Raw genomic sequence first — 60,948 nt, 5'->3', positions numbered from 1 at the left:
GGCACAGAGGGGTCCCACAAACAGGGTGACTTTGGTGGCCAGTGCCCCAGGCAGGCAACTGAGGGCTCCCCTGGTGGCTCAGACAATAAAAAGTCCACCTGCAATGCGGGAAACCTGGGTTCAATCCCTGGGTTGGGAAGACCCCTTGGAGGAGGGCATGGCAATCCACCCCAGTATTCTTGCTGGGAGAATCCCCATGGACAGAGGAGCCTGGGGGGTTACAATCCATGGGGTCGCAAAGAGTCAGACACAACTGAGGGACTAAACACAGCACACAGCCCCATGGAGGCAATCAAGTTGTTAGCTCCAAAAGGGAGCCTTTACAAGGTGGGCCAGGAAAGCACATGACCCCTGGTGGCAATTTGGGCAGCCGAGGTGGTTGGGGGTGAGAAGGGCCGACCAGAGTCTGGCCCAGCATCTCCGGGGTGGCAGGATGCTGTATGGTGGGTGTAGCTGTGACCTCAGGAACCTAAGTCAGGTTCTTCTGAGGCCAAGCTGGGGTAGGGCAGGTCTGACCCCCCTCCCTGCCCCCTTCCTGCAGGCTTTTATGCCCCAGTACATTATAGCCTGGCATCACCCCTCCCCCTGCTGCCATAGCCGCCCCTACTTAGGCAGCCTTTGCTCTGCCAAAGGGATGCCCAGATGCTGTCCCCTGGAGGCTGGTTTGAGGCATGGGTTATGTACTAGGCACGGGGACAGTCGCTCCTTAATGAGGTGTCAGTGCCTGGCGACCTGGAAAGGAAGGACCTTGTGGGAAAAGATGCTGAGTCCACCGAGTCCAGCCACCCCCTTCCACTGATGGCTTGGAGGGCCTGGAGGAGCCCTAGAGTAGACACAGAGGAACTTGTTTACCCTCTGTGGACTGATCCCAAGGAAGGGCAGCCACCAGCGACACAGGCCAGTCCTCCCAGATGGCTGAAAACTGACTGTAGAGCTGGGGGCTTCCTGAAGCACTGGTGGGCCCACCAGACTCCCTGAGCCCAGGAGGTAGCCATCTCATGAAGCTCCAAGTGGCCCAGGTGCCCACTGGCAGGGGCATACAGCTCCTGGGATGGTTTGCAAGATGGCTCACAGGTGGGGAGATGGAAGGTGGAGGAGACTGGGTAGGAAAGTTATGTGGACAGAGGAGCAGTCTGTTCAGGTGGCTGGAGGTCAGAGAAGGGCCAGAAGTGGGGTTCAGGGCAAAGGAGGAATGAAGGGCAGAGACAGAGGCCAGGAGGCCAGGGAAGAGGGCAGGGGCAGGGGGGCTGGCAGGGCAGGGGAAGCAGGGTGCTCCCAGGGGACCAGTGGAGGTGGCCTTGCAGGCTCCATACCAACGGGGGCGAGGGGGTGCTGCTGCTGGTGAGAGATGGGACCCTGGCTGGGAGGGGTGGGTAAGTAAGAGGAGGGTCAGGCTGATGGCCAGGAGTAGGGGCCTACAGAAGGTATGGATTAGGGGAGCAGGTAAGGGGAAAGAGGGAGGGGAAGGGAACAGACTGGGGGGCAGCAGAGTAACAGTAAATCTGCCTTTTCTTCCTTGCTGCCAGTGAACAAGCTGAGAGTTGGACCCTGGGGTTCTGTCTGCTTCTGTCTCCTCGGACATTAGTGAAAGTGAAAGTCGCTCAGTCTGACTCTTTGTGACCCCATGGACTGTATAGTCCACGGAATTCTCCAGGCCAGGATACCAGAATGGGTAGCTTTTCCCTTCTCCAGGGGATCTTCCCAACCCAGGGATAGAACCCAGGTCTCCCTCACTGCAGGCGGATTCTTTACCAGCTGAGCCATTAGGGAAGCCCAAGAAGACTGGAATGGGTAGTCTATCCCTTCTCCAGCGGATCTACTCGACCCAGGAATCGAACCAGGGTCTCCTGCATTGCAGGCAGATTCTTTACCAACTGAGCTGACAATAGAATCAGATAATCCTAGAGAGAGAGCTTGTGCGAGCTGTGGCACAACTGTGCCCAGAGTAGAGATGAGGAAGCTGAGACCTTAAAGGAGGCTGTCAGAGGGAATGCTTGTGCTTTTTCTGCAGGAGGCTGGGAAATGACAGGAACAGGGACTCAACTGGGTGAGAAATCCTGGCCCGGGATGGAGGGTAGAACTAAGCAAGAAATCCAGACGGCAGAAGCATCTGGGCTAGAAGATGAGTGCCTGGAGAGCAACCCCCTCACCCACCCCTACCCCCGTGGAGATGGTCCGTGTAATTAACACCTTCTTGAGTTCAGAACTTTGAGGACGTTGTTTAGTCCAAGGCCTCTGTGCTTTCAGGTGAGGTGAGGTGAAGTTGCTCAGTTGTGTCCGACTCTTTGCGACCCCGTGGACTGTAACCTACTAGGCTTCTCCACCCATGGGATTCTCCAGGCAAGAATACTGGAGTGGATTGCCATTTCCTTCTCCAGGGGATCTTCCCGACCCAGGGATCGAACCTGGGTCTCCCGCGTTGGAGGCTGACGCTTTAACCTCTGAGCCACCAGGGAATCTTATCAATATTCACACCCATGTTCTTTTCATTTAGAAGAGGTGTAGATCCATTATTTTAATGAACACTGAAAACTTTTCCTTCCATAATAGCTTTCCCTTCATATAACACTATAAGAGTTATGTAACAGAGGTTAATGTTCTTTCACAGAAATCTCTTTAAAAATCATATCACACCTACATTAAGGCTTCTGGTCACCTTAGATTATAGAACAAGTACCCATCCAATTTGCGAGTCATTTTCTTCCTTCAATACCAACGTGTAGGGAATGAAGTTTTGTTCTTGTGACATCCTCGAACATTTTTCTATGCTCTAGGGACACTCCTTATAAACAGTAGTGACAGCTTGATGGAGCAGTTTCCCTGAGGTGACAGGTGAGGTGGGCTGAGCTGGGAGGTGAATTTCTCTAAGCTGCAGAAACACCTTGTGGTAATTGGCTGGGTGCAGACTGTGCTGGTTTGAGGATAAGGAGCCTGAGGTTCACGCTTGAGAAGCCACATTTTGTCTGTGACGTTGGAGGCAGAGGTGTCTGTGGGTGGTGGGGATCCTGGTGAGGGCTGAGGGAGATGTGGGAGAGGCTGGGGTGGGTCTAATCTCGCACCAGGAAGGGGTGCTGGTGCTCCAGGACCACTGCTTTGAGTGGCTCCCTTTGACCCTTGGCGTGTTTTCCGCTGTCCCAGTGGCTCAGGGGTGGGGACCGCTCCGGGCTGGGGAGGCACTGGGCAGTGGAGTAGAGGGCGGACTAGAGGGGGAGGGGAGCTTTCAGGGGCTGAGAGGCTGCCACGTGTGCCTGTGGGGAACGGGGGAGGGGCAGGAGGCGAGAAGAGGTCACACACTGAGAGCAGTACATGGAAATTAAAAGGTGGTTAGAGTCCCAGTGACCGTGGGGCCTCTGCAGTCAGGCAGGCGTGGTTTGCGTTGCACCTCAGCTTCTTAATAACTAGGTCATCTTGGGCAAGGTGTTTAACCTCTCATGTCTCCGTTTCTACACCCCTGAAGTGGAGGTGCTCAAGGGCCCTCCCTTAGGGGTTTGTGAAGATATGTCCTGAAGTGGTGCAGGTGTGTGCTGAGTGCCCCGACTGGCAGCTGGGAATCTAGTCTTGACCTTGCTGTACCTCAGTTTCCTCATCTGTAAATGAGGCTAATGATAGTAGACGCCTCACAATTTGCTTGGGGGAATGAACTTATTTTATTTATAAGTGTGTAGGCCACAGTCTTGAGACGTGCCCTGTGAATGGCGGAGGGTGCTGTCTTGGCCTTCCTGAGGTCTCCTTGAGGGGTGGGGTGTCCAGGGGTGGAGGCCGCGCCAAGACTGGGGAGTGGCTGAGAAGACATGTGAGGACAGTAAGGAGCAAATGTGCCCCCCCCCCGCCCCCCGGGCAGCACAGCTAGGGACAAGAGGATCCAGGGGTCAAAGGGCCTTTGCATGAACATAGGGAGGTTGGCTTCACCCTTACAGGGATCTGTCAGGCCCTTGGTGTTGGAGAAGCTTTTTCATCCTCCAACCCAGGATAAAAAATTTTTTTTAATTAAAATTACTTCAAAGATTTCCAGGAAGGAAATGAACATTATTTACTGCAACGGCAGAGGGCTGAAGATGGGCTCATCATTAAGGTGCTGGGAGACAATTCATGGCAACAAAAGGACCTACCATTATATCTCCATTAACAATTTTCATTTTCATGCAGCAAAGATAAAAATGTGTGTCAGTGAGAGAGGGCTGGGAAGGAATGAAGTGAAGGGAAGACACTCACAAAGAGAAGTAGGACAGACATTAAATAACTAAAGCGGGAGATTGTTACACTCCCAATGGACACATGGGTTAAAGGAGGAGTGCACTTTATTCAGCAGGAAAACATGAAGGAAAAAGTATTCCAAAATGATCCACTATTCCAAGTCCTCAAGAAACGTACAGTGTAACTGGGAGCAGGTGTCAGCGAGCCTGGGAGGCTGGAGGTGAGACGCTCCCAGGGGCCAGGCAGGAGGAGGGTCTACGGCCCTGTTAGCCAAGACCCAGCAGAAAAGACCAGGAAGCTCCCTCCATGGTCCAGCCCAGGACACCGTCCCTCTAAAAGGCCAGACCGTCCAGGGGCCTTGAAGAATCTGGACAAGAAAGCTAGGGGTGGTAACTTGGAGCCATTTATGTCCAGACTCCCTGGAAGTGCTGGCCCCACTTGCATAACTCGCTGGCCAAAATCATGACAGGAGCTGAAAGGAGAGCCCAGACCCAGATATCCGAGTATCCAGAACTTTCTGCCTTCACCTCACACTGTACTTCCGGTTACAGCCGGAAGGGGCGTGTGGGAGGGGAGGGGCGAAATCTAAAGGGTTGTTGCCCGCCCCCGCCATATTCTACCAGCTGTGAAGCGCCGTGACCTTGATGCTGTCAGCTACCCTGAGTGCTAGGTTTCAGGGTGGCTGGACACTGTCGGTCTCTACAGGTGCTATTAGGGTTCAGCTGTCTTTGCCAGACGACTAGGGTGCCTGTTGCAAGCAGTCCTCAGGGACTTGGTTCAGGCCTCTGAAAAGGGCCTTGTCTGCACCACAGTGGACTGAGTCAGGCAGGCTAAAGGCACAGATAGAGTTTGGGGACAGATGTGTGGCCGAGCCTGGAGGTGTGGTGTCGAGGGTGTCTCCCTGCCTGCCAACCCTCAGTTTCTCTTGCCCTCACCTCTCCGTTGAGGCTGCCTCTTATTTCTGGGAAACCTTCCATCAGGAAGGGTTCATTCTCCTTGTTGCTGCTTTTCCTTTTTTTCTAAGCAACCTTTGAGGCATAGGTAAGGTCCATGGGGTCTGTTGGGGACTCAGTAAATATCAGACAATTGCTGGTGCTCTGACCTCTGCTGTCGTGTCAGCTCCTAAAAACAGTGTCCTGAAGCAAGTCCTACTGTCCGTCTTGACCACCACTGCCTGGTGAGGCGTTTGTTGATGGAATGAATGTCTGATCCCTAATTTACAAAAGTTAGGCAGCGAGCCGAGTTTGCCAAGTGGTTATCTTGCTCACTCACTAAATTGTGTCCAACTGTTTGCAAGCCTGTGAACTGCAGCATGCCAGGCTCCACTGTCCTCTACTAGTTCCCTGAGTTTGCTCAAACTCATGTCCATTGAGTTGGTGATGCAGCATGGTCCAGGCTCCTCTGTCCATGGGATTTCCCAGGCAAGGATACTGGAGTGGGTTGTCATTTCTTTTCCAAAGGGATCTTCCCAACCCAGGGATCAAACCTGTGTCTCCTGAAACTCCTGCATTGCAGGCGGATTCTTTACCATCTGAGCCACTGGGGAAGCAAAGCGGCTATACGGGGAGTGGCTACTGAGCCTGGCTGGCCTGAGGCTCTAGGAATTAGGCTGCCTCTGATGCCAGTGGCCCTTCTATCAGACCTGCAACCACCCCTTTCCCTTCCCGATTCCTTCCTGTTGCTTCTGTTGCTCTCACTGCACCCTGACCCTGTCAACTGAGAGGGTCTGTGCTGTGTCCGGTCCCTGAACTGCCCCAGCCTGCAGTAACTGGTCCTGAGTTGGCTGGGAATGAGAAGAAAAGCTCTGGACTATGTCAGACCGTTCTGTTTTATTGGACAACTTCCTGTATGATGTTTGATTCAGTGTTCCCTGGGGCCCCTAAACTCCCCTGCCCCTGCTGCTGTCTGGCCAGCCCTCCGATTATGCCAAGAAACCCCCGGATCCCCTAGAATGCCAAGCTCCTCCCCGCCTCGAATCTGCACTAAGACTGTTCTCTGTACCTCCAGTATCTTCCTCCCCAGCCTTGTCCTTGCCCCTGTTCCCAGAGCTCCCCTCTCTGGGCAGGGTTGAGAGGCATCCTCTGACCTAGCACTCACAGCCTGCAATGCCCCCACCCCCACCCCGTGGACCACTCTTCTCACCAGGAGGGGATGCTCCATGAGCACAGGAAAGGCTCTGATGCTAAAGGAAGAATAAAGCAGCGTTGGGAGAGGGTGTGGTGAGTCCCCAGTGCTGTGAGCTGCTCTATGGCAAATAGAATGGCTTGTTCCTTGATCTAGGAGTGACTTCCAAGCTCAGAGGCTCCCCAGGAACATGCTGAGGGTGAAGGTTCTAGCTCCATTGCCCTCCTGCTCTGGGCTCCCCAGCAGGCAGGCCAACAGGGACCCACCCAAACTCCCAAGGCCTCTGATTTGTTCCAGGTAGTGAAAGGTAGGGCAGGACTAGAGAGGCTGGCTCTGGGACTCTTAGCAAAACCTTCTAAGCAAAAGTCTTCAGACTTTTGACTTTGACTCCCTAGGGAAGTGGCTGCGGTGAGGGAAGGAGAGGAGCTGGGTAGAGAGGCTGGAGCCATGGGTCAACCCTGGGCAAGTCTCTGCCTGGTCCATCCCTAACAACCCAGCACACTCTGAATCTCTCTGGACCACATGTTCTCCTGCCAGGGCTCCACCATCACTCCCTTGATGAGGACCGTTAGCAAAACTCTTCAAGAAAGGAGGTGGAAGATGACTTGTGTTTGTGTTAAAGGGGAGAAAATAAGGACACATGGATGTTTACATGCTGATGCAGAGACTCTGAAAGAAGCTGCAATCAGGGGTTCCCCCAGGGGAAATGAGTACTGGACTGGGGGACAGGGGTAGGGCACAGACATTTTACTGTCTGTTTACAGATGTATTTGAATCACGTGTATGCATTCAGAATTTAAAATAAAAAGCCATAGCAATAAGACACAGATACTCATTAAAAAAAAAAAAAGTAGACAGCTAGAACAGGAGATGGATGAGGCTCCCTTTGAGGAGGATTTGTGTGGTGAGTCACTCTCTGCAGGGTCCCCAAGGCTGACCCCTTCTCAGGGCTCCCACGCTCCATGTCCTGGACACCTGCTTGTCTCCGCCTTACCACTTTCCCCCAAGACTCCTGGCCTCCCTCTGCTGCACCCAGGGGCCCTCACCTCTGCTTAGATGGGGCCAGGGACCTGGGGTGGGTTCGCTTGGGGAGGGCCTGTCTTATGCCCTGCCCGGCCAGCTTGGGGTACCATGGCCTGATGCAGTGAATGAACTTGGTTCTACCCATCACACAAGCACCGGTATGATGGGATCGGGGACAGTGAGAGCTTAAGGGGCTGTCATGGTTCTGTCAAGCTCTCCTCTGAATGATGGGGGGGCCTGGGCTGGGGAGGGCCAGGTGATTCACCCACAGTCACACACAAGCTGTTTTGATTACTTGGAGACCACATATGTGGGGGTGAATCACCCAGGCCCATTTTGGAGAGTTTCTATTCCTGGAGGCGTCTGAAAGCCACGGCCTGCCAGGCCTGTAACATCGATCTGTGCCTTGGTCTTTAATGGGATTCCTAGCTCCTCCTGGGCAGGAGGGGAATCTGCCAGGCTGCTTTCAGCCCAGACTTCCCTGCATCTCTGGAATCTGCAGAGGTTCCCTGCTGGGAGCACCCTAGGGCCCAGTGGTGAATCTCAGCTCTTGCTGCCCTGGAGAGACCTCTGCTCCCAGGGCTCTTGAGAGCCGTGTCACCCCAGGCTGACCCCAGTCCCCGTGGAAGCTGGGCCCAGAGAAGCCAGGGCTGGGGATAGCCTGGCAGCCGTGCCGTGGCCCTTGAAGGCACGCAGATGGGGGCTAAGGTGTCCCCCTAGGCTGTCCTTCCCAGCCCCTAAGTCCTAAACATGAAGGCTTCCAACACCACCCTGCTTTCCGTGGGCAGCAGTTCTGAATCCTAAACCCCAGATGCGCTGGAAGCCACGAGGGCCCTTTTTCAGAAGCTTGCTGCCCCTGGCGTGACGCCAGGCTCCAAACCTCTGCTGTGGGTGACGTGGCCTCTTCCAAATGTTCCTCACGCCCCAGCTCAGGCACTGGCTCTTGACTTGAGTTGGGAGCTGAGCAAGTATGCAGACCCTCTGGGAGGGCACAGGAGCCCAGAGCCTCTTCCTGACTGCGTGCTCCTACCCCTGCCCAGGCCACATTCTAACCATACTTAGGAGGGAACCCCCCCCCCCCCCACCCCAGGGAGCCCCTCTCCAGACCGGAGAGGAGAAGCCCCTCTGCCAGATGAGACTGATGCAAAGCAGCTTGATATATATGGTCCCACGCCCTCATTTGACAGATGAGGAAGTTCAGCCCCAGAGGGGAAGTGCCTCTCCCCAGAGTAAGGTGGAGACCATGCTGGGAAATGACATCTCACACCTTGCTCAGCTGCACCGGACTTCCAGGAGGTAACAGCCCCCAGGAGGCTCAGAAAACCCGAGGCACCCGGAGTCCACCCACTGACGCTGGTCTCGGGGACCACGGGGTGACTCTCCTTCGGGGCTTGGGCTCCATCGGCACCTGCCCCGACTTGCCTGGCTGTCTTAGACGTCAGGGACAGAAGCAGACCCCCGGGCAGCCTTCGTGACAGCGGCAGCAGCAGGGGAAGACTGGTCTGTCCCTGATTGCAGGTGACATTTTCTATGAATCCTCAACTTCCTCCCGATTTGACTCAGAGTGGCAGCATGGGCTGGTTGGGGAAACCTCGCTGTAGGCAGCCCAGGAGCCGTCCCCAAGGGAGCTCGACTTGCGTGTCCCCACCTCCCTCCCTTGGGTCGGCTGCCTGCTGCCCCGGAATCAGGGCCGGGAAAGTACCAAGAGGCCAAGATGACAAGCTCTAGGAATCACCCTGCAGCCACTGAGCAAAGTGCTCACGGAAGGCTAGAGCTGCACTCAGGAGCCCAGGCCAGTCCCTTGCCAGCTGGGTAATTTCCCTGGCCTCAGTGTACCTCTCAGGGGAATGGGAGCAATAAGAGTTTCTTCCTCACAGGGCTCTTGAGAGCAGTAAGTGATGGAAGCGCTTGTCCCATAGCCACCCACCCCGTAAGCATTCAGCAAGCTATGGCCACTGTTATAACTAGATTATTCTCCAATCCTCATCAAGTGTCTCTTGGAGAAGCTAGAAGGGAAGTTACAGCATTTCTTATGAGTGGAAGTGAACAGGAGGTGAGGGAATGTCTGTAGGACTGGCCTGGAATAAGCTGTGTGCTCCCGGGGCGGTGAGGCAGGGGTGGAGGTGCGCACAGTGCAGCCCTGGGCTCCACAGAAGGCTTGGTGCTCTTGAATCTGGCCAGTCATCCCAGCTGCACAGGGGACACCTATCACCCTGGAGCTGCTGCAGACCAGGTCATTCACTCGGTCCCTCTTTGATTGAATAAGTCCTTGTTGAGGGTCTGTTTTGCATTATCTTCATGAGGTGGTATAAAGCGCAAAGAATATATGGTCCTTGTCCTGGGGTTGTTGGAGGAAAGCAGGGACTTGGCCCAGTGGCAGGTGGCACCACCTGGCCATAGCAGGGAAATCACATCAGATGATGCTGGTGGTTTGTGGAAGTGGACTGAAGGAAGGGATGGGGTTTTTAAGATGGGAGGTGAGTCTGAGGGGATCAGACTCTGTTGGGTGGTGCCAGCTGCTGAAAGGAGTCAGAAAGGGGTTTACCAGATGGATAACCCCCTTGATTTACCAGATCTTCTTGCTGGTGATAGGTTTTCCAGGTGGCTCAGTGGTAAAGAATCTGCCTGCCAATGAAGGAGATGCAAGTTAGACCCCTAGGTTGGGACGATCCCCTGGAGAAGTAAACCCACTTCAGTATTCTTGCCTGGGAAATCTCATGGACAGAGGAGCCTGGTGGGCTACAATCTGTGGGGTCCCAAAAGAGTCGGATACAATTTAGAGACAAAACAACAACTTGCTGGTGATGCTTGTGGGGGTGGGGTAAAGGAAGGATGGAGAGGTCCAGAATGTGAGTCCAGCGGAGGCCCCTCACTACCTGTTTGGGCTTGGGGGAGTGCTTTGGTTTCTGTGAGCCTCATTGTCTTCGTCTATAAAATGGGCATAATTATAATAGCATCCCAGGAATGAACGTATTGAGTTCCCTCTGTAGAGCACTTAGCACAGAACTGGCCGCATCTCAAATCCCCGAGCTCGTGCCTGCACTCCCCCACCCACCCATACTCCACCCTCACCAAGCTTAGTGTGCAGCTATAGCAAAATTCTGGACTCCCGGAGATTCTGTCAGTGTGCTCCCTCCCCTGTGTCCTGTTCTTTCTTAATCATGATCCCCAGAAGCCCAGCTCAGGTGTTAACTGATGAGTTTACTTATACTGTGGTGTTAGTAGCATATAACTGCATTCAAATAAATGTTTATTTTCTGCCTTCGGGGTTCACCACTGCTTGCCCAGAGAAAACTGGAATTGCAGGCGAGGATGCTCCTCCTGCCATGATACCCCTCCAGCTGTACTGATGCCGCTCTGCCACCAGCTGGCCCTCCCCACTCTCAGTTGGCTCACACCTCCTCTCTGTGTGTGGATGAAGGATCTGGCAGCACAAGAGAAGCTTCTTAGCCTGCAAACCACCTAAAGTTGCATATTGCTGGTGTTTTCTGGGAAAGCCAGGACTTTCCAGGAAGGAAGGGTAGCTTGGTCTGAGCCACACAGCTGGGTTTAGATGCTCTTGCTGTGCAGACGTGGATCAGGGCTGCCCCAGGAGGGGTGCTGGGTCCTTGAAGGTGTGGGTAGCCCTGGGTCCTGACAGCTGCAAGAATCACAGCCCAGCGTGGGGTCGAGTTGGCAGTCAGAGAGCCACCACGGGCTCCTGTCCTCAGGGCTGGCTAGTGCTGTGTGGATGAGAAAAGCCAGACAGGCCAGAAAGAGGCCCCACAGCCAGAGAGAAGCAGAAGCAGCGCAGGGGCCTCAGGGCTCCCAGGCCCATCCTCTTTCATGTACAAGATGTTTCCTCTCTTCACCAAACATTAGAAGAACACATATTGCCAGAATATTCTATTTCAGCCTTTTTTTTTTAAAGCCTTTCATATATGAGGATTTTCTTGATAACATTCCAAATAAACAGATATTCTGCCTTTGCCTGCATATCTCTGGGGACAGAGAGCTCATTGCACAGCCAGTTGGCCTGCTCTCTGACTCCAGTGGAAGATAGATCTGCTTCCTACAGCATCTGAAACTTCCTCTTATGGCCCCATGGAGTCATACAGTGGCGCCTGTCTCGAGCCTTGGAGATGCTGATATAACATCTCCAGAATGATGGAGGCATCTCCAGATGACATCTCTGGAATAGCTATAAGAATATCTATACTTCTACGGATTATGAGCAATGCTAGTCCTTCCTGTATGTCCTCCTGTGCTGGGGCATCCTAGGCTCTCCACATGACGCCCCTGCAGACCGACAGCCTCTGGGGCCTGGGTGCAGTGCAAGGGCCAATTGTCACATGTCCCCCATGTTCCTCTTCTAGAGTGTCTGTGTGTAACCGGGTTCACCTCATTTCTCGCTGTCTTTCCTGTCTGCAAGAATACTTAAAAATGATTTTCCTTTCAGCTGTGACTTCACTGGTGTTTTATCTGTAAATATTTGTTCCTTTCCAATATTTTGGCACTCTGCTTCTGACGCTATCTTTGACACACTACTTAAGAGACTCCTTAACAAGAATGCATGAAAATGCCTATTGTATACTATGATTAATACCATCAGTGCTGCAGCAAATACTTGTGTTTTCTTACTGTCTGTAGGAAAAGGATCTGAAAACTGAAGGGTGAAATTGCCATTGCCTTGGCGTCCTTGGCTGGGCCTAGGAATGGGATGAATTTGATGAAAGATACTTGCTATCTCCATAACAGAGCGTATTCCCTCGATCCGTGACTTGGTCCTCACTAAACTGTTAGTTCTACATTATTAATTGAGCTGCTCAGAGCTCTAAACAGCTCTGTCTGCTTGATCAGTGATATTCTAAGAGGGGAGCATTAGGTCCTCTATCTACAATTATATTTCTTTCTCTACTGTTTTGCATTTCTGCTTGTTCCCATCATGTACAGAAGTACATGGAACATAGATTTTATATTTTAATTGTTTATTATAACATTTACCTTGTAGGGTCTCCATATTAAAAAAATTACACCGTCACATTTCCTTCTTTTCTAGTGGTCTGTGTATCTGATAATCCATAGATGATCTCATCATTTTACTCAGCTTATACCTTTTTTTATGGGTGTTTCTTATCAACACAAGATGATTGGGTTTTAATTTTTTTAAATCAGATTCCCCCCTTGACAGGAAGTATTGTAGTTAATAAAATTATTAGCCAGTATGGCATCACCTACTCGATGGACATGAGTTCGAGTGAACTCCAGGGGTTGGTGATGGACAGGGAGGCCTGGTGTGTTGCAATTCATGGGGTCGCAGAGTCAGAAAAGACTGAACCACTGAACTGAACTGACTGAACTGATTATGATTTGATTGTAATTGTTACATTTGTCTAAACCTCCATGGGGTTGCCCCTCTACTCTCTATATTGAGGTGTTGCAGTTTTTTTCTCTTTGTTTCTATAGTGAATTTTCTCTTCCTTTTGTCCCTTTAAAATAGACAAGATAATGTAGCCTAAATAACCACTCTAGAAAATAGTCAAGTTTAAGGACTACATTTATTTCTATTAATAGCTCTCGCAACTTTGGGAGAATTGTGTTAAAAGATCTTCCCTCCTCTTCACCCACTCTCTGGCCCTTGAATGATCATCTGGCAGTTTGAGTCTCTTTCACACGGTTCCTTCCTCCTGAAAGTGAAGTTGCTCAGTCGTGTCCGATCTGCAAACCTGTGGACTGTGTCCAGGGATTTTCCAGGCAAGAGTACTGGAGTGGGCTGCCATTTCCTTCTTCAAGGCATCTTCCCAACCCAGGGATCAAAACCGGGTCTCCTGCATTGCAGGCGGACGCTTTACCATCTGAGCCACCAGGGAAGCCCTTCCCCTTCTGTTACACACAATTTTGATGATGTGATGACTGACATGCAGACAGAGGAAACCTTGCTTTTATCATGGATTTGTTTCTTGTGGCTATTCTCTGGTCTCTTAAGTGGCACCAGCTTCTCGCCTGTCCAATTCGTTGTCATATTATGCTTTGTTCTCAAGTCCCTCTGATGCTACGTGTTAACATCTTTGACCTGGCAAGATGTGTGCCTCATCAGCTGAGCATCTTTCAGTTCAATGCATTCCTTTCAATTCTGTGTAAACCTCCCTTCCGTCCCCGCTGTGCCTCCAACACACACTCAGATGTTGCTTCTTTGAAGGGAAAGTCAAAAGCTGTTGCTAATTTTCTTTTACCCCAGCATTTAATACATTAAACCATTTAAAAGTTGTTTTCATTTTATTATTAATTAGAAAAATACACACACACATAAAAGAAAAAGAGAGATAAAGATAAAAGATTTAGAAATCACTCACCATTTAACTGTTTGAATGCAACCAGTGTTTGACATATGGAAATTTTTTTTCTAGGTTTTTTCCCTGTGCGTGGGTTTTTTAAATCATATTTGAAATCATTCTGAATGTATAATTCTGTAGTTTGTGGGTTCTTTATTTAACGTAGTCAGCATAAACATAATATAGTCAGGCAAAAATTTTCCATTGAGTAGATTTACCGTAGTGAAATTGAGCTCTTGTTGACATTCAAATGAATGCGTGTATTTTTTGCTATCAGAAAAAGATGCTAAAGTGAACATATTTCCGTACACATTTTTTCCTTTTTTTGCATAATTTACTTAAGGTAAATTTTTAGAATCACTGAATGAAACCCTAAAAAAGATTTCTAGGGCCTGTAATATAAGTTATCAATTTCCCAAATTTGGGTACATATCTGTATGCTCACTAGCATATTGATTATTATTTTATGGAATCCTTGTCAGCATCTCTAGATAATATAAGCAAAAAATTTATTTATTCATAAATTTTATGGGAACCACTTGTGTCTTTTTCTGTTAATCTATTGTGTGTCTTGATATTACTCATCTTTTAACACTCTTCATAGCAAAGGAACATCATTTATCTAACTTATTTGTTGTGTTTTCTTTCCTTCAATATATTCTTAGATGTTAAGCTTTTTTAAACAAAAAGAAATTTTCTAATTTTTGTACAGTCAAACCTGTCCTATCTGTTTTCTGATTCTTTTGCTTTTCAATTATTCTAAGTTGCAAAGAGCTTTTCCTTCCTTCCACTGGCTTTTATGAATTGGCCACTAACTAAGTTTTCATGTAGTTTTTCTATGGTTTGATCTCTTGAAGTTTTTTTCACTTATGAATTTGGAATTTCTTTTTCTACTTGGTATGAGATGAGGATTCGAAAGTTAGTTTTTAGCCCTCAAATTCTTCACTGCTAGTCTTAACATCATTTATTGACTAAGCTTTCTATTTGAGTTATTTTTTATTTATTGTTCTTATACTTTTCCCTTTTTATTGATTGATTTTTAAAATTTTTATTGGCGTTTATTTGCTTTACAATGTTGTGTTAGTCTCTGCTGCACAGTGAAATGAAGCAGCTGTATATATATATATGTGTGTGTGTGTGTGTCTGTATGTATATATATATGTGTGTGTGTGTGTGTGTGTGTGTGTGTGTACATATATATATATATCCTCTCCCTCTTGGACCTTCCTCCCACCCCACCCTCCCATCCCTCTAGGTCATCACAGAGAACCAAGCTGAGCTCCTTCTGCTATACAGCAGGTTCCCACTAGCTATCTATTTTATACATGGTAGAAGGCAATGGCAACCCACTCCAGTACTCTTGCCTGGAGAGTCCCATGGATGGAGGAGACTGGTAGGCTGCAGTCCATGGGGTCGCGAAGAGTCGGGCATGACTGAGCGACTTCACTTTCACCTTTCACTTTCATGCATTGGAGAAGGAAGTGGCAGCCCACTGCAGTGTTCTTGTCTGAAGAATCCCAGGGACGGGGGAGCCTGGTGGGCTGCTGTCTACAGGGTCGCACAGGGTTGGACACGACTGAAGCGACTTAGCAGCAGCAGCAGCAGTGTATATATGTCAGTCCCAATCTCTCAATTCGTCCCACCTTCCCCCTTCCTCCTCTGTGTTCACATGTCCATTCTTTACATCTGTTTCTCTATTCCTGCCCTGGAAATGAGTTCATTTGTACCATTTTTTCTAGATTCCACATCGATGCGTTAATATACGACATTCGTTTTTCTCCTGACTTCACTTTGTATGACAGACTCTAGGTCCACCAGCGTGATGGAGAGGGTGTGGAGAAAAGGGAAACTTCATGCGCTGTTGGTAGGAATGTGAACTGATACAGTCACTGTGGAGAACAGCATGGGGGTGCCTTAAAAAACTAAAAACAGAGTTACCATATGCCCCAGCAACCCCACTACTGGTCATATACCCTAAGACTTAGTCTTTCGGTTGTATCCTATTCTTTGAGACTCCATGGACTGTAACCTAGCAGGCTCTTCTGTCCTTGGGATTTCCCAGGCAAGAATATGGGTTGCCATTTCCTTCTTCAGAAGATCTGCCTGACCCAGGGGTCGACCCTGCATACCCTGCATTGGCAGGCAGGTTCTTTACTGCTGAGCCACCAGGGAAGCCCATAGTCTGAGCAAACCAGGATTCAAAAGGACGCTTGCTTTGATTCAGGGGAATACCTCATTTCTTCTTACTGTTTCTGTTGGTTGTCTACTTGCAACTTCCGGTTGTCGGCAAGTGCCCAGTTTCAATAAGAATGCCTCTTTTTGTTTTTTGTTTTTTTTTGTTTTTTAAACTATTAAATGCAACTGCTGCTGCTGCTAAGTTGCTTCAGTTGTGTCCGACTCTGTGCAACCCTGTAGACAGCAGCCCACCAGGCTCTCCCGTCCCTGGGATTCTCCAGGCAAGAACACTGGAGTGGGTTGCCACTTCCTTCTCCAATGCATGAAAGTGAAAGGTGAAAGTGAAGTCGATCAGTCGTGTCTGATTCTTCTCGACCCCATGGACTGCAGCCTACCAGGCTCCTCCGTCCATGGGACTCTCCAGGCAAGAGTACTGGAGTGGGGTGCCATTGCCTTCTCCGATTAAATGCAAAGTTGGCTGTTAATGTGAACAGGTTACTCTTTTATCAGGTGTAAGAAGTATCCTTCTCTTCCTCCATTTAAATGACTTGTGGAAAAACTATCATACAATGCGATGGCTTTTCATTTTTGTCCTAATGATGTAACGCACAGTATTAGCAAATTTCCTAACATTGGAAAAAGGTCTTACATTTCTATGGTGAATATGACTTGGTAAAATGATGAGCTATAATTTTAGTATATTGAGTTCTATTTGGTAATATTTTAACTCAGATATTTGCATCTATATTCATACATGCGTTTGAGCAGTTTTCCTCTTTTGTGCTTCATTTGTCAAGTTTTGGTGTTTGGATAAATTAGTTTCATAACAAATTCTTGATTGTCATTATCTTGTGTATCTGAAGAGTATGGGAATTATCTGGTCCTTGAAAGTTAAAATATGTTAGAGCCCCCCACCTTTAGATATATTAAAATCTATTTATTCTTTGATAACATTCTCAGTTTTACTCATGGCTTTTGATCTAATCAATACCACTTGTGTTAATTCTTGTATTAATTGTGGTAAGTTATGTTTTGCCCCTAAATTGTCAACTACCTCATGGTTTTTAAGTGGATTAGTAATACAGTAATTTCTTTTTATTTTTTTCTCTCTCCTCTATTAGTCTTAGAAGACCTTCTCATTTCTAGTTTTGCTTGAATCTTGTTTATCGATCACAATTATTAGAGGTGTTTGTATTGTTTAATTTACTCTTCAACTCCCTCTCTCTGCCAAAAAATTAAATTGACAGATTTTGGTTATTTTCCTCTTTGCTAATTCTTTTATTTTCACTTTTATCTTTATACAAATTTCCCCAATTTCTCTATTACTTTAGTGTTCTTTTTTTCCCTAAATGCCCATGTTGACTGTTTCAATCATTTATTTAGTTTCCTTTAAAAAAAAAAATTCAAGCTGTCTGGGTTATGTATTTATCTCTGAGAATAGTTCTGGCTGCATCTTGTGAAATTTTTTTTAAGCAATCAATCCAGAAAGCTCTTGTCATTCTTGATTATGCCCCATGCATTTTGTTTTGTAATCCTGGCTTTACTTAGTTTTTTAAAAGCCAATTTTGTTTTTTATTTCCTAGGCTTCTCTGTATTGTGGTCAGAGTATATACCCCACAAAATTTCTGCCTTTCTTTTAATGGAAAGCTTTGTTCTTGCTAGACAGGTAATTTATCTTAACAACTCTTTCTCGGATATTTGAGAAAAAAACAGACTGCTTATTTATTTAAAATAAGATCTAAGAGCTATTAATTAAATTATATTCATTACATTATTTATATAATTCTGTATCCTAATTTACATTTTGCCAATTTGATCTGTTCAAATCTATTCCATATTAAAATCTGAAACTGCCATATTTTTGCCAATGGCTCTTGAATTTTAACAGTATTACTTTATGTACTTGTATACAACATCTAGTACATAAAATTACTATATTTGTCTTCACAATTTTTCTTTTATTAACATAAAATAAGCTGTTAATCCTGATGCGTAGTTTTATTCTTAATTCTACAGTGCCAGGTATGAATATTGCCACTCGGACTTTCCTTTTGCTCATATTTGTCTGATATCTCATCATGGGACTTCTACTTTGAATATTTCTGTCATTAAGTAAGTGTGTCCTTTATAAGCAAGAAAGAATTGCATTTTATTTTGTAATTGAACTGAAAACATTGGTTAATTTTTTAAATTTGAAATCTTCAAAGTTTATTTGGAGAATGTAATTGATTTTATTGATGTAATTTCTATGCTTGGTTGCTTTTCCCCATTCTATTTACTCCTTGACTGTTTTGTCTGATTTGTTTCTCTCTATCAATTTTAGTGATTTTGAGGATAAGCATGCTGTTTTTAATAGTCAGTTGTTAGGTCAAGGTTTAAAAAACCTTATGCTTTCTGTAACTATCAAAGTTAAAAAAGAAGACAGAACAATTACTTTTAATTTCCCTTTTATGTAATGTTTTCTTTTCCTGTGTCCCAGTACTCTCTGTCATGCTTGCCCTCTGCAACCGAAGAACGTCTCCCTTCTTCGTTACTTTATCTGAGGTATTACAGCTTGTCTTTTTTTAAAGACATGGAAGATCTCTTGGGGCTTCCCGGGTGACACTAGTGGTAAAGAACCCGCCTGCCAATGCAGGAGACTCAAGAGATGCTGGTTCGATCCCTGGTTCAGGAAGATCCCCTGGAGGAGGGCATGGCACCGCACTCCAGTACTCTTGCCTGGAGAATCCCATGGACAGAGGAGCTTGGCGGGCTACGTCCACTGGGTGGCTCTGAGTTGGACCCAACTGAAACAACTTAGCATGCACGCAAGATGTCTTTTACTTTTTTTTCTTCTAAATCTGTAACTATATTCATCATAGCTTTGGTCTCGTTCCAGTTTCCTGTTCTGATTCTCTGAACTTGCCCATCTTGATGTTTGCATCTTTTATTGTTGGCATCTCTTGGAGAGCTAAAGTTCTGCCTCTTGGAGGCAGCTTCCCCACTCCGTCCCCCCGGAAGCCATACATACCTAGTTGGCTTTCTCTGATCTTCACACCTGAACAGCCACCCAATTGGGCATGAAGTTCTTGTGCTCAAATTTAACCCCTTGAAACTTTTCTGGTGTAATTTTTTTCAGAGAGGTTTCCAGGAAACTTGGCTTATTTATTCACAAATGTTTTAAGCTTTTATATTAGTGACATTTAAAGATGTTAAGTCCTGGAGGAGGGCATGGCAACCCACTCCAGTATTCTTGCCTGGAGAATCCCCATGGACAGAGGAGCCTGGCGGGCTACAGTCCATGGGGTCGCAAAGTCAGACACAGCTGAGCGACTAAGCACAAAGATGTAAGTAGGACATCTGAGAGTGACTTTCTTTCCAAAAACTGCATAAAACATGGTTTCTCTAATCCAAGTTCTCATCTCTGTGGTGTAATTCAGCCTACCTCTCAGGCACCAGCTGCTTGTGGTTAACAAAGTTCCTCTCAGGCCCTTCAGGTCTGTTCACAGACCCAATTTGCTTGATCCATGACCTTTCGCCATTCATCTTATTTGCTTCCTAGTATGAAGCTGGGACCAGGGCCCTGGTGACTGACAATCCAACTGGGGTCATGCCCACCTTGGGCTGGTTCTACCCAATGATGGGGCTCTGAGAAGGCACTGGTCCTGGGAGATTCCTGCTGGACATGGAACTTGAACAGGTGACTTGTGCTTCTGGTCTCTTCGATGACCTGGCCCATCATTCTCAGAGCTGCGCTATGGTCTGAAGTTCTACCCAACTCTTCCTTCCCTCTCTCCTTACACAGGTGTCAGACTGCTTTTCGGTCTGAGGGCTCTTCCTGTCCACTCCTATTTTTGTTGTTGTTTAGTCACTAAGTCCTGTTCGACTCTTTTGTGACCCTATGGACTGTGGCCTGCCAGGCTCCTCTGTCCATGGGATTCTCTGGGCAAGAATACTGGAGTCGGTTATCGTTTTCTCCTCCAGGGTATCTTCCTGATCCAGGGATCAAACCCACAGCCTCCTGCATTGACAGATGTGTTCTTTACCAGTGAGCCACCAGGGAAGCCCGTACACTCTTGTCTCTCGCCTTTTATCCTTCACCGGCCTTTCCCTTAATATATCTGTCAAATGTCTAATACTGTCTCAGCATTTGCTTCTTGGCCTCCACCCCTGCACCATCTTACAGTTGATTCAATCAGCTGATTCAGTTGATTTCAGCGGATCCCAGAGCTGGCCAGAACAGGTGCCATCAACAGCCCCAGACAACAGGTCTAGAGTGGGTGGTTGCTAGCCACCACTACAAGTGGATTGCTTTTTATTTGCAGTCCATCTTTGGGGGGAAAAAATGACTTTTATGTCTTGCTGCAGCCTGGAGGTTTTTTTAATCCTATTCCAATGAAGTTCCTGATCTTTTTAGAAAAAAGATTTTTAAAAAGATGGTTTCCTTGAACTTTCAGAGGGAATTCAGGGGATTAATTTTTCAGATTCTTTGCTCACTCTACCATTAGCTGGAAGTATTTTTTTTTTCAACCTAATTTCTTATTGCCAATCCATGGTGTGCTTTTCTAGCTTCAAAAATTAACATTTGAAAAGCTCACATTTGAAGTCGTTCAGCAATTCAAATGTGACCTTTAGGATTTCCCTGCTGGAGGACACTGATAGCTGACTTGTATCTTTTCCACACGAATAATTGGTACAGTCAATTCAGACAAGTCCTGGCATCTTAGAACCATTTTTTTTCCTCTGTTAGTTTTTCATCAATTTGCTCAATTCAGCCATGTTTTGGGCTTGAATTTGGGTTTATCTTTAAACATCACTAATTTTTTTTTCTTGGCCACTTTAGTTCTAATCTTTGAATCAGAAGCAGTGAGCTGGGTTCACCCATGGAGTCTGCTTGAGCATGACCCAGCCCCAAACGGATGCTCCAAGTTCCTTTCTCTTTAAGCACAAGCTTGTATTTGCTCTTATCTTTGTGGTTCTTGGTTTTTTGTTGTTTCTGATGTTGAAGGTGACTTCTCTTAGCCAAATGAGTCTTCCTCTTTGGTGTTGCAACACTTTCAGTTAGATCCAAATTGGGTTCTTGTCTGTTCTTTTTGTCATTTTTCAAACTTATCTTGTTGCTTCCAAACTATTCTAGCTGTTGTTGTTGTTTTTTTTTTTTTTTGAGATAAGCTTGTTGGATAGTTTGGGATATTCAGTCAGGAGGGGGCAACCCGCCAGCTTGCAGTTAATTTATTCCAGGCTTCCTAGGGTTGCGGCAGTTAAGTTACACCTGGGACCTACACTGCACAACTCCAGGAGGTGCCATTCACACAGACCACAGGAGTCTGAAGCTTTTAATATGAGTCAGTACCTTTTCTTAGATCTTCCATGACATAAACCTATAAGAAAAGTTAGCACATAGGAAAGTGTTGAATTTCTGAAAAGGCACCAGATAATGTATATTATGTATTTACTATATAGTGCTCAATGGATTATATATATATATATATATATTTCTGTTTTTGCCAGCAGTTAGAGAGGGTTTGGGAATGATATTCTATACAGGGTCTTAAAAATACTCAACTGCTGCCTTCCCAAGGGCTTGTGATCTCTATCCGTCTGCTGGTATCCAGCGACTATCTGCAGCCACACCTGCAACCTCGGACCTCTTGTTCCTGAAGCCAGCTTTAATTTTCTTTCTGTTCAAAGGCCTTTCTTTGCCTTAGGGAGATCTCAAGCCTTCACTTCACTTCCCGGTGACTCAGTGGTGAAGAATCCGCCTGCAATGCAGGAGATGGAGGTTCGATCCCTGGGTGGGGAAGATCCCCTGGAGGAGGGCATGGCAACCCACTCCAGTATTCTTGCCTGGAAAATCCCATGGACAGAAGAGCCCAGTGGGCTACAGTCCATGGGGTCACAAAGAACTGGACATGACTTAGAGACTGAGCACACACACGTGCACAAGCCCTCAGTTCACTTCCTTTGGGAATGTTTTTTCTTCCATGTTTTTCCAGTCTCTGTGTGGTTTTCTTCTTGGAGAGCAAGAGGCTCTAGCAGCTTCAGACTTTATCCTCCGAATTTCAAATCCCCAAGAAGAAGCCCCAACACCCTTCCTAGAAACCCAAGCAAGAAGTTCATTACTTTTCATCTGCTCTGGGTCAAATATTCACCCCTGGGCTTATAAATGAACCAATGACAGTGTCCTGGGAATGTGATGGACTGATTGCCACCAGCCCTACAGTTAGGGGTGGGGTCAGCTCTGTCCAACCTTAGGGGTGAGGGTGAGGTGGAGCAGAGGGTCAACATACAAAGAGAAACTGAGTTCTGAAAACAGCATTTGAAGCTGTACAATCTGCAGCTCAAGTCAGCAGTGCCCTAGTTTTCTTGTTTCCAGTTCTGTGAAATTCTCTCTTTGATGAAACCAGTTTGGGTCAGGACTTATGGTCTTGCTGATACTTTCAACAGAAAGACTTCTGATAGGAGAAAAGGGAACAGAGAAAGGGTCATGCATATTCTGTTTTTGTAAAAGATAAAGACACATACACACACGTGTGTGTGGTATATATAATATATATATCCATATATATATATATCACAGTGATTACATCTGGGCAACAGAATTAGAAGGTGATTTTCCTTCCTGTGTTTTCTAATTGTTGTTCGGAGAGCATAGATTGCTGTGTGATAAAGGGGATGTTTTCATGAGTCTTGACAAAGTTGTTTGACTCCATTAGTTCTAGAGAGTAAGAGGAGCTTCATCTCATCTATTGTTGACATTGTAGGAAGGAATATGAGCCAGCAAAACCAGAGCGAGAACTGCTCCTTCGAAGATGTGGACGACCTGATGAAAACCGTGCAGTTGGCTGTCCAAATCCCTACCTTCCTTCTTGGTCTGCTCCTCAATGTGCTCGCCATCCGAGGCTTTAGCTCCTTCCTGAAGAAGAAGTGGCCTTGCTACACTGCCACCTCCATTTACATGATCAACCTGGCAGTCTTTGACCTCCTGCTGGTGCTCTCCCTCCCATTCAAGATGTTCCTGTCCCAAAGGAAGGGCTCATTCCTTCCCTTCTGTACTCTGGTGGAGTGCCTCTACTTCATCAGCATGTATGGGAGCATCTTCACCATCTGCTTCATCAGCGTGGACAGATTCTTGGCCATCCGGTACCCAATCCTGGTCAGCCACATCCGGTCCCCCAGGAAGATCTTTGGGATCTGCTGTATCATCTGGGTGCTGGTGTGGGTTGGGAGCACTCCTGTCTATAGCTTCCATGGCAAAGTGGAAAACTACACATGCTTCCATAACATGTCTGATGGCACCTGGAGCGCCAAGGTCTTCTTCCCTTTTGAGGTCTTTGGCTTCCTTCTTCCCATGAGCATCATTGGTTTCTGCTCCTCCAGGAGTATTCACATTCTGGTTGCTCGTCAGGACTACACCCATGACTGGGTCCAGCAGAAGGCCTGCATCTGGACTATTGCGGTCAACCTGGCTGTCTTTGTGGTCTCCTTTCTCCCTGTCCACCTGAGTTTCTTCTTGCAGTTCCTGGTGAGGAATGGCTTCATCGTGGAGTGCAGAACCAAGCAGAATATTAGCTTGTTCCTGCAGTTGTCCATGTGTTTCTCCAATTTCAATTGCTGCCTGGATGTTTTCTGCTACTACTTTGTCATCAAAGAATTCCGCGTGGACATCATGACCCACCGGCCTTCCAGAACCCAGCTAGTCCACCAGGATACCATGAACACCATGGTTAAGGGAAAAAAGTCATGCCTGGAGGAAGGAAACCTTAACCCAAATTCCATAGGGAATATCCCTTCCCAGGGCTCTGATGTGGTGGGCTGACAAGTGGTGCATTTACTGGTGTGCCCTCCCTCTGATGCTTACTTGAATGCCATCTTTGCTCACTGTGGCCCCAAAACCTTTCCTCTGAACTCAGACAACTTGACATAAGCCACTCAGTGTCAGTATCTGGGGAACTCTGAAGAACCCAGGTGAATTCTCGATTTCTCAGTCTCCAAAGCAGGAGGCCTTTGACTATGTGGATCACAACAAACTGTGGTAAATTCTAAAAGAGATGGGAATACCAGACCACCTTATTTGCCTCCTGAGAAACCTGTATGCAGGTCAGGAAGCAACCATTAGAATTGGACATGAAACAACTGGTTCCAAATTGGGAAAGAAGTACATCAAGGCTGTATATTGTCACCCTGCTTGTTTAACTTGTATGCAGAGTACATCCTGTGAAATGCTGGACTGGATGAAGCTCAAACTGAAATCAAGATTGCTAGAAGAAATATCTACAACCTCAGATATACAGATGATACCACCCTAATGGCAGAAAGCAAAAAGGAACTAAAGAGCCTCTTGATGAGGGTGAAAGAGAAGAGTGAAAAACCTGGCCTAAAACTCAACATTTGAAAAACAAAGGTCATGGCATCTGATCCCATCACTTCATGGCAAATAGGTAGGGGAAAAGTGGAAACAGTGACAGATTTTATCTTTTTGGGGTCCAAAATCACTGTAGATGGTGACTACAGTCACAAAATTAAAAGATGCTTGCTTGCTCCTTGGAAGGAAAGCTATGACAAACCTAGACAGCATATTCAAAAGCAGAGACATCACTTTGCCGACAAAGGTTGGTAGAGTTGAAGCTGTGGTTTTTCCAGTAGTCATGCATGAATGTGAGAGTTGGACCATGAAGTAGGCTGAGTGCTGAAGAATTAATGCTTTTGAATTGTGCTACTGGAGAAGCTCTTGAGAGTCCCTTGGACTGCAGGGAGATCAAACCATTCAGTTCTAAAGGAAATCAACCCTGAATATTCATTGGAAGGACTGATGCTGAAGCTCCAATACTTTGGCCACCTGATGCGAAGAGCTGCCTCATTGGAAAAGACCGTGATGCTGGGAAAAATTGAGGGCAGGAGGAGAAGAGGGCGACAGAGGATGAGATGGTTGCATGGTATCACTGACTCAATGGACATGAGTTTGAGCAAACTCTGAGGGTTACTGAAGGACAGGGAAGCCTAGTGTGCTGCAGTCCACGAGGTCACAAACTGTCAGATACGACTCAGCAACTGAACAACAACAAACGTACGAGGCAGAAGAACTGGGACCGTCTGAATAAGGCTGTTTCCCATCTCTCCTCTGTCCTTCTGTTGGCCTAGAAGATTCTGGAAAGGAAGAGAGTTAAGAGAGAGAATCAGGAGAGTTGGGCATGGAGGAAAGATGGAGTGGGAGGGACTGATGAAGCTCCTTTTTAGTTTGGGAATCCCGGGGTGGAGTGGTTGGACTTTCTGGTCTCTTCTGGGGCTCTGTTGACCAATGACCACACAGAGATGCCAGCAGAGGGGGTGACTGGGGAGAGTAAGAATGCACAGAGAACCCCAAGTTTTCTATGGGCTTTGGAAAGGCCTGAGAGGTCACCCAAACCTTCCTGTCCCCAGGAGAAAGCTGCCGAGGAACTGAGGGGGACTGGCGTGGACCAGGCTGTGTGAAGCTGTGGGCACTGTGTGGAAGCAGCGGGGACAGAGTGAAAAGCTGTTGGTGGCACCTGAGAGCCATGAGGGGACAGCATATACCTGGGAAAGGCAGGCGACAGGCCGAGGGCTGGAAGTGGACAGCCCATTCCTCGTTGCTATCTGAGCACCCGCTGCGTGGAGTTTGAGCACTGGCCCAGGGGGGAGGCGAGGCAGTAGCGACAAGCCTGGGAGAGGAAAATTCCCGGACATGACCAGCTTGCTCTCTTGAACAGGCTGGGATGTTGTTGGTTTAGTTTCAGTTTTAGATTTAGTTGGATTAATTTCCTTGAGAATGATGAGAAGGAAGCTGGCTTGATTTGGTACAGCCAGAGAACAGCAAGGTGTTTGACTTGCCCATCAGAGTCCTGGCTAGGCAGCTGGCCACGGTGGCACTGTTCACAGAGCTGTCCCTGTTCTGTGGCTGGGAGGGAGAAGATGGGAGAGCCAGGGACAGGGGTGAAGGACCCATCACAACGAAACAGGGCTCCTAGCAGTTCCTGGTTGGAAACTGTAAATGATTGACTCAGGGTTTGGACTGGGCTTCTCTGACACTCTAGACAAGGTACGGCAGTGACAGCTGAAAGCCTGCCGATGACTCAGCTGCTCTGGGGAGTGAAATGATTATCAGGATAAATTATAGGGTGGTTTGCAAGATGGAGTGAGTGGGATGAAATGTGATGAATGAGACGATGTGCACAGAGGGGAAGTCTTTAGGAGGAAAAGCAGCCACTTTCTACCTGCAGCATAAGAGGGGAGGGGATGGGGGGCATGCAGTGGGGAGAAGAGGGTGATTTAGATAAAACCCTGAGTGGGGAGGAGGCGAGCTTGGGTAATCGCCCAAGTCTTGAAGTGCTGGGGTTCTGCTGGGGTGGGGTGTGGGGTGGGGGTGGGAGCGGCAGGAAGGATGGAGGGCAAGGTGGCTTCCTGCCTGAGAACCCTCAATTTCACCGAGAGCTGTTGACAAGGAGGAGCCTCGCCTTCTCCTGCCTCCCCTGTGGTCAGTGGTCAGGTCCCACTCCGTGGGGCTGGAGGGAAGGGTGAAGAAGAAAGGGTAGAAATGGAGCAGTGATCACGCCCAGGACCAGAGACTTTGCCCCTCAGACAGGGCTTGCATGGGGTGCCAGACAGAGTCAGGGCTCTGTGGACCCCGAGATGAGTACTGCCCAGCTGCCCCAAGCCCCGGACACTGCTCCTCCTGCCTAGGGCTGCACAGTCCCACAGCCATCCTGGACGGAGGCACACCTGTGCCACTCTCAGAAAGACAGACATGCATCAGCAGGACACTCGGCTGGATGCGGTCAGAGGCCATGGTGGGTGGAGTTATGAGTCGCCCCTCCCCCAGTTTCTCTCTTTGCGCCAGAAGCTGGGAGCCTGCCTGGTGGAGCTGAGTGGACAGTTGATGCCACCATTGCATTCAGGGCCAGACAGGCTTCTAGAGAGGAAAGGGATGAGGGGACCCTGACAACCCATCATCCCCAGTGATGAGGGGACCCTGACAACCCATCATCCCCAGTGATGGAGATGTCTGTAAGCATACAGTCTTGTCTTGTGGGCAGCATGACTCTGCCTGAGCCAGGAGACAGAGGGAGGGAGGGGAGTCTAGACTCAGAAATTGTGCAATTAGCTGTTAGGTGTAGGTCCTTGGGGGGCTGTGATGGTATGGAGTGGATGTGAAAACTGTGGGCCTGTGGGTGAGCCTTGGGGACCCTGCGACTGATCCCAGTACTCTCAGGGGAGGAGATGGACCTGCTCTCTCTCCCCAGGGGGACCCACCCTGGCCTGCGGGGCGGGGCTGGGCACAGGTCCAGTGCTGCAGGCCAGGCTGCTCTGTAGGAGGGTCCACCCTCAGGGCTCAGCCTGGCCCATAATCAGCAGTCAGGCCCAGCTGGCACAGAAGGGGCAAAGGGGCAGGATTAGGATCAGGGTGCTGATGAAGCCACCTGCAGCAAGTAGCATTCAGTGAGTTGGGGACAGCTGTGGAAAAGCCAAAAGTGCCACCACTAAAATCAGTGCAGCCTTAGGGATGTCGTCCGGGCATAGGTGTCACCTTATTTGTACTCCTAATCTGAAAAACTCTGAGATACACTCGGTGTACGGACATGTGTGAAACTGAGACAATTAATTGGAAACAAAAATTTGATTGATCTGATTTTCCAAGTAAATAGATTCCTGTGATGCTGAGTAATAAATAGATTCCTGTGATGCTGAGTAACCTTGTGTTAGGCTATACTTATTGGTTCCAGAAAAGAGCTGGCAGCTCATGGCCCTCGTCAAGTGACCCAGTAATCTTGGTCAAAGGAACTATGAAGGCGCCAGGTCAAAGAAGCCACCTAGACACTGAGCCTGGGACCACAGAGAACTACACTCTGGCCTCACGAGCATAGCTGGGACCTGTCCCAAGTGGCCAGGAGCCAGACCCTGCAGGGTCACAATGCAGCTCCTCACAGTCACGTGGGTATGTCTGGTTCTCTCTGGTGGCAACTGGGCCACACGGACCCCACAGGCTGTGGTGCTGAGTCCACTGCACCCTGCTACCGCCATCTAGTCTCACCAACACTGTGACGCTGGAGCCACCTCCAAAGGCTCTGGCTCCTCTGCACACATTGTGCAGCCGAGCACAGGAGACCTGCTGACGTGAGCAGGCTGAAGACACAGGGCCAGTTCTCCAGGAGCCTTCCACCAATGACCCCTCCCTGCTCTGACTGCCCACTGAGTGAGTCCATCTCGCCCAGGTTAGATCTGATTTTTCCTTCATGCCTCATCCCACCTGAGTCCTTCTGACCCATCCAGCACTCCTGGAGAATGTGAACAGCCAGGTGCTGGCCGTTCTCCTGAGCCTCCCAGAATCTTAAGCCCAGCCCAGCTATGGCCTGGGAGCCAAGGGACGACTGGGGACACCCTTGCTCCGTGACAGCTGTTGTGGACTGAATTATGTTACCCACCCTCCCCACCAAATCAGGTTTATTACTTTCTTGGACTCCAAAATCACTGTGGATGGTGACCACAGCTGCAAAGTTAAAGATGCTTGTTCCTTGAAAGGAAAGTTATGACAAACCTAGACAGCATATTCAACAGAGACATCATATTCAGTGGAGACATCACTTTGCCTACAAAGGTCTGTAGCGTCTAAGCTATGCTTTTTCTGTAGTCATATGCAAATGTGAAAGTTGGACCATGAAGAAGGCTGAATTCAAGAATTGATACTTTTGAATTGTAGTGCTGGAGAAGACTCTTGAGTCCCTTGGAGTGCAAGGAGATCAAACTAGTCAATCCTAAAGGAAATCAACCCTGAATATTCATTGGATGGACTGATGCTGAAGCTCCAATACTTTGGCCCTGATGCAAAGAACCAACTCATTAGAAAAGACCCTGATGCTAGGAAGGATCGAAGGCAAAAGGAGAAGGTGGCAGCACAGAATGAGATGGTTAGATAGCATCACTGACTCCATGGACATGAACTTGAGCAAACTCTGGGAGATAGTGAAGGACAGGGAGGTCTGGAGTGCTGCAGTCCATGGGGTTGCAAAGAATCTCAAAGAGTCAGATACAACTTAGTGACTCAACTACAGCAACCCTAATCTGTATGTTGAAGCCCTGACCCCCAGTATGATGGTATTTGGGGATGGGACCTTTGGGAGGTACTTAGGTGTAGATAAGGTCCTGAGGGTGGAGCCCTTGTGTTGGGATTAGGGCTCTTATGGGAAGAGACACGAGAATGCTTGCTTCCTCCCCCTCCTTTCACTGAGAAAAGGCTCTTTGAGGACACAGTGAGAAGATGGCCTTCTGCAACACAAGGAGAGAGCCTTCAGCAGACATCAACCCTGCTGCCACCTTGATCTTGGACTTCCAGCTGCCAGAACTGTTGTTAAAGCCACCAGGCCTGTGGTATTCTGCTCTGGCAGCACAAGAAGGCTAAGACAACAGCCATCTTCGGCTGACCCAGAAGCCACCCCACGTCTGGACCACGATGTCCCTTCAGGGGGTAAGGATGGACCCTCCCTTGGAATATCGGCTTGCAAGGAGCTTTTACATGGAGAATGCTAGTCCACAAACTACACTCGCCACTGTATTCCTGTTGAGTCTCTCTCTCTCCGGAGACCTGTGAAGCCGAGAGTCGTTGTATGAATGCTATGTAGCTGCCGCAGGATACAAATGACATTTGCAGTGAGATGACAGCCTCGTTACCACAAATAAACAGAGTGCACGGAGGCTTGAAATGGTTGAGACCTGGTGGGCGACTGTAGAGACTAACAGAGGTTAAAAAGCATTCTGTTGAAAGATAAGTGAAGAGAACAGTTGAGAGGCGCAACTGTGTGGGTGTGAGGAGAGTCTGGTGTGCAGAACAGTTAAGAGGTAGCGACAGAGGCGTTCCCACATAGGAACCGTATGGGGATGGCGGTCATACCCACATCAGAACCCCCTCCATCAACCCAAGAGCGTAGGCTGTGCTCTGGGCTGTCACCTTCCAGGGCGACTATTAGACCCCACTTCTGAGGGGCATAGAGGACTCAAAGGTCTGCAGAAAAGTGCCACAGAAGATCTGGGAAAGGGGGGTTGGGAATAACCCCTGAAACCTCCATCACAGCCGCCTCTTGCTTTTTTTCACCTAGAGGCAGCTTCTCCAGTGTTCACAGAATGCAGAGCCGTGAATGGACATTTGATGGAGAGCGTATGGCAGGCAGGTCAAGGTGGGCGCAGGAGCTTGGGGTGGAAGGACCAACAGACGTCTTTTTGCCCTAACACTGGCCTGAGCATCCCATCCCCGCCCCCCCGCCCCCCACCATAAGCCTGCGAGATGTGTCCTCCACACAAAGACACTAAGAGAGCCTATAGGGCGCTTGATCGGGAGCTAAACGTGCCCCTCAGGGCTTTGAGGTCTTCGAAACTCAGGGGAGGGGCCCTGAGTTCACCCTGAAGCCTCAGACAGACTTTGTTTTGTGGCCCTCGCAAGCAACCCTGCAGGGAGGCTGGGAATCCGAGGGGCAACTATAGTCATGCAAGAGGGACCTCAGGGTGCGTCTGTGTAATGGATGTCTCTGTGAAGTGTGTTCCCGGCCAGAGAGCCCTCTCTGCAGGCGGCACATTGTGGATGGTGGTGCACAAACACGTGTGTGCATGGCCTTTCATTCAAGGTGTGAGGGCCAGTGGAAGCCACAGAGAAGTCAGGGAAGATATGCAGTTATCAGCCTTGACCTGGCTAAATGCAGAGGATCCAAGAAGCTGATTGTCGTGGCTGGTGGTGCCTGAATGACCCTGACTTGGGAAACATACAGACGTCCAGTGACCCAGGGACCATCGTGTGAGGTCCAGGTCCAACCACAGCTCTAAGGGTGGATGGTGGGGTTTCGTCCTTCCCTGAAGGACAGAGAGGCCTCATGGCCAAGGGTCTGGGATGGTCAAGGAAGCTTCCAAAAGACCTGGCACCAGACAGGTGGGCAGACCACTCCCAAGATGTGCAGGATGTTGTTGGCCCTGGATTCTGGGAGGGGCCACCTCCAACAGCAGATACAGGCCTCTTGGCTGTGCTTTCCTTCCCATTTTTCTGAGTCCTCAGCACAGACTTCCAGTGGTAGCTGGGTTCGGCTCTCACTGATTGGAATCACGCACATGCAGCAGAGCGGAGCAGGTGTAAATGCAAAGCCAGGAGGCCTATGGGGACCTTGTCAGCACGTCCGGGGGCAGGAGACCCAGCAGTACTTGGGGAGGGAAAACTGGCAGGAAAATGCACTCCTGCAAACTAATAAAAGATGGGAGCAAGGTGATCATTCTTGGAGTATTAAGAAAATTTGACTTCAAAGGCTGGGACATTGAAGTCACGTGGATAAAATGGGGATGAAAATTGATGTCACGGAGCTGGAAACTCTTGATATTGCTCTTTTTTTTAAAGACTTTTTTGGATGTGAACCTAAGTTTTTAAAGTCTTCATTAAATTGGTGACAATATTGCTTCTGTTTTATGTTTTGGCTTTCTGGCCACGAGGCATGTGGGATCTTAGCTCCTGGGCCAGGGATCGAACCACATCCCCTGCACTGGAAGGTGAAGTCTTAACCACTGGACCACCAAGGAAGATTTCCTCCCTGGGATCTCATGCTACAAACCCATTTCTAGAAAGAGACTAGTGCCTAACCAGTAGGGCTGCCATAACAAAACACTGAGGGGCTTAAACAACAGAAATTTATTTCTCAGTTCTTGCAGTCTAAGTTCAAGGTCCCGCAGCATGTGGTTTCTGGTGAGGGCCTTCAGGCACCTTTTCACTGTGTTCTCACAAGGTGGCTCAGCTGGTAAAGAATCTGCCTGCAATGCAGGAGTCCCTGGTTCGATCCCTGGGTTGGGAAGATCCCCTGGAGAAGGGAACAGCTACTCTCTCCAGTATTCTGGCCTGGAGAATTCCATGGACTGTGTAGTCCATGGGGTCACAAAGAGTCAGACATGACTATCAACTTTCACTTTCACAAGGCAGGGAGAGAGGGCAAGAGAGGCAAGCATGTGAGCTCTGGTATCTCTTCTTAAAAGAGACAAGCATGTGAGCTCTGGTATCTCTTCTTATAAAGACACCAATCTTGTCAGATCAGGGTCTCAACTTTACGACCTCATTTTACCTTAATCGCCTCCTAAAAGCCCTATTTCCAAATGCAATCACATTGGGGGTTAAGTCTTTAACACAGAAGTTTTCTTTGCAGGGGAGGGACAGTTCAGTCCCTTGCATACAGATTTACTCTGTGACCTGGAACAAAAGAATCACTGTGCTTCTTTTGTTTCTTCAATGCATACATAACCTGCTCTGAGCTCAGCAAGCCTTTCTGTAGCTCCAGCTACAGTATTATAGTATATTCTGTGTTACAGTACTGTATATTACAGTATACAATATATTCCAGCTCCATCATCTGGGGCTCGCTCCCTCTCCCAGGACATGCCTAAGCCCTTGGAATGGGGTCCCTTGATGGCTGCCCTATTTACAGGGGCCTCTGAGTCTCAGGTTCTACTAGTCACAGCCACGGTGTCCATGTAACAGGCTCTTCAAACACTTGGGCAAGAAGCTCCTCCCTGCAGCCCCTGAGAACTCAGTGTTAAGTGGTCTTTCTTCTTCAAGCCCGAGGCTCTCTTTGGCCATCCTGACACTCCATGGGGTGGCAGAATCTTGTCCTGGCTGTTCCAAGCAACCAGCCCAGGTCTGCACTCTCCCAGATTTGGGGGCTGGTGCTCTAATCTTGAGCCCAGCCCACACTCCTCTGTACCCCCCAGCCCCTAATCCCACAGGGCTTTTTTTTTAACTTGACCTTTGGACACAAAACCTGGCTTCCTTTTCAGGTAGAGGTAACAGAAGAGACTTCTCACCAGTGCGCCCTGGTCCTGTAGTCCTGATGGGCAAGTGCCCTTCGCTTCTGCAACGGAAGCACTTTCAGCTCCGACTCAAGTCCACTATTTCCTGAACAGCCGCTGTGTGTCCACTCCTGTGTGAGACAAAAAGGACAGGACTGGGGGCTCAGAGCCCTCTGAGAGCTGTTGAATACATGGGGATCAGAGAACAGGGTGAGTCCTGAACCCATACCACCTGTAGATCTTGTATGTGGCCTGTGGTTTCTAGACTTAAAAATGACAGGCCATGGTGGTCATGGCCTAATGATAAAAGAGGAGCGACATCGGGGCTGGGTCCCCCAAGTGTCTCTACAGAAGCACCCCAACGCAAGCTGACTTAGCTGTGGGCTCACAGAAGGTGTCCTGAAGCCTGTGGTCTGAGTGGCCAAGACCGTGGGGCTCTGGTGGTGCCCACAGATCCCCCAATTGCCACCCACACCTCCTCCCAGCCCCTCTCTCGCCTCTGGAAGACCTGGCTTCCTCCCCGGACTGGAGCCTAAGGGCATCTTGCAGGTTGGGTTTCCTGAAAAGCTAGCTGCCTCTGAGATGGAGCTTAGCAAGTGGGTGGTTTTTCAAGGAGCCTCCTAAGCAGTGGGGGTGGGTGGGGAAGCCGAGCTGGGATGCAGGTCTGAAGATGCCTCAGCCAGTGCCCACAAGACCCCTTCAGCCCTGAGGTCTGTCCTGAGTTGTCCCAAGTTGGAATGGGACCCATGCCTGCAGACCCCAACTGACCCAGTCTCAGATGTCAGCCTTGGAATTCATGACCTAGCGTAAGAGGCTCCTTGCACCGAGGGCCTAAGAGCTCCTGGGCAGTAGGTCACTGCAGGAGGCCCGGGCTGCTCGCCTCCACCCAGAAGTGAGCAGGCCTAATGCTCAAGCCACTCGGCTGGATGTCCAGCTGGGTCTGGGAGGCGTGATTGAAGGATCATGCGTGGCTGGCCCCAGGAAGCAAGTGGATGGGTCTGGGAGAGGTGGGAAATCACAGAGGGCACAGTGAATCACCTTGTTTCAGAAAGGAAAGCAAAATGGGCAGCTGGACAGAGAAAGCCCTCCTGAGCAGAGGTGGTGAGAGATGTTAGTGCTTCAGAGAGACCAGACCAAGGGGCCCTGCCTTGAAATGTCTTTGGGACTCTGTGAGGGCGTGGAGTATGTTCAGGGCAGCTCCCTCATCCTGAGTGGGCCAATGGGGCTGGGGCTGAGTGGTGGGCTTTCTCAGCACACAGCTAATGCCTCTCATTTCCTGATAGCTGGACAGCACAGAGGATGAGCTGAAAAAGCCCTGGTATCCGTCATGTGAGTGATGTCCAATCCCAAGGATCAAGTTCAAACATGTCACCTATTCAGGGCTCCCTCCTCCCTTGATTGGGATACTTGGGGGCTGTTAGGGACTGAATATTTGTGCTCCCCTATCAATTCATATGCTGAAATCTGCCACCACCCCCGCTCCCCAGTGTGATGGTATTAGGATGTGGGCCTTCCGGAGGTGATTAGGGTCATGAGAGTGGTGCCCTCATGAACGGGATTAATGCCCTTATCAAAGAGACCCCAGAGAGCTCCCTCACTCCTTCAGCTGTGGGAGGACACAGAGAGAAGTCAGCAGTCCAGGACTGGGAACAGGACCTTCACTGAATCCCAGCCGTGCTGGCACCCTGATCCCAGACTTCCAGCCTCAAGAACTGAGAAATACCTTGGTTATTTAAGCTGCCCAATCCATGGCATTATGTTATAGCAGCCTGAAATAAGACAGGACCCAGTGTAGTGATTAGGGAGACAGAAAATGCTGGGATTCCCAGGTGGCACTGCTGCTGCTCAGTCACTTCAGCTTGTCCGACTCTGTGCGACCCCAGAGACGGCAGCCCACCAGGCTCCCCCGTCCCTGGGATTCTCCAGGCAAGAACACTGGAGTGGGTTGCCGTTGCCTTCTCCCTCAGGTGGCATTAGTGGTAAAGAATTCGCCCGCCAGTGCAGAAGATTTAAGAGACTTGGGTTCAATGCCTAGATTGGGAAGATCCCCTGGAGGAGGAAATGGCAACCCACTCCAGTATTCTTGCCTGGAAAATCCCACGGACAGAGGAGCCTTGTAGGCTACAGCCCATGAGGTCACAAAGAGTCAGACACCACCGAGCACACACAACTACTTGAGAAAATTGTTATTTACAAACATTCCCCTTCAGAAAACGAACCATTTGGGAAAATCCTTGTAGTTGAAAATGGTGGAACTGTTCCAAGAGACAAGGTGGCTGTGGCCTGTTGCCTCAGAAAGGGAGGAAGGAGGGAAGGAGACTGTTAGGAAGCAGGAAAGAACCAGAAGGATGGCAGAGGGCGTGTGTGACCTGGACCACCTGTAGTTCATGGTGGACATCTTGCAGCGCCTGGTGGGAGCAAACATCATAAAACCGGGGAAGGAGGGTTTGGTGGCTGGCGGCCAGAAGCAGCACGGGAAAGAGAGATGCTGAAGGAGGTGAGCCCTGGAGTGTGTGTCTGTCCTGGGGAGAGTTCTGCCCCCTCAGCCCCCTAAGACATTGGGGTTCCAGTCTGGTTTATCCAGGCCTGCAAGGGACAGGGGAACCAGGGTGAACCTAGGGACTGAAGATTGCCTGGTGCCTGTGGGATCAGACCTGGCCACAGCCACCCCAGGTGAGTTGAACACTTGACCCCCTGAGACCACCTCCCTCCTGTGGACTGAGCTGGCTACGGCCCAGCCCTCAGCCCTCGAGGATGAGCTACACTCTATTTGAGCTTCCCGGGACCTTGCAGACAGTCTGTCTGAGAATGGCGAGAGCTCAAGTACTGGGTTTAAAAGGTCAAGGCTGACTCCTGGCTCCTACCGGGACTGCTGTGTGCTCATGGCCACGTTATCCCATTCAGTGCACCGTGCCTTGGCTTTAAATGGAAATAACAGCTCTCGCTACAATGCAGCAACACACAGAAAATGTCTGGCATGTAGTAAGGGCTCCATAAATATTAACTCTTTGGATTGTGGTGAGGTTCTTCTTCTTAAAACAAAAAAAGTGGCCAGTTGGTCTCTGAGTGGCCGTGGATCTTAATCAATTTTGTGGCACGGGTTCCTCCTGTAGTCAGGGGAAGCCCATGGACCTTCCCCAGGATCATAGTTTTAAATGCATGAAGCAAAATGCAGAGGATGTCAAAGGAAACCAAATATACTGAGATACCTTGATCAGAATTTAAGAGTAGTTATATAACAATACAAGTGCTTCTTTGCTGAGAACTTGGATAACATCTAGTGACAGGTTCAATAACTTATCGTGATCTTGAATTAGTGATGAGCTGAGCTGAAATGGTATTTTAAAATATCTGCAGTAACCGTAGTGTGATGTGAAAATAATAGCTGTGATTTCTATTGGTGACAAAGTCCCAGGCACCGTCTATACTACTGTGGTGTGATGCCTATAAGCACCAAGGAAGGAAATGCTACTTGCAGTGATTACTGAACATAAGCACATAATGCTTTTCCTGCACCAGTTCATACCTTGCCCTTGGATTCCACTCCTGATCCCCAGGTTAAGAAATCCTGGTTTAGGCAGAGACAAGGGGTACCTGGAACATATTTTCTTCCTCTGGAGAAAGATCATTTGTGTGCCCTCTTTATTTTAACTTTAGATTTATTTTTTATTGAAATGACATTGGCTTATATGTAAGTGTCGTGTGTACATCATATTTCTATTTCTGTATACCCTGTAGTGTGCTCACCACAAAAAAATGTAGTCTTCATTCATCACCATACATCACCATCCCCTTTACACAATACATACCTCTTCCTCTCTGGAAACCTCTACCCAGTTCTGTGTAGCCTCTTGGTTATACAAATGTGGGTCACCACAGGTGCCAGCCTCTTCTCTTGGACTGTGAGCTGTCGGGCTTAGCAGAAAAGGACTCACCCCTGCTGGTATCGGTGAGGCTCCCTGGGGCTCTCTGAGAACAAAGACACCCACATCTCAGTCCTCATCTCTGGGATGCAAAGTCAGGCACACCTGTCCTGGTGAGCTAGGGTGATCCAAGGAGCAGTAGCAAGGAAGAGTAGAGAAGCCCTCCAAGTAAATCGCCTTGAGTGGAGGGGGATTTTGGCTGATATGCTGTTCTCATTTCAAAGGCGGAAGCCTGAGGCTAACATGGAAGGAGGCTGATGCTAATTACCATGCCCACTCAGCCGCCCCGCCCCAAGGGCCATGATTTGGGAAGTGATGGCTGAGTGTGGGGAAATAAACTAAGAAGAGACGTAAACTTGCACCTACTCATGAAGGGCACCCATCCTCTGGGGCGGCAGATGGTCCGTGAGAGCAAGCTTCAACAGTGACACCTTGTGACAGCAAGAAGCAATGGTAGCAGTGGGCTCTTGGGACCCTAGTTCTCCTGGTGTAAGGAAACAAAGCTGACCTCCCCTTGGACGCTTAGATTTTTTAATAATTTGGGGAAACTCTCTTCTTGCCCAGAAGACACACAGAGACCAAAGCCATGAATTGAGGCAATAAAAGAAATGTGAACATATTTGTAATCTGAGTTGATGAAGCAGGTCATACCAGCTCCATTATCATCATATCATAACATATGATAATTTACTACTATTACTCTTCCTCCCATGTGTGGCTGTCATAAGTTCTGCTCTCAGAGGATGAACTTACATAACCTTATCATCACCCCATAAAGCATCTCCAATCACACCAGCAGATCCAGCCTTTGGTGCAGATGAGAATCCTGTTTCCCAATTCTTCCAGCACCCCCTCCCCAGTACTGCTCCCCACCCCACCACCATCTGCTTTCTTCCCGCTCTTCAGCCTCTGCTCTTGCAAGTTGTTGCTCCTGGTTTAGCTGCTTGGCTATGTGGTTCTTTTTTGGGGGGATATTTACAGTGAAACCAGACAAAGCTGTAACTCAAAGAAGGAATCAAGACAGCAAAAGCGTTAGTCACTCAGTAGTGTCTGACTCTTTGAGCCCCTGTGGACTGTAGCCTTCCAGGCTTCTCTGTCCATGGAATTCTTCAGGCAAGAATACTGGAGTGGATTGCCATTCCCTCCTCCAAGGGATCTTCCCAATCCAGGGATGGAACCTTGGTCTCCTGCACTGCAGGCAGATTCTCTACCATCAGTCACCAGGGAAGCCCCAAGAGGGCAAAGGGGAAACACTTTTAGAAATACCTCATGCTTCTGAAATTACACAAACAGCCTGCATGAGTAAGGTGCGGCAGACTTCCCAGGGCTGTGGAACATCCAGCATCAGCGCACCTGGGGAGGGGTCCTCAGAGGCGAATGGGGGTCCCTGAGCAGAGAATGGGGCTTGAGTATGTGTTAAGTTGCAGTACATTATAATCCATCTCTACTAGCCCTGTGCTTCCATGGAGCATCCCACACTCAATAGCCCACGTCAGTCACCCATTATAGGAGAAGGGAATCAGAGAGGTGTTCCACGTGAGTCAGACACACAGACTTGTAGGACCCAGGGCTAAGATGGAGGATATTGCATTTTCCTGGAAGACTCCTAAGACTATTGTGGGGACACTGAAGGGAAGAGTCAATTCTGACCCCATGTTGGATCTGTTACTTTAACCTTTGCTTCCTGTTGCTTTTGTTCACTAAAAGCATACTGTTTATGCATAATGGCCTGCCTTGGGGAACCCTGCCCCTCTGCCTGAATATTAAACCAAAGTGCCTTTGTTCAGGATGCTGCTCACCGGTGGAAGGCTACAGGAAGGAAGGCTTGCCATTCTAGGACATATTTGCAAGACTGCTGAGCTTTATATTTGCTTCCTCACTTCCCCTCATCTCTCTTCTGTAAAAGAACCTGGCATCCAGACCCCAGTAAGACGGTTATCTTAAGACATTAGTCTGCCATCTTCTCGGTCATCCAGTTTTCTGAATAAAGCCATGTTCCTTGCCTCAACACCTCATCTCTCGGATTTATTGGCCTGTCGTGTGGTGAGCAGAGTGAGCTTGGAGTTGGTGAAGGGGACACAAGTGTTCCCACTGAATGTGGGATGAAATCTCCTTCTGTTTGGAGATTAAAGTAATGGTGACCCCGTAAAATGGAGGACTTGGGGCTAGAAATAGGTACGAACAGGACTTTGCCTTGGAACGGAACCATTTCACAGATGTGGAAACAGATGTGAACAGAAGTATGAAAGACGGCAGCTCTCTAATTCCCGGCGGGGGGGTGCTCTTTCCATGACACCACTTTGGGTCTCTTCTTGGCCCCCTCCCTTCCCTGAGATCCTCTTGGGGCTTTTCAGACACCCTGAGCCATCACGGCGTGACCAGTCTGCCCCCAAGATGAATGCAGCCTGCCTGCCAGCCTCCCGAAGTCAGCACCTTACAGACAGCAGATTTCTCTCCTCCTCTGTTCTGCCTCATTTGTTCCCCCATTACTCAGGGCACCAGCCATGGAGCTCTAAATAGAAACAGTCCTGCTTGATTGTCTCTCCCAGTGAGCGCTCTCATCCCCCTCTCTGCCTCGAGGGTTTGGCACAGGCTGGGTGCACAGTGGAGTCGTTAAATGCCTGCTGGCTGACAGCTTCAGCCAATACCATTGTCCCAGCCTGCACTTCAAGTCAGGAGAAAATGGGAGACTTGACTACATCTGGATCCTGGGCCCCATAGCACCTGCTGGAGGTAACAGAGAGTCAGGGTGCCCTCACCATGTCCCTCATCCCCAACCAGGTACAGGGAGCTTCAGCCCACGTGGTAGGAGTGACGACTATGTTGGGGAGACTGGGGTGTCCCACATCACCAACTGCAAAAAAGATCACATTTCTCATAGGTTCAAATAAAATCTCCAGTGTTATAGCAAGAGGTACTTGTGGCTTGAGATAAAATCTCCAGTGACAGTGCCACATAGGGATTCAAAAAGTGCAGAATCTGAGTTAACTGAGACATGAGGGGAGGTCAAGGGCTTTGAAAGCTCCTGGTGGCTCAACCTGGCCCAAGGGATGGTGAAGACACAGACACCCAGAAGGCTATTGAAACACTGAGATGAAAATGATCCATAAAATGTGAAAGTGGAAAGGAGTATTATTTTCAAATTAACGTACTAGTCACCTTTTATGAAATTAAAATATATCTTTTAAAACACACACATGAACTACTCTCTGAGATGTTTAAACAATGAAGCTTCAGCTAGACAGACTGTCCTGCCCATTGGACAGGATGACCAAAAATGTTAGCCTGTCAGCACTGTGGATTTCCCAGGACATGCGACAGTTAGTGAGAAAGCTGGCAAAGTCTTGGGCACACCCAGACACTTTGGTCACCTTATGTTCATCAGCCTGGCCTCTTTCTATCTGGGGCATCTGCTTGCTGTATTTTGGCTGATGAACCCACATGGGTTGCTGGTAAAGCTGCATGTCCAGCAGAGACAGGTACATGTTGCTGTCTAACAGCAACAGATTCAAACAACTGGTTGTAAGAGCAAGGCCTGAGGGTGGTAGCAAGAGGGGTGGAGAGGCAATGGTGCTGGAGATCTTGGATATTAGTGAGTGAAGCAACTGAGATCTCTTTGGGCCAGAATGATGAAGAGAGTCTTTGGGCCAGAATGATGAAGCAAGTCTCCTGGGGAGCTGGAGCCCAGCCAAGTCTTGATTGAATGAAGAGGAATCCATCACTATTGGAGAATAAGCAAGGCAGTGTCTTTATTGATGTATGAGGCCTCCAATGTCCATATGTCAATTTTAGGGGGAAACTCAGCTGGGTCCCCTGGCTGTTCCTGAGCCAGTTTCTGTAACCAGAATATGAGGTGTTGATCAGCTAGATGGTCTCATGACCATCTCAGAGGGTGCAGTGGGGTGCTGATTGTCCACCAAAAGCATCCCTCAGAGAGGAACAGGAGCTCTGAAAAGGAAATAAATGTGGCTTAGGTTTGAGTTCCTTGGAAAGCAGAGCAGGAAGCAAAGGCTCTGTTGTTGTTATTGTTGTTGTTCAGTTGCTCAGTCATGTCCAACTCTTTGCGACCCCATGGACTGCAGCATGCCAGACTTCCCTGTCCTTTACAATCTCCCAGAGATTGCTCAAACTCATGTCCATTGAACCAGTGATGCCATCCAACCACCTCATCCTCTGTGGTCCCCTTCTCCTGATGCCCTCAATCTTTCCCAGCATCAGGGTCTTTTCCAGTGAGCCAGCTCTTTGCATCAGGTGGCCAAAGTATTGCAGCTTCAGCTTCAGCATCAGTCCTTCCAATGAATATTCAGGGTTGATTTCCTTTAGGATCGACTGGTTGGATCTCCTGGCAGTCCAAGGGACTCTCAAGAATCTTCTCTAGCACCACAATCCAAAAGCATCTGTTCATGAACAGTATGAAAACATAAAAAGCCTCAGTGAGGCCTGTTTATTAGGGAGCAGGAGAGGGAGAGGGACTATGTCTGGGATGGAGGGGAACCCCTTCTGGAGCGAGTTATGGAGCTGACCACAGCTTAGTAACACAGGCCACTGGGTGCTCAGTCTCCCAGGACCATCCTCCAAAAAGCAGTCCAGTTCTCAGCTCTGTCCTGCAGAGGAGAAGGGAGACCATCTGTCCACAGGCTCCCATCTCTCGTTGGTTCACCTGCAGGGTGTTACTTCCCAGGCTTACCAGCTGCTCAGGGGTGGGTGTGGGGTCTCACACCCTCATGGTCAGGGAAGCCCCAGGCAGGAAGTGTACAGTGCGGACTCGAGACTGGAGGCCACTGATGGAGCCTGGTCCAAGTCCACACAGAGGTGGTGGCCTCAGCAGCAGCTCAATGACCCAAAGATAAGTGAGAGGGTCCAAAGCGGCACTGAGAGGTGTAGGATCCAGAGGGGCCCAGATAGTGTTCAGTGAGATAAGAGTGACCACCTTCCTCCTCCACACCCTCTGGTCTCTTGCCTCCGCTGAGACCACGGCCGGCCGGCTTTTGTGCAGAGACAAGCAGGGCTGGAGCAGTCTCTGGGTCAAGGATAGGTCAGCTATCTCTAGTGAGAACCAAGGGACAGGCCTTCATGCCCCACCTCCTGAGGAAAAGGCAGGATGAGCTTCTTTCAGTGGAACCCAGAGAGATCTGAAAATGTTGCTCAGTGGTTATTTCTTAATAATTAAGCTTGAAGAGTGCTTCCCTGGGGGCTCATACGGTAAAGAATCTGCCTGTGATGCGGGAGACCTGGGTTCAAGTTGGGAAGATCTCCTGGAGGAGGGCATGGCAACCCACTCCTGTATCCTTGCCTGGAGAATCCCCACGGAACAGAGGTGCCTGGTGGGCTTCAGTCCATGGGATTGCAAAGAGTCAGACACGACTGAGCAACTAAGACACACACACCCAAGCTTGAAGAAGTCATAAACTCCAGGAGCCCAGTCTTGCATGCAGTGGGGTCTGGGTGGCGGGGGGTGGGGGGGGGGGGCAGTGTGGGACTCCAGAGTTAAACAGCGAGGTTTGAAATGTTGCCGAAGGACCTGGAGGAGCTGCAAGCATGTGGGAAGCCGAACATCTCAGAAGAACCGGTGTCCGCCCAGCAACAGCTGTGGGCAAAGAAAGCAGAAGGATCTGGTCTCCAGCCCCCATGGGGCAGGACTCTGCTCATCTCACTGTGTCCACGTCAAGCCCCTGCCCTCCCCTCTCTGCTGGTGCCAAAGGTCACGGAACTCCAGGAGCTGTGTCCTATCCCTTGGCCTTGAGGGAGGGTATGTGTGAGGGTGGTCTTTGGTGGCTGTTTGTGGGGTCTGAGCTCGTCTTCCTGTGCAGGAATGGTCAAGGCTTCTGTCTGATGGGGACCTGGCCAAGGTCAAAATGGCAAGTGAAACAAGTGACATCACGAAACTGAAAACACATGGTCTTGATAACAGAGTTTGTCATTTAATGTGAAGCCAACACATGGGTTCCCTGCTTTGCATGTTTGGCCCCCGTCTCCACGGTACCCTGGACTTCCCCATCACAACACTGAACATACCACCTGACCACTTCCAGTTCACTCTCTCCCACCAGACCTGGGGCCCTGGGAGGGCAAGGTCCATTTCTTGTTCACCATCCCACGCCCAGGGCCAGCCATGCTGCAGGCTATCAGACGTGCTCTGAATGCCGGTGTTTTTTATCTTGATCTAGATGGCAGGTCTACCCAGGCTGGGGAGGCTGGCTATGCGGTCTGTGAGCTCCCAGAGGGCAAGGCCATGTCCTGCTCATCTCTGTCCCCATTCCCTGGATGGGACCTAGCAGGTCGGGGAGCTCAGAGCTCTTTGTTGAGCGAGTGACTGACATCAGCTCCTCACTCAGCGCCTTTCTGGCTCCATCTCAGCCTTTGGCCCGGGTGAGCCGAATGATGTTCAAAAGGCCTTCTCTTAACAGATTGGAAAACCGGGACAACACCCTCTCCGTGCAGAGGCAGGAGGGGACGTGGTGGGGTTTCCTCTCCGCCCCCTGAGGACAGTGGTGTGCGGTGTTCTAGTCTGTGGATGCCCGCTTGCCCCAAGGAGGGGCAGCCACGTGACTGCCTCACAAAACTGGTAGGAGACAGCCCTCCTGAATCAGCGCAGCGAATTCCCTGGGCTCGGGACTGCCCAAGGGGGCTGCTAAAGCCTGGGACTTGGTGTGCACCCCTGAAATACTGTTCTTCCCAGGGCTTGTCCCAGTTCTGGGAAATGTGAGTTGCGTTAGCAGCAGCAACAGGCAGGAGCACAACGCCAGCTGGAGGGGATCCAACTGGAATTGCTCCTGGTCCCAGGCACTGTCTCTGCTCAGCAAAGCCCAGCCCTGGAGCCCTGGTGACCACAGCCTCCTGGGGAACGATGGCCAGAATGGGGCCGGCAGGCCCTGCTGGGGGCATCTCTGGAGCCAGTGGGGCAGCCTGTGTGGGGCAGCTCTGCTCTGACGGGTTCCCTGAGAGAACAAATGACCTGGGTGGGTCACACTGCAGGCCAAGGAGATGGGTGCAGCCTGGGTGGTCGGAGGCTGGGATGTCCTCCACGATACCCGGGAGGTGGGGACACTCCTGAGACAGAGGGCATCTCACCCCTCCAAGGCCACACTGTAAGGCCCCCAGTCAGCACAGCCCAGGCCTGCCCCCGCCCCCAACTCTGGCCCATGAATAGGGCCTCTCTGAACACCCAGAGAATCAGGTTTTCCCCTCTCTTTTGAAACGGGAAGAAAGGCCTTTGGCTTCTCAGATCGGTTAGAGCTGCCTCATTTCCCATATCACTCAGTGTTTCATCAGATTGCTGCCAACTGCTTCCAACCGCCCAGATCCAGAGAACCCAGCCAGCTGCACCCTTGCTTCCCTCCAGGAACGACACAGCCTGGGCCCCGCAGAACGGGGATCTCGGTTCACTAATGACCTGGCAGGGCTGCCCAGGCAGAGGCTGGGGCAGGGGTTGCAGGGGTGAGGGTTGGGGGGTCTGTCCTCTTCCAAGCCTGGACTCACCACTTCTTTCTCTTCTCCAGCTTCATTCTTTCCGTCCCCACTAACTTTACCGAGAGAAGACTTTGTGGAGGCCCCAGGAGTTCAGTTACAGTTTTACAACCATCAGTTATTCCCAAATAGTAGGAGCCCATGGGGGAGGGGCTTCATGTCAGGAGGGGCTTCATGTCGGAAGGGGTGGGCAAGGTTAGCATCCTTACACAGGAGGGGAGGGATGTGTCCCAATCTGGGGAAATTGATGGAAGAACAACAGCACCCCCCTCCCCAGTGGTGCCTGGAAAAGACCTTCCAGGAGTGAAACCCAGACCCTCAGGAATCTTGCTGCATGCCCAGGAGAAGGGGAGGAAGGCTGGGGGATCTCTGGTGAGGCACCTAGAGGCCAGAGACCAGAGAGAGGAAACGTCAAAGGCAGACACCAAAAGGCCTAATGGTGGGGAAAGTTTTCCACTGTCTTCTGGATGTTGCGTGTGCTCAGAATTGTCTGATACTCATATTGAATTCTTTTGAGCTCCGGATTGCGCTTATACACTTTTCCAACTATTGTGAGCTCAGTCGAGAGCTTATTTAATCCTACCCATAACCATGTGAGATAAAAATTATTATCTCCCGTTTACAGAGGAGAAAACTGAGACTTGGGGAGATTAAATACCTTGCTCCAGCTCACTGTAGCCAAAGCCAGCCTCAAATAACTTCATCCTCTCCTGTACACGGGTGCTACTTTCTCCGCTTAAGAGATGGAACTTACGGGGACTTCCCTGGTGGTTCAGTGGCTAAGAATCCACCTCCCAATGAGGGGGACTTGGGTTCAATCTCTGGTCGGGGAACTAAGATACATTCTGCGGGGCAGCTGAGCCTGCGTTCCATGACGACTGAGCCCACCGGCTCTGGAATCCATGTGTCACAGCTAGAGAGAAGCCCACGCTTCTCAACGGAAAGATCACGGATGACGCAGCAAAGATCCCATGTGCTGCAGCTAAGACCTGACACACCTAAATAAATAAATGAGTTTTTAAAAAGAGAGAGAGAGCTTATATCGCTTCTTGAATCTGGGTTGGGCCCAGAACTTCTTTACCAATAGAACGGAGAGGAGATGAAGTGTTGGGACTGCCAAACCCAGGCATTAAGAAGGCTTAGGGGCTGTGACTTCCTCCCTTTTGGAACCCAACCTCTAAGGTGTGGGGAACCCAGGCCTTCCGGAGGAGAGGCCCACTGGGAACAACATCAAGGCTCTTGGCTGGCGGGCCCAGCTGAACCCTGAAGTGATGTGAAGCTATCTTAGAAATGTATCTTCTTTCCCCCATTAAGACAACTCAGCTATGATATATAGGGTAAAGTCCAGCCATCCCCACTGAGCCCTGCCCAAACTGTAAAATCTTGAGTAAATACCTGCTACCCTAAGCCACGGGTTTTGCAGTGTTTATTATGCAGCAATAGATCACCAAAACAATTGCACAGCTGGTAAGCGGCAGCAATGGGATTCAAATCCAGATCGGATAGTCCAAGGTAGTCCAAGGGAGACCACTGTCTCCCAGGGCTGACCTGCCACCCTGACATGCAGGGCATCATTTGATCCGTCTCCCCAAGATGAGGCTGTGCAAACTTCCTTTTATGTCCGGGATGCAGGCTGGACACCCTCCATCTCCAGGAACCCTGGAGTGTCCGAGGCCTTCCTTCTCTCACAGCTGCCGGAACTCCCAGCCCTGCCTGGAGGATGCAAAGTGCTGGCCTAGGGGTCAGACTCACTGCTCCAGCCTCTTCTCAGTCACTGAATCAGCTGTCTGCCATGCCCACGGGGGCCACTTCTCCCCACATCCCCCTCTGGGTGTAGATGAAGAGTCCACCAGCTGAAAGAAAAAGGAGTCAGAGGCAAGTGAGGTTGCAGAGGGTGTCCTTGTCTTCCTACACCTCCTCACTGAGGTCAGCTCCCAGGAGGAGACTTGCTACACCCTTTGGGGATCTGAAAAGAGAGGAAAATAGTGTCCCCTAGTCAGATTGCTGTTGTTCAGTCCCTCAGTCGTGTCTGGCTGTTTGTGACCCCATGGACTTCAGTACGCCAGGCTTTCCTGTCTTTCACTATTTTCTGGAGTTTGCTCAAACTCACATCCATTGAGTCAGTGATGCCATCCAACCATTTCATCCCCTGTTGCCCCCTTCTCCTCCTGCCCTCAATCTTTCCCAGCTTCAGGCTCTTTCCTAATGAATCTGCTCTTCGCATCAGGGGGCTGAAGTATTGGAGTCAGATTCTCCAAAATAAAGGACTTGCTAAGGAGGTGGCCCCAAACCAATCCTGCAGCTCTCACCCCTCCCCCACTCCAGAATGCTTCTGGACAGAGCGACTCGAAGGAGAGAATGAATAGCATCCGACATCACTCAGCCTTTTGCTAAGTGAGAAGGGCTTCCCTGAGACTGCCAGGGGACTTGTTTCTGCTGCTGAGATGGGCGATCCTGAGGACCTGGTGAGTGACCAGCACCTGAAGAGTGCCCGGCTGTGGCTGGAGCTGCCTACGTGGAGCACAGAGCAAGCAGAGGAGGCTGTGCAGGAGAACCTGTGCATCGAAAATACACGAATGTCTCAGGAGCTGTTCTGGGTTAATTGAATCCAGCCAGGGGAAACTGGAACTGGTGGAGCGTTCAACAGCACTGAGATGAAGCAGGAGGTGCGGGTTGGGGGGAGGGTGGATCAGAGGTTCCCACAGGTGCCAGAAACTCCATTCAGTGGCCTCTCCTGTCCCTTGTCTCCTCCCAGGCCTGCACTAGCCCCTCTCTCCCATCAGCCGGTAGCCTGATAGAGTGGGGAGGGGGCAGAGAGGAGGGCTGGAAACACAAGGCAGACAGTGGGGAGTGGCTGGAGGGGCTTCCCTGCCTGGACCAGAGGGGCTTCCCCATGGTACGGGTCTCCACAGTGGAGGGGGCAGCTCCAACGTCCATGAACTTCGGAGTCTCCACTATTGTGCATAACTCCAGGCTATAATTACTGAAATCGGATTTTTGTGGCTAAAATTGACCTGAGGAATTTTCATTATCTTGGATTGACCTGAAAAATGAAGAAACTGACCTTAGATTTCATCCAGGGTTGGGGGAGAACCAACCCCACAGAATGGGTTTGAAAAGGACAAGGGAAGAGAGGATGAAGTGGTTTTCTGACTACCCACCTTGCTCAGTAAGACTGTTATACAAACAAGGAAGAATTCTGGTGAATTTAGCCAGCAAGGGATTTATTGATAGGCTACTGGGTGGCTTGGAAAATCAGTGGGCTGGAAAGGCAGCTCCAGTGACTGGGTGGTGTCAAAGGGGACCCTGGAGAGGATGCCACTACCTCCCTCTGCCCAGAGGGCACTGGGGGATGCAGTCTTCACTTGCTTCTAGAAATTACCATAGAGGGCAGCCACCATCTCCCCTGTCAAGGCCTCGTTGGTGGGGAAGATGCCAAGTCCAGGCCCATGATTCAGGTGCTGGGCCCTGGAGGGAGGGGAACTGAGAAAAAATGTACGAAAATGGTGAGTCTATTGATTACTCTTCAAACGAAAGTAACAGCTGCATTTACCCCCCCCAAATTATCAAGATGACATTTTCTGCCACCAGGCTCAATGAGAACTTGAAAACTAGACTGCTCTACAAGATAGAGTAGTTGAGAAAAAAATAAGGATGCTTTCTTGCACTCCTGAGTTTGCAGCTATGAGATTCACCCCAGAGATGATGCAAGAAATGAACAAAATGAATCTGTGAAAGCTCCTGGCTTATGCTTGAACACAATGGGTCACCCACTCAGTAAGCGTTGGATAAGGATGCTGGTTGAAGTCATGGTCTTCCTTCTTGCCCACTCCTCTCCCCGCTCAACTATCTTGCCACTGCCCAACTAGGGGCGGAGTCTTCACCCCTGAGGGGCCAAACGGGGCATGTGAGCGCTTGGTCTCACAGGTGGGAGGCTCAGGCAGTGTTCTGGGCTACTGGAGCCTGTGCAGCAGATAGCAATGCCAGGAGATCAGCATGGGGGGCGGCAGGATCAGGACCTCGCTGATGCTCTGGACCCACCCTCCTGGGCTGGCATCACTCATCTCTGGAGCCCCCCAAGCCCTGGACTCCAACCTCCCTTCCAGCCCCCAACCCTCTCTCAAAGGACTCAGCCCCAGAGAGCCATAGGTGCCACGTTCTCTGGCCCATGGAGGGCAGACCTCTTGCATTTCTGCCCTGTTGCATTTCTGTCCACCCCCAGCCCCAACCACTCCTCCTCACCATCCTTCCAAGCCCTGATGAATTCCTGGGACTCCTACTCTGGTCACTGTGAGGTCTCTCTTTCCTCTGAGTCCCATGCTGCCAGGTCACATGCAAACCAGCTAGGAAAGACTTAGTCTTTTCAGAATGACTTAGTCCAAACTCTCCACTTGATTTACTTTTTGGCTACGCTGCGTGGCACGCGGGACTGTTAACCCACCACAACTGTACAACCACACCGGTGATCACTGGCAGAGTCCAGACCCCCGGACCCACACACCCCAGCCCGCCTTCTCCCTGTGGGGGTGCTGCACACACTGCCTCGGGTGTCTGCTTCACACATGGGTGCTGTGCCTCCCCACAAGGACACGTCCTGTGGGGATGGGCTCTTTCTGCTTCTCAGGTGGGCAGCAGGTGGTGCCCAGAGCCCACCAGGCATCTCCAGGGTGGGCAGAAGCCTGTCTAGCATTTCCTCCCTAAGCATTTATTGATGCTCTGAGGTCTCTTATAAGTAAGACTCTAGCACCAGTGGGTGGTAACTCCTTCAGGCAGAAGGCTGAGAATGGTTTCCATGGAGACCACCCAGGCTCTGGTTTCCATAGCAATGCTTGCAAGAGGTTAGAGCTTCCTACTTATGTCGGCTTAATGTTTCCAACAGCTCTACTGGCCAACCTGGGACTAACGCAGGGTTTCCTTTCTAGGATGGGGACAGATCTCAAGGGCCAGAGAGGAAACAGTTGAAACTGTGCGGTTAACTGACAGTAAGGCCTCCCCTCAGCTAGCAGGCCCTCCTCCTCCAACCCAGCTGCAGGGTATATACATGCCGAGTCATGCACACACTTAAAATATAAAAAGAGCACATCTTCGTGATGTGGAAGGATTAAAGTCTTATAGCTCCCAGCCACCTCTGTTCTCCAGAGGTAACTGGTTGTTACAAGGCTTTGAGAATCTGTTCAGGGGCTTCCCTGGTGGTCCAGCGGTTAAGAATTAACTCTTTCATCACAATGGGTCCACGTCTGATACCTGGTCAGGGAACTAAGATCCAACATGCCGCATAGTATGGCAAAAAAAAAAAGCGAATCTTTCCAGAAGTAGTATGTGCACCTCCACAGAGCTAGTTTTTAGAAAGTTCACAAATGGCATACATATATATATGCATATATATATATTTTTTTTTTCCTTGCTCTGCCACCTGCTTTATCCTAATTATAGACCTTGGAGAACTTCACACATCAGCACAAATAGATCTACCTGATTCTTTGCAATGATGACAAAATACTGCACTTTTCTTTTCAAAGCTAATTCTTCAATTGGAGATCTTTGGTTTGGTTTTCAGTTTATTGCTATTACAACAATAAATATCCTCGTACATATATTTCTGTATACTTGTTTGAGTATACCCATAGGATAAATTCCCTCGGGTGGAATGGCTGCGTCAAACACATCATTTTAAAATTTGAAATTTTAAAATCTGGTTCTTGTCAAGCCAATTTACTGCCACTATTGATGCAAGAAGGGCTATACACACTTGGGAAGAGTGAGTATTATTAAACTTAAAACAAAACCAGAAAACCAATCTCCTAACCACGCTATTAGACCAGCAAAACTTTAACATAAAAGCCTGACAAGGACAGTATGAAAAAGGAAAGTTTCAAGTCAGTCTTAATAATAAACATACCTAAAACTTCTAAACAAAATATTTGCATATAGAATCTGATAGCATAGAAATAAGATAATACATCCTGACTAAATCAGTTATTGGGATTCCCAGGTAGTGCAGTGGTAAAGAATCCACCTGCCAATGCAGGAGATGCAAGAGATACAGGTTCGATCCATGGGTTGGAAAGACGCCCTAGAGGAGGAAATGGCAACGCACTCCAGTATTCTTGTCTGGGAGATCCCATGGAGAGAGGAGCCTGGCGGGCTACAGTCAGTCCATGGAGTCACAAAGAGTCAGACACAACTAGTGACCAACACTTTCACTTTTGTCCTTTCTAGTATAAACATTGAAAGAATACTTTTTTTGAGATTAATTAAAGAAGTTGCCTTCTAGTTCTAATTTTTATTTTTAATCAAGGATATATGCTGAATTCTTTTATCAAATTTTTTTCTGCATTTATTCATATGACTACATATTTTCTCTGCTTTAATTTAATAAGATGAGTAGCATTAATAACTGATTTACATGCATATTCAAATCGTGTCCGACTGTTTGCCACCCGGTGAACTGTAACCTGACAGGCTCCTCTGTCCATGGAATTCTCCAGGCAACAGTACCGGGGTGGGTAGCCATTCCCTTTTCCAGGGGTGGACCTACACTCAAAGTGAATTCCCTTGAAAATCAAGAACAAAATAAGATTTGTAACTATCTCCATGGTAGCAGAGTTTCTAGTCAGTGAGGTAGGATAAGAAAAAGAAATAATAACAGTTTTAATTATTTGAATGGAAGAAACACAATCTACTTATAATCAATACAGTTGCTCATACAGAAAACACAAAAGAATACTTGGGCAACCTCTTAGAATAAGAAAGATGGCTTGGCAAATTTGCTGAATCAATAGTCAAAAATAAGTTACATTTCTGCACACTAGCAACAAATTGATATTGTAATTATTAATTATAGTATCAACTGCATAAGAGATTTAGGAATAACCTAATGAAAGCTGTGCAAGACCTCTACTGGGGAAAGTATGAAATTATATAGGAAAATATTAAAAATCCACATATGTTTTAAAAATATCATGTTCATAGATTAGGACAGTCAGTATCATGACAATTTCAAGTCTCCCCAAGAGGATCTATAGATTTACTACAAGTCCAGTAAAAACCTCAACAGAATGTTTCATACTACTACTACTACTGGTTCACTCAGTCGTGTCCGACTCTTTGTGACCCCGTGGACTGTAGCCTACCAAGCTCCTCTGTCCATGGGATTCTCCAGGCAAGAATGCTGGAGTGGGTTGCCATTTAGAACTTGATAAATCATTGCTAAAATGCATATGAAAGTAAAAGGCTAAGCATAGTCATGGCACTGCTGGAGAAAACCGAGGTGGGAGACTTGCACTTGTCAGGTGTGCACACCTTATTTTAAGCGTGTTTATAGTTCAAAGAATAAACCAACAGGACAGACTGGAGAGGCTAGAAACAGACGTTATACATGTGGAAGCCAGGTCAATGCAGACACACACTGTGGCTCAAGGAGGAAAAGAAAAAGCCCCACCCCAAACAGAGCAAAAGAATATCCCTACCTCATACCACACCGAGGAATAAATTCCAGGGGATTTTAAAATGTAATATACAAAACTTTAAGAGGAATAGAAGAAAATTTAGGAGAATCTCTCTCCATTCTTTGGATAGGAAGGCTTCCTAAAACAAGGTGTAATAAACCCTAATCATAAAGAAAAGGATGGATGGAATTCCCTGGTGGTCCAGGGGTTAGGACTCTGAGCTTCCCTCACTAGGGCCACAGGTTCAATCCCATGTCATATAACTAAGATCCTGCAAACAGCATGGTGCAGCCAAAAAGAAAGAAAGAGATGGATATATCTGAATACCTGACTACATTAAAATCAATAGGGACTTTTCTGGCAGTTCTGTGATTAAGACTCCGCTCTTCCAATGTAGAGGGCTTGGGTTCATCCCTGGTCAGAGAACTAAGATCCCACGTGCCTTGTAGTATGGCCAAAAGATTGATTTCTGCTCATTGAAGAGGCCACAAAGAAAGTGAGCAGACAAGTCACAAATTTGGGTATTTTCCATACATCAGTGATAAAGCCTCTAAAGATTGTATAAAGTATATAATGAATTTCAAGTCGATAAGAAGCAAATGAAGCGTCCAATAGAAAAAGGCCAAAGAACAGAGACATTTTATAAGAAAGGTCTGATACACATGTGAAACTTAACCCAGTGATCAAGGAAACTTTCCGAGTAATCAGGGAAATTAAAATTAAAACCATAATTAATATCATTTTACTCTCAATCCATTAACAAAATATCTCAAGGGTTGTTAACATGAAGTGTTGGCAAGAACTTGGGAGCGTCTCTGGTGGCTCAGACAGTAGGTAAAGAATCTGTTGACAACGCAGGACGCTGAGGTTCAATCCCTGGGTCGGGAAGATCCCCTGGAGGAGGGCATGGCAACCCACTCCAGTATGCTTGCCTGGAGAATCTCATGGGCAGAGAAGCCTGGCAGGCTGCTTTCAGTCCATGGGGTTGCAGAAGAGTTGGAAATGATTGAGCAACTAAAAACAACAAACAGCAAGAACCTGGAATGAGAAGGATGCCTGTGAGGTACAGGTGAGAAAGCACGTCAGTCCAACTCCTTATAGAAAACAACCCGGTAGAATTTTTGTGAGTTGAACATTTGCATACTGCATGACCCAAAGATTGCCTTTCTAGGTATATGTAATAGGGAAACCCCTGCAGAGGTGGACAGAAGCCTTATTAAAGAAATACTCATTAACATTTTGTTGTAATAGTAAAAAAAAAAAAAAAAAAGGCAGAAAGAAGCCAAATAGTCATTGTTAGAATAGGCAATTACATTATACATTTACATAATGGATTGATACACAGCAGTACAAATGAATTAAATGCTATTATCAGTGTCAATATGAATGAATCTTAGATATACAAGGCTGAGGGGAGGAAAACAAATCAGAGAACAATACAAGCACTTTATTACTGCTTTTACAATAGTCAGATCTAAACAAAATTACATTAAGGGCTTTATAGATATGTGGTTATAAAGACTTATAAAGGAAAGCAGCGAAACTCAGGACAAGAGTTAACCTGGATTAGTTAATTAATATAAGGAGACTGGTTAAGAGATGGAAAATTGATATGCTTTTGTGATTGTCCTTGAATCTAAGAAAAGATGTATTAATATGTTTACTATCTCTCACAGGATATAGAGGTGGGGGCCAGAGAGTAGAGGCTGGGATGACAGGAAAGCCTCAGGATATGAGAGCCAACAATTTGTTGCATCCCTGAGCATGTGTGTCTTGCCCCATATCTGGAGGTGGTCAACTTCTCCTCCACTCAAATCGGGGCTAGTTTGATGACTTGCTTTGATCAATAAAGAGTTGAAGTCATGCTCTGGAACTTCGGATTCCAGGCTTAAAAGGACTGGCAGCTTATGCATCCTTGCATTTGGTGCTCAGTTGCCAAGCTATAAGGAAGGCCAGAGTATTGATTGGCAGCTGTTCAGAGCCACACCCTAGAGAGCAGGGGTCATTTTTGATGGTCCAGCCCAGCTTAGCCTCCAGCTGAATGCAAAGAGAAAGGGAGCAGCTAGCCCACAAAGACTTAGATCAGTCAGCATGGATCTCAGCCATCCTGCAGAATTCAGTCCTGGGGTGGTTTGTTACTCAGCAGCAAGGGGAGCAGTACACACAAAGAATCCAGTGATTACTGGCAGGCTTCTGCTTCTTGAGTTGACTGTGGGGTCATTGTGTGTCATAACTTGTGTGCTCAGCTGCTCAGTCATGTCCGACTCTGTGATCACATGCAGCCCACCAGGCTCCTCTGTCCTTGCAATTTTCCAAGCAAGAATACAGAACAGGTTGCTATTTCCTACTCCAGGAGATCTTCCCAACCCAGGGATCAAACCCACACCTCTTGAGTCTCCTGCATTCAATCCAAGGCAGGTGGATTCCTTATCACTGTGCCACCTGGGAAGCCTGCTTCAAAACTTACATGCTGGTAATTCACATATAGTAATGTGAACATATGAAACGCTTCAGAATAAAAATATTTTTATTAATAAAAAAACCCCAGACTTACTGCAGATTGTATCTCCCTAGTTTTGATGTGTATTTTCTATGTAACTGTGATTAAACATCTGTTCCTGTTTGAGCAATGATCCATTTGTATTTCTCTGTGAGTTGCCTGCTCATATTCTTTGCTACTTTATCTATTGGGTTGTTCATTTTTCATATCAATTTATAAGAACTTAGCATATTAAGGAAAATAGCCCTCTTATGTCCAATGTTTGTATTAATCAAGTATCTCCCTCAGTTTGCCACTTATAAAACTTGACTTTGTGGTATGTCTTGTTGCGTATAATTTTTAACTTGTCATTAGTCCAAACCTGTATGCAGGTCAGGAAGCAACAGTTAGAACTGTATATGGAACAACAGACTGGTTCCAAATAGGAAAAGGAGTTATGTCAAGGCTATATATTGTCACCCTGCTTATTTAACTCCTATGCAGAGTACATCATGAGAAACGTTGGGTTGGATGAAGCACAAGCTGTAATCAAGATTGCCAGGAGAAATATCAATAACCTCAGATATGCAGATGACACCACCCTTATGGTAGAAAGTGAAGAAGAACTAAAGAGCCTCTTGATGAAAGTGAAAGAGGAGAGTGAAAAAGTTGGCTTAAAACTCAACATTCAGAAAACGAAGATCATGACATCTGGTCCCATCACTTCATAACAAATAGATGGGGAAACAGTGGCTGACTTTATTTTGGGGGGGCTCCAAAATCACTGCAGATGGAGATTGCAGCCATGAAATTGAAAGACGCTTACTGTTTGGAGGGAAACTTATGACCAACCTAGACAGCATATTAAAAAGCAGAGACATTACTTTGTCAGCAAAGGTCCATCTAGTCAAGGCTATGGTTTTTCCAGTCGGCCTGTATGGATGTGAGAGTTGAACTATAAAGATGGCTGAGCGCAGAATTGATGCTTTTGAACTGTGGTGTTGGAGAAGACTCTTGAGAGTCCCTTGGACAGCAAGGAGATCCAAGCAGTCCATTCTAAAGGAGATCAGTCCTGGGTGTTCATTGGAAGGACTGACGTTAAAGCTGAAACTCCAATAGTTTGGCCACCTGATGCGAAGAGCTGACTCATTTGATAAAACCCTGATGTTGGGAAAGATTGAAGGCAGGGGGAGAAGAGGATGACAGAGGATGAGATGGTTGGATGGCATCACGGACTCAATGGACGAGTTTGGGTAGACTTCGGGAGTTGGTGATGGACAGGGAGGCCTGGCATGCTGCGGTTCAAGGGTCGCAAAGAGTTGGATACGACTGAGCGACTGAACTGAATGGAAGTCCAACTTATAATTCGCAGGTATCATGCTTAAAAAGATGGCCCTCCTCTAAGATGATCTTTTAAATCATCTCAAGTACTTTTATGGCTTTATTTCATGCCTAAAAAGTTTGAATTAATTTTGTACAGGGAAGTAGGACACAGGTTAATTTTTTGTCAAGATGACTAGTCAGTTCCAATAAAAAGAACCCAAACATCCTCCACTAACCTGAATTTAAGTCAACAACCTAACTCTTGTATCTTAAGTCAACTTCTGGACTCTCCATGGTGTCTCACTGATCTTTTGCTTCGCTACGCCAAACTCTTAAATTACGTTTCACATCTGTAAACTGTTCTCTTTTCAGGATTTACCTGTGCACTCACCACGTTTACTTTCCCCGAAAGAACTGAATCTGTCAGTTAAATGTCGGCGTTTTAATCATGATTGCATTGCATTTAGATTGGGGACTGTAATAGGACATGACACCTATGCAAGATTGACTTTGGAGTTGAGAACAACACGTGTCTGCATTAATTTGAATCTTTTACGTCCTTCACAGGATGGCAGAGCCTGTGAGTGAAGGTTGTGGGCACTCATTCTGTCCACAGGGCAGGACCCGGGTCACACCCCTGGGCTCCACTTGCCACAGCTCCCATCCCCTCCTTTTCTGCAGAATGTGAGCCTGTGACTCACGCCAAACCTCAGTTCAGACCCAAGATGGTTACTAATTGCCCAGAAATTGTGGAGAACATGCCACTGTTCTTGCGCTTAAGGACAAGCAATAATGATGTCATCTTCCGTGTGGAACTGAACGGATGGTTTATAGGCACTTAAAAAGCAGCTTGACCTTGGGCAAGCTGCATAATCTCCAGGCTTTCTCCTCCTCCCTTGCCTGTAATAGGTGAATCCACCTGCTTCAGGGGGACGTGAGGACTTGAGGGAGGGAAGAAGGGGACACCTACGTACCTTGGCTGAACCACGGAGCAGGGCCAGATGTCAAGGCCCAGGAGGTTCTCCTGTATGTCCACCTGCACCTCCCAAACCCCAGGGACACTCGCCCAGTCTACAGGGTGGAGGCACACCCCTCACCCACCACCACCATCACCACCACCACCCACCTCTCCCAAGCCAAAATCAGAAGTCAAAGATGTTTATTGTTCTACAGACACTTCTGAAAAGAGATCTAATTGAGAAAATATACAAAGCACTTCAAGAGTTTTTATCTCCAGAGAGCACCAAAGTCTGACTGGAGGTGTCAGAGCCCTCCTCTTCAGGGCTCGGGCTGAGAACGGTTAGCATATTGAACGATCAGTAAAAACATGCAAAAGTGTGAAGGAAAAGGAAAGTACACGCTGCATTCCCCCAAGCAGAGGGGGCCGGAATTCCAGAGAGGAGGCAGGGTTCCCAAGTACCAGCTGGCTCTCCCTCCCCTCCCCCCCACCCATGGTTTCCTACAAGAGCTCTACCCCAAGACAGCAGGGAGCCCCCCTCTCTTCCAAGGACTGAGCATCCCTGCTCAGTTCTCAGCTGGCAGGGTCACCCCTGGACAGGAGAAGACACCCCCACTCTGTTGCTCTGTGGCTGTGGCCAGTGGGGACCCCATGTGTGCTTCTGGGGGCCAGTGCCCCCAGCCCTGGCTCTTTCCTTCTTTGGTTCCACCCGGAGATTGATTGTGCTTGACAGACTTATCTGAACCCCCCACCCCAAACTCCAGGCTCCCACAGGTGGGCTGAAGGCACTGACTGGAGTCCTGGGGACAGCCCCAGGACAGCCACCTTCCCTTGTGCTCTGGGCAGGGTGCGGTGGGGGTCCATCCTTGGGCATGTTCCCTCCATCCTCAGTTCAGGTCTGAGAGCCGCAAAGTAGGGGATGCGTGTGGAGCAAGCAAAAGGCCTTTTAGGCCCTTCCCAGCTGTGCAGACGGTCCTGAACCTCACTCCACACCCTCTCCCCTGACCCCAGCCCTTCGCCAGAACCCCCACATGCCTGGTTCCTTCCGTCCTGTCCTTCCCCTTGGGCCACCAGTGCCGCTGTGGGCCAGGGCCCCAGGGACCTGACCTCAAGATGCTGGTCACAGAAACCATCTTGGGGCATCCCCTCCCTCCCCCACACCCGAGAGGTCAGCAGAGGGGGAGGCCTTGAGAGGTCACAGCTCTGGTACAAGGAGGCAGGCAGGGCTGGAGAGAAACGGGGAGAGAGACATCACATCTACGGGGAAGGCGTCCAAAGTACAAGCTAAGCAGGGTAAGGAGGGCCAGAGAGTGGCCGGAAGAGAAGATGAAAGAGGGTGGGGGCGGGGCCTGAAGGGCAGGGCGGGGCCTGGAGGGCGGGGGCGGGGCTTCACACCACCCCGCAGATGACCGTCTCCACCACGAAGGTGTTCTCAAAGTGGCGGATGGCGTTGCAGTTCTTGGCCTCTCGTTTGTTGATCCCTGGGAGAGAACAGAGAAAGTCTAGTGAGGCCTGTGTCCTGGCCTAGAACTGGCTGGGCCACGAAGGCCACCAGCCTCGGAGTCTGAGCAGGGTCTCAGGACCAGGGGCGGGGAGGCCCAGGAAATGACACCCATTTCACCCAGAGGCAGCATAGTAAAAGGGCATGAGCGCAGTAGCCGGAGAAAGACCTCACAGCTCTGCCACCTTCCTGCTGTGTGGTCTCAGGGCTGTTTGTTGACCTCTCTGCGCCCCCTTTCCTCATCTCTAAAAGGGGCAGCAAGAATAAAAGATGACAAGGATGATGATGATGATGACTCACACTGCCTTAGGAGGACAGAGAGTGTAAAGCAGTGCCTGGCATGCAGTAAATGCCCAGTTAACATCAGCTGCTGTTACTGCTGCTGCAGTCCCAGCTCTCGGACAGCTGGTCTCCAGCTCCGGGGCCAGGCTCAGCTGGGCTGTGGTTTGGAGCTCAGGGCAGGGGCCAAGGTGGGTGGAGATGGCCACTCACGCCTCCGGGTGGCCCGGCGCCGCAGGCGGTAGGTGTCCTTCCCACTGCACAGGTGGTAGATGAAGGAGCCCAGGGCCTCCTTGTCGCTGACGTGCTCCGTGACCACCATCTCCTCCTGGATGATGTACGTCTGAGGGAGGTAGGTCCCCCTCTGCAGAGGGAGAGCGGCCCAGCACCAGGTCAGTACTCGGGCCCAACCTCAGGGTCCCCAACTGCCCACAGACCTCCCCCCACCGACATCCTTGTGCTGACTCGAGTCCCCTCAGCACCTGAAATGCCCGGCCAACATGCCCACCCCTCCATCCAGAGACCGCATGGCTCACCCTTCTGACGTCCCCGGGCACTTCCTGCATCTGCACTGCCAGTGAGTCGTGTGTGTGTGGGCATGTGCGCATGTGAGTGTGGGCATGTGTGTGTGCTCACACACACGAGTCTGCCCCTCCCCACCCTAGGGGAAGTGCTCCTTCGAGGCAGGGCCCTGGCCTCCTCCCTGCACTGCTGTCAACAGGGCAACATGGGGCATGGCCGTGAATGCTAAGGAAGCTGGTCTCAGTTCTTAAGTGAGGGAGGCAGAAGTGGGGGGCTGGAAAGGCAGAAAGGAGACACATTGACTCTGTGTGAGGGAGAAGGGAGCTGGAGCCAGAGGGACTGACTAAGGGTGCTGGGACCAGCTGACAGCAACGCCCAGGCCCCCCATCCCTGCTGGCCCCAGAAATCTCCCTTGTCTCATGGTGGCAGGGGGACAAGGGAGGGACAAGACGCTGCCGGGGTCCCGCTCACCTTCACATTCATGAGGAGCTCCCAGAAGTTGCGGGGGGGCAGTACGATGGTGGTGTTGAGCTCGATGACGTAGCACTTGTCCAGGGAGATGTCATGATAAGCGGTGAGACCCTGAGCAGAAAGAAAAGGCCACATCAGTGTCTGCAGGTGAGGGCTTGGCCCCGGCGGGCTGTGCGAGGTGTGAACCCACGTGCTCCCAGTGATGTTCCCTGGATTCCTCAATATCTGGGCGGGGCTCCCTTCTCCCGCTCTCCTTTCCTGCTGCTGCTGCTAAGTCACTTCAGTCATGTCCGACTCTGTGCGACCCCATAGACGGCAGCCCACTAGGCTCCTCCGTCCCTGGGATTCTCCAGGCAAGAACACTGGAGTGGGTTGCCATTTCCTTCTCCAATGCATGAAAGTGAAAAGGGAAAGGGAAGTCGCTCAGTCGTGTTCGACTCTTAGCGACCCCATGGACTGCAGCCCACCAGGCTCCTCCATCCATGGGATTTTCCAGGCAAGAGTACTGGAGTGGGGTGCCATTGCCTTCTCGATCTCCTTTCCTAGGCTGTGTCTATAGTAGATTCCACTTACTAGATGAAAACACTATCAAATGCTTCAGTTGTGACAAGGATTCTTCTCGGGAGGTTACACAGCTGAGCTCTGAGAATCAGGGTAATGCCCCGACGATGATTCTCATCAAACCTGGTAAGTCCGGCCACCCCTGCCGACCTCCGAGACCCTTAGCGAGATGCTCCGCCCCACCCCCGAGTGCTGCATCTTGAGAAGATGTCAACGTGGAAAGAGCTCATTAAAAGGAACACTGGCGTCGCCCATGAGAGCCAGCGTCTGCAGCTGTCAGGTGGCCCAGGAGAAAATCAACCATGACGAGTTCACAGTCAGTGATAACCGCAAGAACTACATGATAAAGGCGGGGTCTCTAAACCCCCGATGGACCTAAAGCATAGACATCTATCTGTGCCACGGTTTGTACTGCACGGGTATGTACTCCAAGTTTGTACAAACGGTGTGGGCGTTCTCCTTTCACGTCTGTTGGTCCTCTGGGTGCCCACCCGCCACCCCCGCCCCGGCCCTGGCCGGCCTCACCCGCTGAAAGTCGTGGATGATGTCTGCGGGGTCGCCGCCCCCGAACTGGGGCACGGGCACGTTGATGCGCTCGTAGTTCTCCTCGAGGTAGATCTTCACGTCCTCCTCCAGCTCCATGCGAGTGTGGGCCTGGGAGGACAGGGAGTCTTCGTAGAGGACGCCGCAGTGGAAGAAGTTGTCTCGGGCCAGCTGAGCAAGGTGGGGAGCGGGGCGAGAGAGAGAGAGACAACCTGGTCACACAAGGCCCTCTGCGAGGCCCCTGCTGCCTGCCCAACCACTCCCGGCTCGGAAGGCCTGAGGAAGCGGGGAGGGCGGGGCTGGGACGCCCATCTCACAGATGCAGAAACTGAGAAACACGGGAGTCAGGGAGGGTGAGCTGGGTGTGCCAGTTCCTAGGAGGATGATTTCGCTGAGGCTCAGCTTCCTCATCTGTAAAACAAAGTGACCCCTTCTGCTCCCCAAGTCCATGAGTCTATGGCGGTGAAAGGGGATGGGTCAGTGGGAGGACAGATACCGGAGAAAGAGCCTGGAGTGGGGTCGGGGTGCCACCCTCCACTGCCACCAGGGGGTGCCCGCCCACCTTCTTGCAGCCTCTGCAAGGGGCCCTGGAGACCTTGGAGGGCCAGGAAGGGGGAGGGACTGAGAGTCAGCCTTGTTATCAGATGCTGGTGGCAACCCCCGGCCTCCTGCCCCTCCCCAAGCTGTGTTCAACCTCACAAAAGCCCCACCACCTCCCCGGACCTGGGCCTCCTGAGAAACCTTGACAAACGCGGTGTCCCCCGTTTGAAGGGCCCGCTTATCATTCCATCAACAAGGGAAGGGAGGTGGCCGGGTGCGACCGAGGCCTCCTGACTGACTGGTGGCCGCAGG

General features: G+C 49.3%; 2 protein-coding genes across 2 annotated transcripts in view; one reads left to right on the top strand and one right to left on the bottom strand.

Moving 5' to 3' along the window:
- The first annotated feature begins 8,567 nt into the window (after positions 1-8,567).
- On the top strand, positions 8,568-31,243 carry GPR55 (G protein-coupled receptor 55). Its single transcript, XM_027963983.3, has 2 exons — positions 8,568-8,859; positions 22,571-31,243. Exon 2 carries the CDS (start codon positions 22,579-22,581, stop codon positions 23,623-23,625), a length of 1,047 nt encoding a protein of 348 aa, XP_027819784.1. The 5' UTR covers positions 8,568-8,859; positions 22,571-22,578; the 3' UTR covers positions 23,626-31,243.
- Positions 31,244-57,608: 26,365 nt separating this feature from the next.
- ITM2C (integral membrane protein 2C) overlaps positions 57,609-60,948 on the bottom strand; it is a 12,823-nt gene continuing 9,483 nt past the window's right edge. The window contains 4 exon segments of the mRNA NM_001131031.1: positions 57,609-57,700; positions 58,213-58,363; positions 58,993-59,103; positions 60,079-60,267. Of these exon segments, the coding sequence (NP_001124503.1) occupies positions 57,609-57,700; positions 58,213-58,363; positions 58,993-59,103; positions 60,079-60,267 (543 nt within the window).

This window comes from Ovis aries, chromosome 2, assembly GCF_016772045.2.
Source record: "Ovis aries strain OAR_USU_Benz2616 breed Rambouillet chromosome 2, ARS-UI_Ramb_v3.0, whole genome shotgun sequence".
Taxonomy (NCBI): Eukaryota; Metazoa; Chordata; class Mammalia; order Artiodactyla; family Bovidae; genus Ovis; species Ovis aries.
This window is presented reverse-complemented; position numbering and strand designations above follow the sequence as displayed.

Bases quoted from the DNA above. Each gene is read 5' to 3' on its own strand.
- GPR55 (XM_027963983.3), top strand. From the start codon at position 22,579: ATGAGCCAGCAAAACCAGAGCGAGAACTGCTCCTTCGAAGATGTGGAC.